At 29.9% G+C, this 58,847-nt stretch overlaps 1 protein-coding gene across 2 annotated transcripts; it reads right to left on the minus strand.

The window, feature by feature from the left end:
• Window positions 1-1,835: 1,835 nt before the first annotated feature.
• Window positions 1,836-49,508, minus strand: BBS9 (Bardet-Biedl syndrome 9). Of its 2 annotated transcripts, none has more exons than XM_075363937.1 (15): window positions 49,398-49,508; window positions 44,639-44,924; window positions 41,528-41,616; window positions 35,016-35,280; window positions 32,141-32,364; window positions 30,631-30,761; window positions 27,490-27,667; window positions 24,014-24,217; window positions 16,354-16,602; window positions 14,999-15,309; window positions 13,637-13,801; window positions 13,187-13,330; window positions 9,796-9,985; window positions 7,239-7,391; window positions 1,836-4,436 (listed from the first exon to the last, which is right to left on the minus strand). In XM_075363937.1, exons 2-15 carry the CDS (start codon window positions 44,899-44,901, stop codon window positions 4,381-4,383), a joined length of 2,622 nt encoding a protein of 873 aa, XP_075220052.1. In that variant the 5' UTR covers window positions 44,902-44,924; window positions 49,398-49,508; the 3' UTR covers window positions 1,836-4,380. The 2 variants fall into 2 exon arrangements, with proteins under 2 accessions (XP_075220052.1, XP_075220053.1); XM_075363938.1 differs by lacking the exon at window positions 49,398-49,508 and adding an exon at window positions 48,748-49,192.
• Between the last annotated feature and the right edge of the window lie 9,339 nt (window positions 49,509-58,847).

A 58,847-nucleotide genomic window follows, 5' to 3' on the forward strand; every position in this document is an offset into this window, starting at 1 on the left:
AGAATAAATCTTAAAAAAAGAATTTCGATTTTTAAGTTTCATTGATTTTTATTACTATGATTAGCTACCTGTGAATTATACTTCATAACATTTCAGCATACTCAGATAGAAATATATAAGATTTAAAGGGATTAATACTCGTGTACAAGATACATGCATCTGTGTTTCATCAAGGTCTTGTGGATTAATTTCTTTATTTTTAATTTTATATATTTCTGAAAAGCTCATTCAACTAATCTAGATGTTAAAGCCTCTTTATTTGTAATACTAGAGAGAAAAATATAAGTAATAAGAAATAATAAACAAGTTCAAATAACGTTTTAATCATATATAATAACTATCCTCTGCCTAAATTTGATTTAAGCCCACAAATGATAAACAACAAGCAAAGATATGAACTGAAAGTTGTTGCAAAATAATAAAGGAATTCAAAAAGCCATTTTAATTATTCAGAATTATGAATAGCATCCACAGCAAAAAAGATTATTAACTCACAAAATTCTAGGCTTCAAATGTTAACACAACAAACAATGAAGAAGTTAAACAATGCAGATTTAATTGATAATAAATATAAATAAAAACAAGTAAATTAGATGCAAAAAACTGAACAGTTGCATATTAGTAATGCATGAGGACATTTTATTTTAATTAAAAATGTGAAATGTATTAAAATACAAATAAAACCATGTACAATTGATGAATTTAAATGTTCTGCAATATTTTACTTGTTTAAGATACTTTGCATTTCTCATTTACACCATAATTTAAGGGTGTAGAAATAAGTTTCCTTGAATTCCTTAAAAATTATTGCCTTAATACCATATCAATGACAAAAACAGAATAAGCCATCCACTGTCTTAAAATTATTATTTTGCTTACTGCCAAAACTTATTGCTTTGTCAACACAGAATAGGATCATTTAGTGGATGATTTTCATGATACAATTTTAACACAGAACGTCAGGTTCTTCATTACAATATTATTTAAATGCTTCCATCAGGGATATGTATTATGAAGTAATAACTTGTTTAATTCCTTCCTTTTCTTTAGACATACAAAATTGAATAGCTACAGTTTGTTCATACTTCATGCCTTTCAAGTTCTTGATGTTAAATATTTCATATGTAATTTGTTTCCACAAATCAAAACTAATATAGATGTGTAGTATATACTAAGCAACTTTAAAATAAAGATTTAAAAAAATCTAATACAGCAACTTATTCATAACCAATCACCATTAAACATGATGAAGTATAAAGTACTAAACTGGAATATAAACTACACAAACCACAAACTGTAAGTAAAAGAAATGAAACCAGATAGAAATATCAAACATCATAGAAAGTACTAACCAAAGCAAACTGAATAAAACATGAAAACAACAGTCATTAGCAAATTAAGTGTTAATTTACTAAAGATGAGTTTGTCAAGATTTACTAACAATTTTTTTTTTTGCAGTCTGATGTTTTTGTACCAGTTTAACAGAATGTCAAACATAATGTCAGTGCTGCCAGAACATGGCCAAAGCAACATAGTAGCAGAAGAAAATGCACATGTTCAAGCTGAATATAATGTATTAAAACACTTGATTAGCCATCAATAATTAAACAGCAGTGCAAGGTCACTGCTCTTCTGGTTCTTAACTAAACTTAGTTTTAGTGAAACCAAATTATCTATGTACATACCAAAGCTACAAATAATAACATAATACAAACACTACTACTGCTATGAAGTGACCCAAAACATATCACTGTATAGGAATTACCATTTTAGTAATATATAACAGAAAGGTTTAAGGAAGTACATTGCATTTAATTAAAATAAAATCACATTAGTCATTTCAATAAATAATTTTATTTGTTTTTGTTAACATATAAAAATCTACATCAAATAAAAACCAACAAACAAAAATAAGATGGCCAATAATATAATTGAAATTAAGTGATATGTACTGTGCTTAAAAGATACAGTAAAATCCGTGTGAAAGAAATTGCCACACCAAGTAATAAATATATCTTCACGAGATATAAATTTATAAGGGCACTTATAAATAACATAAAATGACTAGTGTACAACTTAAAAAGAAAATTGCAGAACACACAATATTTCAGGCCATAATAACATTATGCGAATGATAGTTCTGGTCTATAAAAAACCATAATCTATAAGCCTTTTTAGTATGAAATAATGTAATATCAACACATACTAAAATTTAATTTAAAAAATTTAGATCACATTCCATATTTTCCAAGTACTTCACTATTTGCTTTAAATTTACAAAATGTAAGATTTTAATAAATAACTAAAAGATTACAAAACATAAATAAACTGCAAAGAGAAATATTCAATATTCAAGAGAAAAATAGAAATTTAACACCAGGTGTCTATTTGATTGTAAAACGATCATAAGTAGGTACAGAGAAATTAGTAAGAGTAATAAAAACAAATCTTAATTTGTTATATAGCCAATGTTAAAATAGTGTCTGCAGGGACCAGTTTAAAACTTGCACTGTTCTTGACCAACCAAGCTCCACCCTGCACCAATGATGAGCCAAGGACACAAAAAAAAAGAAAGAAAAAAACTTGAACTGTCTGTTATTGGAAATATCAGCTGTTTGAAATGAATTTTCATTGTTATATCCATCTTTGTTTACTTTAAAAAAATGTTGATTTTGCTTGAAAACATGGTAGAAAAGCGTGCTGTGACAAGATTTTTATTTTTTCAAGACGTAAAGCCAGATTTAATTCAGTAGCTAAAGTTGAAATAATATGGAAAAAACGTATTAGCCATAAAAAATATTGTGATATATGTCAAACCTCATGAATAAGAAATAAATCTGACATTGTAACTTGTACTTAATTGTATGACATTGTGGCATTGTATTAGATTTAATATAATTTAATATAATTCCCGCAGTAAGTGTGTGGGAAGGGCACTCACTCTGGACATGCAAGAAACAGTATTGAAAAATTAAGATCGGTAACAGTGTCTGCAGTGAGTGTCGGGAAATGAACAATATGTTGAAGAGTCGAATGTGTATGAAGGTGATTTTCTCTATATAATGTAGTGAGTGTCCGGTTGGTATCAAAGGGTGAATCCTGATATAAAAAGTATTAATTTTAAGATAGTGTTTGGTTTTAAAATCAGACACTCAGCGCTGCCTATGGGCAGCTAAGAACATTCTGTTATACTAGTCAGTTGGAGTTGGACAGTGTTAGAGTAATCATGCACGCCAGTACGGCCTCTGCATCATAGTAACATAGTTTAATATTGTTAATCTTATAAATATAGTATATTTAGTTATCAATCAGTGTGTAATTATTTTATTTATACTACAGTTCATTATTCTGCTATTAACGTACAGCCCATTACAGATAGTTTATGTTAATAAAATTTCTTTGTTCAAACATTCAAATTTCTCAGTGTTGTATCGCATTTCATTTAAAAAAGATCATTCAAAAATCACATATTTTCAGTATTTTAGTCATAATTTTATATCATTTAAATTTTTTTTTTGTGTCGTTCTTGGCTCATCATGGGTGCCGGGTGAGCGTGGTTGGTCAAGAATGACGCAAACTTTAAGTGTATAATCAAAAAATATATTTCATATATGTTGTTAAATTTTTAAGAGAGACATCAATACCAACAACACTATCAGTAATTCCATTACAGAAAGAGATGTTGATAAAAGCTCAAAAAGTTCTTTTGGAAAAAGTTATGGTTCTTTGAAAGAGTTACTTAAAAATTTTAAATTGAACTTAAATAGATGGATATAAAAGAAAATGACCCAAACAAAGATAAATTAAATTAAATTAATAAATAAATAAAACTAAAAGTTAACATATAAGAAACACCACAAAAAAAATTAATCTATCTAAATTACTTGGACAGACAAAATTAAAATTGAAAATAACTTAAAAGATAATACTGTTCACGTTGCATATATCAAATTTGGGCTATCAAACCTATATTAATTTATTTAACTGCATTTTTTTATAAATATAAGTAAATACATTCCGGTAGTTTTTTAAGTATATTTTTTATTTACTTTTTTTTAATAATTTCACTTTGTCCAACGGTGAAGAACAATTACCAATCAAAATGTGCTTCTAGTGTTTGGTTTTTAATTTTATAAACAGTTCTTTGGTATTTCTCTTTACAATATTTTTATCTAAAAGAATGAAATCAATAAAATTTGCAGAAGTATCATGAAATGATGATATTAAACAACCCCCAATTAAATTCAAATAGTTTAAACTTTCATAAATTATTAATGATTGTCATTACAAAGTTTTATATATTATCTCATCAACAACAATTATACAGTTCTAATACATGCGCTGAAATTCAATACTGCATAGAATACAAATCCCAAAGAACTAAACTACAATTTCTGAGGATGGATTAGTATTTAACACAGATTCTTCATTTTCTACTGTAAAAATAAAAAAATACACAAATCAATTAAACTGTTAAATACATTGATATTCTTATTTATTTACTAATTTTTATCAATATAAAACTAAATCACAGGACAGTAAGTTTTGTTATAGATGTATGGCATACCTGCTTTTGCTTGCATGATTGTGTATTTATGTGTTCCCACCTAGCAACCAATTAAAAAAAAATTTTTTTTTTTTTGTCTTCAGTCATTTGACTGGTTTGATGCAGCTCTCCAAGATTCCCTATCTAGTGCTAGTCGTTTCATTTCAGTATACCCTCTACATCCTACATCCCTAACAATTTGTTTTACATATTCCAAACATGGCCTGCCTACACAATTTTTTCCTTCTACCTGTCCTTCCAATATTAAAGCGACTATTCCAGGATGCCTTAGTATGTGGCCTATAAGTCTGTCTCTTCTTTTAACTATGTTTTTCCAAATGCTTCTTTCTTCATCTATTTGCCGCAATACTTTCTTCATTTGTCACTTTATCCACCCATTTGATTTTTAACATTCTCCTATAGCACCACATTTCAAAAGCTTTTAATCTTTTCTTCTCAGATACTCCGATTGTCCAAGTTTCACTTCCATATAAAGTGACACTCCAAACATATACTTTCAAAAATCTTTTCCTGACATTTAAATTAATTTTTGATGTAAACAAATTATATTTCTTACTGAAGGCTCGTTTCGCTTGTGCTGTTCGGTATTTTATATCGCTCCTGCTTCGTCCATCTTTTGTAATTCAACTTCCCAAATAACAAAATTCTTCTACCTCCATAATCTTTTCTCCTCCTATTTTCACATTCAGTGGTCCATCTTTGTTATTTCTACTACACTTCATTACTTTTGTTTTGTTCTTGTTTATTTTCATGCGATAGTTCTTGCGTAGGACTTCATCTATGCTGTTCATTGTTTCTTCTAAATCCTTTTTACTCTCAGCTAGAATTACTATATCATCAGCAAATCGTAGCATCTTTATCTTTTCACCTTGCACTGTTACTCCGAATCTAAATTGTTCTTTAACATCATTAACTGCTAGTTCCATGTAAAGATTAAAAAGTAACGGAGATAGGGAACATCCTTGTCGGACTCCCTTTCTTATTACGGCTTCTTTCTTATGTTCTTCAATTATTACTGTTGCTGTTTGGTTCCTGTACATGTTAGCAATTGTTCTTCTATCTCTGTATTTGAACCCTAATTTTTTTAAAATGCTGAACATTAAATATAAAACAGTTCTGCAAGTTTCACATGCTATGTCAAATTATACTAAATGTTCCAAATTCTTTATTTTCATTAGAAATGTATTACATTATGTAGGAAAATGTTAAAGATTGATAATCTTACTTCAGAAATGAGGCAAGGAACTGAAATCCAAGTTGATTATGAAATAATGATATGGTTTTATGCACTAATTGGAAAAAAATTAAACTTTCTTATTGACTGTATTCTTAATGTAAAATAGTTATCTTACATTAACAATAAATTCCATACAACAGTTATCTGCAGTTTGGTAACACAATATACCATATGAAGTAAAATAAAAATAAAAACTGCTACACACTTTTTAATTATTGGGAATATGTTTCCATAAGACTATGATCAGTCTACATCTTCAAAGGTATTATGTATGTCATTGTTTTAACACATTGGCTGCAGTACGGCACATATATATGCCATAATAGGGAGTTGCTGTGTGCTTGCCTTCGTTTGCGTAATTCCAGTACAGTGCAAAATGGTAAATTATTTAACTTAACTCTCGTGCTGTATGGGCCTCATTGTTGCCATATTGTACTTAACAATTGTGCGTTATGGCACATAATGTGCCATATGTAATGAATATTTAATTTTTCTTTATAAATAAAAACATTTTTTAAAACTATTTTATTGTCTAAAATATCTCTCAGAAATCATGTGAATTAACTCTAGTTGAAACAGTTCTTTTACACATATTTTTATTTAGCATCTATTCATAAACAAGTCAAAAATAAATCAATTTATTAATTTGGATAATGTTTACAAAGAAGCATATAAACATTTTATGAAAAGTGATTCAGACCCAATTATCTGGAAATAAATTTTATGTTCATGTACACTGCAGAGCTGTTTGAATTTCCTTTATTTACAAACAAATTTTCTAGGAAAATAAATTCTTTTATGGGTTTTTTGTTATCACAATGCATTGTCATTGAAAACAAGCATGTGTGCAAAATTTTAGCTTTCTATCTCATCTGGACATAGGTTAAATATTGCTGACATAATTCTGACCATCCCACCGTGCAACATAGTGCACAGAGCAAGTTAAATAAATGCATATAAAAACATCTTCCACACAGAACAACACTATTCTATTTTAAATTCAATGAAATTTCCACATAATATTTGTTTATGCAAATTTAACTCTAATTTTAATTAATTTTTTTTTGTCAACCTTTATTCATGTTCTTTGTTTCAAATGCCACATGAATACAAGATGACTATGGTTCATATATTTTTATTATTATACAACTGATTAAGCCACCAAATAAGTGGATCTATTAATTTTGACAGGTGACCATCAAGATTTGACATATGTTAGCCCATTGGAAAGTGAACTCATGTCATGAAGAAATTGTCATTAATAAGCTCTAAAAGCTCCTAGGAAGAAAACATTCCAGTATTTTGAAATCAAATCATTTAATAATTCTAGACATTATACAATTTACACCCTGATAACTTTCTTTTTTCATGTCTTTCATTTCAGAATTTCAGAAGACTCATATACAGATAACCAATGAATTTAAATCAACTTACTTTGAGAGCTATCTAAAGCAATTGTGTTCTGTTTTCTTAAAGACAACAATGAAGGCTTCGATATTCCATCAAGATTACTATCAAAAGACAAACGTCTTTCTTTACGACCACTAAGTGGCTGCTCTTCATCTCCTTCCAGGATTGGAGAAACTCCTAAGAAAATAAAAATCAAAATTATAAAATATTACAGTCATTTAACCCATATAATGCATATATCAATACTCCACTGAATTGCTAGAACTCTCAGGATACCGTTGTAATATTCTATTCATAAATTAGTCTCTTATATGGCTGGTAAATATTGCAGCAATGTTACTTTTTTCTCCTTACTTTATTGTATGTTTCTGTATAAATCGCATTCAATTATAAATTTCTAAACAAAAATATTGATATTCAAGAACTGCATACAATCAGCATGTTTTTTGTTTACATGCATGCATTACTTAAGTTATTTATACACATTTTCATTAAATAATTTTGTTCACAAAACTCATTTTATATTTTATAATTTTTTTTATTTTAGTTCATTTTTAATCATTTTATTAGTAAATAAATGATTACAGTTTAGTTTTTATTTGCTTGATTTTTATAAACAATCTCAGAGATTCAATTACATCACACGCCAAAATAAAACATAATTGATATAATTTTGTTTTTGTTAGAAAATTATTATGAATTTCAAAAAATATTACAATTTCCTACAAATATAAAGTGTATTTCTTATAATGCAAGAATTTCAGTTTAGGGTTATCGTGGTTAGAACAATATATTTACATAATAATAAATAATGAATAGTTTCTAGGTGATGAATAGCTTCTAGTCTCACTTGTATCATGTTCTACAATTTATCATTGGTTATTAGTAAATTTTCTCTTAGTTTTATATTAAACTTTTTTTTATATTTAATAAATGTGTTTTTATTTTTATATTAAAACATTTTTCTTCTTTTTATTAACTGGGAATAAAGAAGTAAGCTATTTTTTTCTCTGGTTGTAATCAGATATGTTTTGAACAAACCCACATCAGTTTAGCATATTATTTTATATACTTGTGGTAATACACCACTAGTGAAAAAACCATTTTTTTCCATTGAATTCCAAATGAGATACTTTAAATAACAAATTAATAAACTGTACTGATTAACTCTATTTTTCATAGCAATTCTTCATTTTTTCTGTCATTAATATAATCCTATGTCTGTATGAAAAAATTTGATGATCAAATAATTGCTCAGTATTACCAATAAAGAAATAAAATATCTTAGTACTCTATAATCAATGTTGAAATATTATTAACATAATGGTGATACTGTTAGATAATTATTTTTCAACAAAGAGTAATTCTTGGAGTTGCCTAAAACTTGAAATTATTTTTACTTATTTACGTATTTTTGTCACAATCTAATATTTCAAAAACTGTTTCAGAAATCTACACTTTTGAAATAAAAACAAAATATTTAAGGACTTTTGAAACAAAAATGGAAATAAAGATAAAAAAATTATTTTAGCCAAATAAAATTAACACATCCTCTTAAACTGTCCCACTTCAACACCAATGACTTAAAAATTAATATGAAGTCAAGCAAACTGCACTTTTGCAGCACAGCATAGTTACTTACAAAAATAAATATTTCCACTTAATAATTTTATAATTATCTCTGCTTTATCAGAACATTCTTTTGTGAAATTAAATTAAAAGTAAAATGTAATTAAAAAAATTAAAGTTATACCTTCTCAGTCACAGATATAAATACTAATACAATCTGTGACAGATAAAGAGACTATTGTCTTTTGGTACTATAGTTTGAGTATTGCATTTAAAATATCCAATTTAAATTATTTAAATTAGATGATTATTTTCTTAATCTAATAATGTTCAAATTTTACTTTTTCAATAAGAATAAAGTTCATAAAATAAGACAGTAAGTGAAAAAAATAATGTTACAAAATAATTATAATATTCTGCTGGCAGGCTGCAGTTGGCTAAGTAATTTGTAATCATAGAAGGGTAAACCTTTCTGTGTAGGTTTAAGAAAAGTATTACACATGAAATGTTGATACAACTGATCATATTCCCAATTATTTTTCACCTACTAATATATTTATTATAATATACTGATAATGCATGATTTATTCTCTTAGCTTAGCTATTTTGCAAGAATAATACACAATAATTTGTACAGCACCAATTGAGGTTTGTTTAACTGTTGATAGAAAAATAAGACCCACCATTTCAGGAAAAATTTGTACCTGAGTGTATATTAACTTATTACCTTAACATACTAACTGAAAAACATGGTTATTCAGTGATTTACAAGAAATGTGGGTTTGATCATTTGGATCTCACACATACACAATTATTTTTAAATAAGATAAGACTTGAGATATCATAACTATGATATCTCATTAATCTGCAGTAACTATTGCAGAACTATAAACTTGTAAGAAAATAAGGTAACTTGTAAGTTACCTTGCTATCTTAATCAAAATTATTTTAATTATTTATTACTATAGCTTAATATATATTTTACAAAATTGGTAATTTTTTGTTTTAATACCTCGTTGCTCATCCTTTATTATATTTTGTGAATTAACAAGTACACGATCAATTGCACCAGCAATGTGTTTTTTAAAACGGCCAATTTCTTTTAATGGATTAATACATGTTCTTTGATGATCACGAACAGATTTGGCTAGAGAAGTCTGAAGTAAATAACAGACACCAGCTTCGCAAACCTCTTCCCAGCCCTAGGAACAAGCATATAGAAAATGTTAAGTGATTTTGAATATCATCAGCTATAATAATTTTAATAAGCTAACAGAAGTTCATTATACTCTAAACAGATTAATAGTATAGACATATACAAATATATATGTAGTTAATAATACTCATAGCAATTCAACCTCTAAAACGGCTGCATCACTAAATGCATTCTTTGGTTGGAAAACTAACTACAATAAAAGTTTAATAAGTTAAGAATAAAAATCAAACTAATAAAAGAAAGAAATATTTTTTACATTTCCTTTCTTAACTTTTGTTATTCAAGTATTATTATAACCTTTTGCAGTCATTTATTCTGAAATATTTATATTGATTAAGCAGCAAAATTATGACAAACAATTATAAGTAGCAGTACTAACCAATATCTTTATAAGAAATAGTCTTCTAATGCTTTTCCTACAGTGATTAAAAAATTACCATACGCTTGACATACAAGTCAAAGAAAACAAGTACCATTAAATAGCCTCTAATAACAAAATCACAATATAAAATTATTATCAAGAAAAAGGCTCTTAGGTTTATAGAAATATAAACATTCCAGCTTGAGAGACAATACCAATAGAACACTGTATCAAATTGATACACAAGTGTCGATCAAAAAAGTTTGAAAAATTAAGCAACTTTCTCCTCATACCCTCAGTTTAATAAATCAGAGACAACATTAAGCAAGTCTGTGGAACAATGTTCATACTGATTCACTGATATATGGAACCAAAAATGTCAGAAGTTGCAAAACAAAATAAATAGTTGAAAACTATGCATTATTAGAACTAACCAAAGGTTCTTTTTTAGAGGAAACATTTAAATTCACAAAAGGACATTTCTTAACTTATGTTGTGTAAGTAACAAAGCTTTACACTTTTAATTAAAACCAACTAGGAGATATCTTCAAATTATTTCCCTACATGTAACCTTTCATTTCAAAAAATTTTATACAGCTTCCACTTTATCTCTCTTTAAAAATGTACTATAAGGCTACCAAAAGAACTTTTGATGCATTTAGTATAATCTAGGGCTTTAACATTAAAAAAAAATAATAATACATTCAATTTGAGGCGAGATTTCCTTTTTTTTTAAAGCTAGGGTACTTATGTATTAATGCCACCGCAGCTACAGCTTTATTTAAAATTGAATATTTATTTTATTGACTCTCTTTACTCATTTTAAGAAATGGTTATTTATATTTAATTATTTTATAAATATAATATAATCAAACTTAACCTACGCTCGCTAACCTTGACTAATTAACACCGTAATTTTTGAGTATTTATTTAATAAATTCAGTAATTATTACAATTATTTATTATTTAAATAACAATTTATTTAAATAAAATTTATTTATTTAAAATAACATTTTATTTAAATAAAATTTATTTATTTAAAATAACATTTTATTACAGTGTTAATTAGTCAAGGTTAGCGAGCAAAGAGAGCGTAGGTTAAGTTTGGTTAAATTATATTCATAAAATAAATAAAAATAACCACTTATTAAAATTAATAAAGAGACCGTTTTGAATCGGTTTTCCACCGAAATCCGACTGACTACTTTGTTTTAAAATAAAGCTGTAGCTGTGGTGGCGTTAATACGTAAGTACCAAAGCTAGTTAATAAATTTACATATTTTTCTCCGGTACTTTTGCTAATAACTTATGTATGAAAAAAAGGCCATAAATATATTAACAATTTTATAATCAAATAATGAGAATAAGTTCAACATACCAAAAACTCATATTTTTTTTTTAAATTATTCATTTTATTTTTCTAATAAAGCACTTAAAACCCACTGATTGTTTGAAAACTCAAGTTGCTTCAACTCTTAATACAATCAGCAACAGTACAATAAATTAATAAGTATAATAGAAATAAAAAATTTAAACAAGAAAAATTTATTTCACATCTTTAAATGGAAAATGAAAAATTATACATAAACAAAAATTTTAATTTCCAATAATTTACACAAGAATAAGAATCTCTTAACATGTATAAAAAAAAAACCAGTAAACAGTTCCTACCTTTGTCAGTAAAATCATGCAACTACGGTTACAGATGACTTCACCCTCAACAAACTATTAATTAGGAGGAGAATCAAGAGGAACATCAAAGTATGTAAGTAAAGAATTATGAATAAAAAATTATTCTACTATTTAAGTAAAGCTTTATCAATTATAACTCAAATTAAATAGCATCAATGGCCCATCAAGTCATCATACAAGATTTAATAGAAATTGTAATATGAAGCAAAATTATAACTGCCAAAAAAGTAAAAAAGAATTCCTACCTCTGAATGAAATTGCCCAAATATATAACTCAAGTGACATACTAATATAACAGAATCATTTAATTAGTACAAAAATCTAATTTTGAGTCCAGAAAAAAAGAAGGATTTTGTCCCCACCTGTTTACGGAGGTTTGAATTAACCAGATAACATGAGAAAGTAACTTAGTTACCTAAAGGGATTAAAACTATATGAAAAACTTTACGTATCTTTGGAAAAAAATTTTGAGAAATGGAAATCATAAAGTTAAGTACTTACTACCATCTTTATAATTAAATGGCATCAATACCCCATACACTGAAATGATCGCACCAAATTTCATCCAAACCAGTCTCTCCAGTCTGGTGATATCAAGCAGAAAACAGGCCAACATACATATATATGTACATATACAAACATTCTTTAGTAATAATTTAACGATACAGTTGTACATTTTTGTTAAAGGAAGTAATGAAACATTAAAATCTGAAAACCCCTAACTTGCAAACTTTGACCCGATTAGCAAAATGTCACTTATATAGCATCATATTGCATAGCTACACAGCACAACTATATTCCTGAGAGAGTAAATATAGTATTACTTAACTTTTCTTACATAAAAATGAAACTTATTATTTGAATATTTTTCAAATGGCTAACATCACTGATCAACTGTTACAACCACCCACCCAATCTTTAATGCAGCAGGATCCAAACTTAAAAGTAATTCATTTTTTTAACTGGATATGAATGCCTTATTAAATTTTTGTTGGGATTCAATTAATATTTTCCCAGAAATTAATAGCATTTAAATGCAGTAGTAAATGCCAAATTTGAAATCTATAATTAATATATATTTTTAAGGAAAATGTTAAAACATAATATTTTAACTAAAATTAATAATAACAATACCTGATTTTCTGCCTTGTAAAGTGTATAAGAAAGAGCAGCTGTTAAATCTTCTAAATCCTTTTGTACAGCACATTCTGAAAGCTTTATTAAAATTAGAATAAGCCGAACTGCACTGCTCAATTCACAGCCACACTTTTTTAAATCCTGTAATTAAAATAATTTTGTCATAAACCATATGTATATCTGGACTGTAATGATACATTCAGAAATTTAGTAATTTTATCCGTAGTTAACTGTGAAAACTATTTTTTTTTCTACAGCCACGTTTCAAAAAAACACTGAAATAATCACATTTGAAAATAAAGTGATGATTTTCCAGCATGTAATGGCAGTGGCAATAGGAACACATTTTACAAAATAAAACTAATTGTGAGATTTAGAAATTTGAAATAAAATATTTATTTCATGGCCACATTAATTACTTTAAAAATAAAACTCAAACATACTTACTAACAATGTATTTTCAAGTTCATGAGAAAATTCAAGAATATTTTCATAAGAATATCTCAATAATATATCTAAACCAGTTAATGAAGTTGGCGTTTTATCACGTAACTTTGCTAACAAACGACGCTGTATTACACGAAATTGTGCTGAACGAATACCCAACTCTTCCTGTCAACAAAAATTACAACATAAATACAATACACATGGAAAGAAGATATGATGTATATATTCTATCAATTTAAATTTAACAGCCAGGTCTGGAATGTAGTTGCTCAACACTAAAGTTTTTTCTTCTTTTTATTAACTGGGAATAAAGAGGTAAGCTATTTTTTTCTCTGGCTGTGATCAGATATGTTTTGAACAAACCCATATCAGTTTAGCATATTATTTTCTATACTTGTGGTATATTTTATTTACCACAAGTGCAAAAACCATTTTTTTCCATTGAATTCCAAATGAGATATTTTAAATAACAAATTAATAAATTGTACTGATTAACTGTATTTTTGAAATTGGGTTTTTAAGTTTTAGTGCAATGCCATTAACATTAATTAACAACAATGCCACACTGAACAGCAAGATGACTCAATTCAGTTTAGTAAACACAATTTCAACCCATAAAATGATCACAAATAGAAGTAAACAACAGCACTGATAACATTTAAATAAAGTATGTGAAAGAAACTACAATAAATAACTGACTAACAAGTAAAATTCAAAAAGATCTTATAGAAATGTTTTAGCATTTGTGTACTTAGAACTGGTATTTCTACCTGGAAGGTCCCAGGATATAGTCCTGTACAGGCATTTTTCATATAGGACAAAATTCCCATATGCTATACCAAATTCCCCAGCACAAGTTTTCAGATTATGAAAAAGTTATCTTAATAAATCCTTTGATAAACAAGTTAAGTTAAATTAAATAATAAAAGAACAAGACTTTTTGTAACCTAGCTAAACTTTGTCATAATCATATTTCTTTTTACTGGGATATTACATATATTATTACACCGACACATCAGGAAAAATCTTCTTTTTTATTTATTTTAAATGGTAAAACTCCAGAAAACATTGTTGTCTAAACTCTAAAAATAGAAGAGGTCAATTCTACTACATTTACAAAAATGAGAATCTAATTTTTCTGAAAACATAACATAAAAAAATAGATAAAAACAGTTTTACAATCAACAGTACAAAAAAAAATTAATATGTTACAAGATTTGTGAACAGATACTCGCACAAAAAAGATAAATATGAAACACAATTTCCAATAATGTTGAATAGGTTGATATTTAATGTATTAATTTATTACAAGATGAATATCAAATAAAGTAGTATAGTTACAGAATATTAACAAAATATCACCTGTAATTTTATTGATTTATTACGTAGAGAAATATGTTTTTCAATAATATCCATAAGTGACTGTAAAGGAAGTGAAGCAGTCTGATGTGTTATAGATATTTCTTTATGTCTACTACTATAATACATTTCCAGCCTATTAATCAAATGATTTATAATTAATGTTATAGCAGTCACATTATTAGACTGTACTCTATAACGTGATGAATTTTTTGATATTATTATTGTAACATTGGAATCTGGTACACCGCAAAATTGTAATCCAACAGCATTATCTGTACATTCATAAGAATCCCAAAGTTGACCAGTAAACTCTATAAAAAAAAAAATAAATAAATAAGTAATACATAAATGAAAAGATTCTACTCATTAAATCAGTAGTCTAAGAAAATAAATGTAACTAACCATTACCATTTGTAAACTTAAAATGTCAATTAAAATAATCACAATATAATTTTAGAAAAAATTAAGCTTCACACTATTATAACCATAGCTTCTAAATCAAGATAGGTTTAAGGATATTAAAATTGTTACTTATTTCCAAAATAACTAAAATATGGCCACAGGAACTTAAAAAAATAATTTAATTAATCTACAGTATTTCAACAGCAAAAAGTATTTTAATTTACATTTGAAACGACTTACATAGAAAAATCTTTATTCTGATCAAAACATTAAATCGATAAGATAAATTATAAACATAAAAATTAATTATATAACAATATGAAGGTAAATACATTAAACATAAAAAAAAAAATACAAAATAATTTACAATTCAGAAACTGCTATTGAAAATTATTTTGAGCATATATTTATGTACATGTTGAATAGGATGGACATAATTATTTTTTAAACAATAGAGAAATACTGTTTCCAGAAAAGAAAATCTTTAATTGATGTGTTGAGTTATATGAAAACAGTTCTGTTATCTGGTTGGGTAAAAGTGGATATTGTTATTTTTTTAAGAATAAATTTCTATTCTTTTCAGAAAAGATTGCACATTAATAAATATAAACACAAGGATAAGTTAACTTTTGAATTTTCTAAATATAGGCCTATGCATATTTATGCATAGGAATTCTAATTATTTAGGATAACAACCTAGCTCCAGATAATGATCTGACATGCATTTTTGTATGTTAAAAACTTGTTCTGATTTTTTGACTGAACCCCAACAAAATATTAAACATAAAATATTTCTGTGCAAAGGACATCTCTTACTCAGTAAGTACAACCGCTAACCAAATTTCAAAATCCTTTCATATTTCATTTAAAAAAAAAAAAAAATTTTATTAATGAAACAAGAAGTCATAGTCCAACCAAAAGTAAAGTACTTAGTTTATTATATATATATTTACCAGAAAACAACTGTGACAAAGGAAGAGGTTGTAAAGATGTAGAAAGCGTTATTTTCAACAAACTCTCTTTCTCAGGTGTAGTAACTTGTACAGCGAGTGCTAAAGGCAATTGCACAGTTGTCTGTGATACTTGTGGAGTAAGATCATTTGTTAAGTAAGCAGATATTATCAATAATTCTAATGAAAATGCTGGAATGTTATAGAGGTCAGTATCTGGAATTACTTCACAAATTAATTCACTCTTCTGACCTGAAATAGAACAGTTACCTATAACGTAAGATGTTAAGTAATGCTTTTCCTGTATATATAAATAAATAATATAAGAACAAGTAACTATGATATTTCTGTTATAAAATATTATAATAAAAATATTATAAAATTATATTTCTATTATATTATATTAAAATAATAACATAATAGAAAAAAATAATATAAATTTTGTGCAATTCAAGAGATAGTCTATCTCCTGAATTGCACAAAAATTACCATTTTTATGATGAATTGAACTTCAAGACTTCAACAATGCAAGTGACTACTCCCAATAACAGACTAATGACAACACCAAATTATGCTTAAAATTCATAAATTAATAATATATGATGCATACAATTTATAAATTAAAAATGTATAATAGATTTTATTATTAAAAAATTAGAACAAAAAATACAATTTTATACTTAGATCAAAACATTATCATCTTTAAAATTTTCAGATTTCATTAGCCTGTAACATTTTTGTTACAGCACAATGATTCCAGCTGAAGTTATAGCAGGTTTTTTTTGTAAATTACACAGATGTAGCTGAAAATGTCTGATGTAAGTAAAAAATTAATAAGTCACTTTCTTTGTCTATAATTTTGTTCAATTGATCTCATTTTTGTTAAGTAATCTAGCCCCAGAAAGTAACTTACAAGGTGTGTTCAGAAAATAACCATACTTTATTTTTTTAATCTTTATATTAATTTTAGATTATTGGTCCTTGTACCCTTCAAAGTACTCCACTACCTTAGTCAACAATTTTCCAACAGTGTTCTACTTCATGAAGCAGTCCTGCATTGCTTCATTTGAAATTAAAGCCGTTAAGGTCTATGATGAATTCGCTTTAATATAATCAATAGTCTTAAAACGACGTCCTTTCATCACTGATTTTAATTTTGGAAATTAAAAAAAAATCGCAAGGAGCCAGGTCTGGCGAGTAGAAAGGCTAAGGGAGGACAGTCATCTGATTTTTGGCACAAAACTGACAAATTGACAAAGCTTAGTGCACGGATGCATTGTCGTGGTGAAGGAACCATGAGTTGTTTCGCTACAACTCTGATCTCTTTTTGCAGATTTTTTCACATAACCACTGTGTAACACCTTGATAATATGCACAGTTCTCTGTTACACCTTAGGGCAAGCATTCAAAATGCACAATTCCATTAAAATCAAAAAAACAAGAGAGCATCACTTTGGCATTGGATAGAGAATGACATGCTTTCTTAGGGTGTGGAGATCCTTTGCCAATCCATTGTTATGATTGAACTTTTATCTCAATATTGTAGCTGCAAGCCCAGCTTTCATCTCCCATTATGATCCTTTCCATAAATGTTTCATCGCCAATGGGTTATTGAAGAAGTTGCCATCAAACGTCCACTTGATGTCTTTCTACTTTTTGGTTATCAAATGAGTAACAAAATTTGCTGCAACTTAATGCATGTTCAATTTTTCAGTCAAAATGTCATGGCATGATCCAATCGAAACGCTAACCTCTTCTGCAAGTTCTCTGAAAGTCAATCAGCAATTTGCATGCACCAGATCGTTGATTTTCTGAATGAGTGTCAGCAGTTGAAGTCAAAGGCCTTTCTGGTTGAGGGTCATCTTCAATTGACTGATGACCACTTTTAAATTGTGAAAGGGAGAAAAAGGAATAATGTTGATTTTGGAAAAGCCTTTGATAGCCTGGACAGCAAGAAGCTATGCGATATATTAATCAGAAGGTATTCCATTTCCATTTTGTTAAGAGTCATAAATAGTTTATGTAAGGACACTACAATACATGTTTACACAGGTAGTCAGCTAACAAAAGAGGGTAAGACAAACAAAGGAGTTACGCAAGGCTGCAAATTTTTTCCGACACTCTTTAATAAATATTTTAACGATGTCATCCATAAGTGGCAACAAGGTTTTGAATCAGGGATACTGTTAAGCACAGATATATGTACTGATATTTTAGCTTATGCAGATGATGTCGTAAGATTCAGAAGACAGAAGATAAGCTGTAAAAGGGGATTTTCATGCTGCAGAATGTATGCAATGAGTAAAAATGTGTGTGTACAAACGTTTTGGCTTTTTTGGGGAAGGATCCGATAAGATCAATTTTTGACCAAGTTTCCTGCTTTAAATACTTAGGTTATGATGTATTTTTCTACAAAAACAAGATTAAAAGATTCAGACATATTTGTGGAATAACACAGAATAAATCTTAAAAATAAGACTCTGAAAGATACAAGGCTTAAATTTTATAAAATTATGGCAGTACCTGTAGTATTGTATGGGACATATGGTGCTTTCAAAAAGAGAAAATTACCAACTGCAAGCAGCAGAAATAAAGTTTCTCAGATCAGTGAAGGGGTGCAGGCTGCAAGATAGATTACCAAACAAGGGACATGAGAAGAGAAATGAATATTTTTAGTGTTGAAAAGACTATATAAAAAATAAACTATATATAAAAGATTACTGGTGTACTCTTATAAAAAAGAAACCGATGTGATCATTCAGAACATATGGATGAAGAATGTTTTTCACAGCAGGTGAGAAAATACAAACCCGAAGGATGTTAGAGTCTTGATTGATCAGTGAGGAGATGGTTCCCAGAACAGGCATTGTTGTCTACTCCATAAAGTGGAAAAACAGAAGTTGTCACAATTTAAGTGGAAAGTGCTTGATCATCCTCCTTACAATTCAGATTTGTCACTTAATGATTGCCATTTCTTCATAAACAAAAAGAAATGGCTTGCTTTGAAGAGCAAAAAGAGTGCTTTGTAGACACAGATGAGTAGCAACCCAGTGTGAGAGTGGTCAAATCATAGGCGGAAGAAATTTACAATGATGAATTCAGAAGCTTGTGAAATGCTGACATGCCTCAACTTGTCTGAAGATTACACAGAAGTAGGTACAAGTTTTAATAATAGTTGTACTAGTTTTAAGTTTTGTATAATAGTTGTAATTTTAAGTAACCTTTTGTCACTAAACAATAAATAAAAATGTTGTACTGCATTGGTACAAATAAACTAAGTTACTTTCCAAACAGCCTTCACTAATCATAAAAATATTATTTCTCACAATAGTCCAATTTTTGTAAAAAAAAAAAAAAAACACCTCTACAAACAATTAATACACTCTGAACAAACGCATCTAATAGTTTTGTGCGAATTGTGCAAATATCACAGCAATTGTAGAGTTGCTGGGTAAGGCTGGCTAAATCAAAGCTTGTTTGTAATAAGTAATATATAGAAACCAAATATCCTCCACAGGAATAAAATCTTGGCAATGGCATAGCGAATGAAAGCATAAAAATGGCAATTCTGAATCATTTTATCATACCCAGAAACAAAACTGTGGACACATTAGTCTAATTTCACCATCATCTGGTATTCTGCCTGGCAGCAGATCCCTTATGCTACCTGTCTCCATCCACTTCTGTCCCAAGCTTTCTTCCTCATCCCCTTGAAGTTTCCAGTCCGCATCTCATCTATTAACTTCATCATTCTTCTTCTTCTTTGCTTCCTTTCTAATTCAGTTGTCAAGATTCCACTACCTCTAACTTCATATACTAATCAGTTTCCTTTTCTTTTATGTACTTCCCCAAATGCTCTTTCTTCATTACTATTCAATCCTATTCATTAATTCCTCATTCCTCACTTTATCTCTCCATCTTATTTTCTCCAAATTTACATCTCAAAAGCCTCAATCCAGTCCCTCTCCCTGTTCCTTATCACCCATGCTTTACTCCCCCCACATAACAATATTCCATTCATAGCATTTGGCTAACTCCTTTCTAAACTCTACATCTAGACTTTTACTACATAGCAATTCCCTCTTACTGAAGGCTTTCTGTCATCATAATACCAAAATATCTCTAATCTTTTACTTTTTCTGTTCTTCCTTTACTTATCCTTCTCTAAATATCTTTCCAACCAACCACCTTTAGTAGCTCAATGGATCTAATTCCTTTTACTTTCCTGAAGCCACTGATCCTCTCTTCAATTATTCTTACCAACCTCTTATTAAAGATTCTTAACAATATTTTAGCAGTATGGGCTATTAAACTTTGTTCTGTGTTCAATACATTTTCTAGTACTTGTTTTCTTCAGAAAAAGTATCATTACTGTTTTCTCAAAGTCTTTATGCCATTCTCCCATACTGTAGTATATACTACTACTACACAGTTCAAGTATTTCTTCGACTTCTTTCCCATTTAAGCATTTATAAAATTCTGAGTTCATCTACTTCAGTCAATTTTCTATTATTTATTTTTTTAATTGCTTCTGTGCTTCACATTTTAGTATAGATGGCCCTTTATCCTCTTATCCTTAGCTATCTCTTACTTCCTTTTTGATCATTAGTTCATTAAGTTTTTCTCTTGTCATATACAAATCCTCCACATATTCCTTCCATCTTTCTCCTCGTGTAACAGTTTACCATCCTTATCCACAATTCCTCTCATTTTACCATTCTCTTTCCATTAATTTCGTATTCACCTTCCTATCCATTGTTTTCTAGATTCTCAATATCACTGCATTCTTCCTTCAACTACCTCTCTCTAGCTTTTTGTGTTTCCATCTTTAACTCATTATTTAATTTTGGATATAACATTCTTTAGTTTTTTCCTGGCTTATTTTTATACTGCCTTCTTCTTCCTTTTTCATTAGCAGTTCTGTTGTTACCCATGGTTTCTTGGTTCTATTTATCTCATAATGGTCTACTTCTTCCTCTGCTGTTTCTACTATGGAATTTTTTATTCTCAACAGGTTTCCTCTTTGATCTCATTTTCCTGTTTAATTTTTTTAATTGCCTTAGCTAGCTTTTCTCCTATTATTTCCCCATCCAATCTCTTTAACTTTTCCGAGTTCTGTTTCTTCTCTATCTTCATTTTCTCTATTTTGTTTAAAGCAATTCTCAATGCCATCATAAATAGCACATGATCATTATTGATATCTGCACTTTGTAATTGACTGGCTTCCTTAACACTATCAGATATGGTCTATCTGATAGCATGCTTTGTCCCCGGGGATACATGGGTATTCCCTGGGTATATTCCCAGGGCTTCCTGAGGAAGCTGTTAAACTAATAATGAGGAGAATTCCTTATACCAAGAATAATTCAGTCCCTTGATTCGTTAGCCGCTTGTATTATTATTAATACCTTTTATAATCGTATAGGATCACTTTAGTCAGTATATTATCAAGTCTCTTCGATGGGACTGCTTGGGCCCTGCAGTCCTCCCACAACTTTTTCATGCATTCCAATCTTTGTGCCCTTTCTAGCATTAAAAATGTTCGTTCATATTGTGAGTTTTTCTTGCGAGTGTGAAGAAAGTGTTTTTGTTTTTGACTTTCTGAATTAATTTTATCTTATCATGGTGTCTTCTGGTGTAAGGCCAATTTCCTTCACATCCTCTCTTGTTTCTCTAATCCATCTTCATCCCATCATGGTGCTTTTTGAGTTGAGACTGTACTGTACTAGCTGTTTCAGAAATCTTGCATCCTCATGACATGTCCAAAGAATCCTAATCTCCTCTTATGCACGGCATCAGTGATGGTTTCTAACTCTTTGTACACGACTTTGTTGGGCACAATCCACCACTGCCTGTCTTTCTGGTACTTTTTATTGATGCAATAAAAATTCCAATTCTAATTTTGATTTTCTGGAGTCTGTCTGTCTTCAATTTTTCATTCATGTAGAAGAGTGTTTCTTCTGCATAAGTGGCTTTATAACTGTGTTGTAATGTCTTATTTTTGCATTAATTGAAAGGAATTTTTATTACAAGAGTACCAGGTTAATTTCTGAGCTTTAGCTAATTTGTATCTTCTTATTTGGAGCAAGGTTTTTTCATTACGGTTGTTTGTTATTATTTATTTGAGATATTTAAATTTGATTACTACTTTGATTTTATTACCATTTATGTTTACTTCTTTTAATCATGCTGGTTTTAGAGGCATAATTACTGCCTTTTCGAATGATATTTAGAAGCTAATTTTATTTGCAATGTTTTGAAGTTCTAATATCTGGGATTTAGCTTCATCGATGTCGTTTACTAGTAGTGCCCAAAACCAAGACAATCTGTTTTGATTTTTCAGCCTATTTTTTACTTTTCAGGGTATTTTTGAGCCATTCCCCCATTACCATTTCTAGAGCACAGTTGAATAATAGCGGTGAGAGCCCATCGCCTTAGCGCAGTCCTGTTTTGATCTCAAATGGTTCCAAGAGCTAGCCTCTGAATTTTATTTTTGACTTAGTGTTTGTGAGGATTAGTTATATCATATTTATTAATTTGGAATGTAATCCAAGGTGTCTTAGAATTTTTAGCAAGGATTCTCTGTAAATGCAAGTCAAAGTGGCAACACTGTAAAGTTACTAGTAAACATATGGCTATATGAACAACTGATTTATATTAGGTATTAATATTTTTAGTCTATTGTTGCTACGTGAGAAGTAAACAAACTTTTTGTGAAATGAGTTTTTGTTGTAAGTTACAAAAAACAATGAAACTAATTATGAGCAACATTATGCAATCAAGTTTTGTGTTAAACTCAGTAAGAATACTACTGAAACATTTCCAAAATTGAAAAAGGCGTATGGAGATGATGCTCTGTCATGAGCCCAAGATGTCTGAGAATCAGTTGTGGATGATATACGCTCTGGAAGACCGTTAACGTCAAAAAGTGATGACAATATTGAGCGAATAAGAGACTTGATACGGTATGACCGACAATTAACTGTCAGAATGATTGCAGAACAATTGAATTTGAAAACAGTTTGCAGTATTGCGTGGCTTCCCAGGGGAACTATTCGAAGGTGATAAATAATTGGATTGTAAATAACAAATTTTTCTGAACCAGCCTCATTACTTTATTTGCAGACCTTGTATACTAACAGTTGATAATATACGCAATTTTTACTCCCTCTCTACCACTGGGAGGTGAATATCAGGGTTTCTTCTTCATCAAATCTCAGACTTAAAGTATTTCCTAGGTTCTCTTATATGTTTTGAGAGGAGTCAAAATTTAACAGCATCTTTTTATTTCAAAATGTATGACAAATTAATATAATTATGTTGTCAATTTATGGCATGGCACACTTATATCCTTCAGTACCTTGCAGTTTTGTGTTGAACTAACAGAGAATACTATATTATTATTTTTGTTTTATTCTAGTGAAAACATAATAGAAATGGAAAACCACACAATAACATGAGTTTTTTCTGCTATTTTAATTATAAAAAACAGATTCTAATATTAAAAACTAACAGAAAAAAACAGAGGAATATTAAGATCATTTTATTTACACTTAAATTTACCAACTGCTAACCTATTATTGTACAATGTAAGTTATTATATAGAAAATCTCACTTATTAAAATAATATTTTGCTATTTTAAGTAAAATACATTTTACTTACATAAACTAACAATAAAGTGTGTAGCACCTTCTACTTTAAAAGTTGGTTGACAATTTATTGTAACTTGGACATTATTCAAAGGTGCTGAAGGTTCCAATTCAATGAGAATTCTACATGACTTGTTATTATCATCAATATTATTATTTATAACTCTCGCAGTAATTGATAATTCATGTGCTGGTGATAATTGTGTCAAAGACTGACCTGTCAATAACAACAAAGTGAAGTGTTAGATATATGGTTTGTAATATACCATACTCAGAAGTAAACTTTAATGCTTGTAAAATGCAGAAGAGTTTGATATCACCTTATTAAAGAATAATAAATGTAGTTTAAATGTTGTAATGACGATACATCCAAATCACACTTAATTAATTTTAAAAAATATGAAATTGTTAAGTTTCACTTTCAAATTACATAGAAATTGTTCTTTCTACAGAACCTACTTAAACCTTACTATAATTTAAATTGTTCTTCAGCTCTGTAACGGATAGAGAACAAATCTTTATTCACCCATTGGTTTTAACATCATGTAGAGGCAAAATTTACAATAAGAGAATCAGCCTTTGCAAATCACTTCATAGAAACAGAACACATATTTAAATGCATTAACAACATCCAAATTTTACACAGCTTACATAAAACAAATTCTAACCTACTTGTACAGTACAGAATTTACAAACTTACTAAATCTGACAAATGTAGCTTAGGTATAATATTCTACTGTAAACTAAAAGGGTTTTCACATCTTTTTAAGGTGGTATCTTAAACCACTGATCCTTTTCACTATAAAGGGAGCTGCATAATTAGCTCTGAAATAATCTTTCTGAATAAATTACTTTTGCACAATTTGGATATGAGTTCTTAAAAGATTTGTAAAGCATCATCCTATTTCTTCATCTTGTTCAATAAATTTTAATCTACAACATATTGCTCCTTCTTCTTTTTTATATCAATCTGAATCACTTCTTAACAAAACAATTATACAAATTCAATTGAAATCTATTAAAATTACCTAATCATATTAGTTCTTATATTTATTGATTTAATCTTAAAATCTTGTTTAACAATAAAATAATAAATCTTGTTTAACACTTATAACTATTTTTCATGCATAATATTATCACAGAATCCTAAAATATTTTTAAATTTAAACTCATATTTCATCACTTTTAAACGATATCCAATCAGATAAGTTTCACTTGTTACTTGCACAATTGCGAAAAATTATTTTATAGTTTGTTTATGAAAATTAGTGCAATCATTTCAGTTGGATGCATAGACCCAAACAAAAAATGCCAACACATTACTCTTCTCCTGGTATAAATACATGGTGTGACTGGAAAATTTTAAGATAGGTGCTGCCACTGCTCAATAGGAGGAAGTAAATTTATATGCAAATGTGGAAAGGGAAGCTTATTTTGTGGTTGAGACGTCCTCAAAAGATGACTGCGATATCTTGGTTCAATAAAGAGTGGTACCCTGGTGAGTAAAGACATGTTTTCAGTTCTCAGTGGATTATTGATTTCACAAAATGCATGAAAAAATGGAACAAGTCTGCTTCAAATTTTCTTTGGTAACTGGGAAATCAGCTTCAGGGACTTATGAACTCTTAACAACAGCTTTTGGAAATAAATGTCTGAGACAGTCAAATGCTTTTAACTGGTTCAACAGATTCAAACATGGCTGTGTATCATTTGAAGATGACTCCCAGTCCAGCTGGCCTTCCACTTCAAACACCAATAAACATTGTGAAAGTTCATGATTTAGGACACTCTAACCACAGACTTACAATTAGGGAGATGGCTGATGAACTGAATTTAAGTTTCATGCAGTGCAGTCAATTTTAACTAAAGATTTGAACATGCACTCAGTCTCTGCAAAATTCATTCCAAAATTGTAGTCAGACCAAGAGAAACAACACTGATTTGAAACATCCGAAGAACTGATTAATTGAGCTGAAACTGACCCAGATTTGTTAATATGGTAATGACAGGTAATGAATCATAGGTTTGTGGGTATGGCCTAGAAACAATGGCACAATCATCATAGTGGAAGGGTCAAGTTTGCCACAATGGAAAAAAGTATTTAAAGTCAGTCGAATGTGAAGACGATGATGGATTTCTTCAATTCTGCAGGTGCCGTGCATGTCAAATTTGCCCCCAGGTGCAGACAGTCAACCAGGAATACTACAACAGTGTACTTGTGTTTGTGCAAAGATGTGCAGAAGAAAGGCTTGCACTCTGGTGAGACAAGAATCGGGTCATAGACACAAGGTATGATTGGCAAGTTTTAAGACAAGTGGTGCCTTAATAACCAGGTTGGTCTAGTGGTGAACACGTCTTCCCAAATCAGCTGATTTGGAAGTCGAGAGTTGCAGCGTTCAAGTCCTAGTAAAGGCAGTTTGTTACTTTTATACAGATTTGAATACTAGATCGTGGATACCGGTGTTCTTTGGTGGTTGGGTTTCAATTAACCACACATCTCAGGAATGGTCGAACTGAGACTACACTTCATTCACATTCATACATATCATCCTCATTCATCTTCTGAAGTAATACCTGAATGGTAATTCCTGGAGGCTAAACAGGAAAAAGAAAAAAACAGGTAGTGGCACTGCTCAATAGGAGGGGATAGGTTTGCCTGTGGATGTGGAAGGGGAAGCTTGTTTTGTGATTGAAGCATCTTGAAAAGATGACTGTGATATCTTAGTTCAGTAGAGAGTAGTATCCTGGTGAGTAAAGACATGTTTTCAATTCTCAGCAGATTGATTTCAAAAAATTGATGAAAAAACTAAATGAGTTTGCATCAAATCTTGTTTGATAACTGGGAAACCAGTTTTGGAGACATTAACTCTTAAAATCAGCTTTCAGGAATAAAAGTCTGAATTAATCAATGATGACCCACAATACACCATCTCAGTATGCACTCTCAATCGCAGAACGTTTGACCAAATTCCATATTCCTGTGCATCCATAATCTCCCTATTCCTCTGACTTAGCTCCTGCCAACTTTTAGCTGTTTTCTAAATTGAAATTTTCACTGAACGGGAACCAATCTGACACAACTGAAGACATCCACGCAAATACAGAGAGGTTTTTTTATTCCCTTACAAATGAAAATTATCAGGAAAGCTTCCAAAAGTGGAAACACCATTCATCATTGGAGTCGGTGTGTTCAGCCAGAAGGAAACCACTTTGAAGGAGGTACATCACAATAGCCTGCAAGTTCTGCCATTTTGAAATTACAAGCTCAGTCTAAAAACTTTCCAATCACACCTCATATATATGTTATATACACATTTTGCTATCTTTCTTGAAGTGGACAGATATAAAAATAAAATATAATAACTTGCTGAAATATTCTTCAAATTCATGAATATAAAACATAATAAGATTGAACAGAATGTCTAACACTTTTTTATATAGTTTATATGTTCTTCTTCATGTATAAATAATTTTGAAATAAATACTTACTATTTTGTGAATAGGCCGCAATCTGCTTCTGTAAATTATTCAATTTTTCTTCAACTTCTTCAAATGATTTTAAACAGTTTTTAACAGGAGGAGCAACAAATAATGCTGGTTCTGTGCCCAAATAGCAACATTGTAATGAACCAGTTTCTGATAAAAGCACCACTAATCCCTTTATTGCCTGTGAAAACAAAGAATCATTAAAAATACAAGGCAAATAGTGAACAAAAGGAATAAGCAAGTGTATGCACACACATATACACAAGAGAGAGATCAGTAGATCTTTCTAAAGTAGCTTCTTAATAAGGTAGAAATCTGTAAAAGTAAGAAAAAGTACTAAAAAAGAAAAAACTTTCTAATACAGAAATGGAAAGCCTTTTCACTTTTTTTTTTACAGTTTTAATCTTTGTAATGCAAAAAAGAAAGAAATGGTTAGAATAAAGAAAATATTTTTTTTCATCAATGCAAGATTAGTTATTTTCTACCCTTACCTAAGCACAATTTTACAAGAATGCATCAAATTTTTTTCTACGGATAACTCAATGAAATACAACTGTTATCAGCCCTTAGCACCTTGGCAGTGGTAATTTTTTTTAATGCAAGTAATTTTCATGCATTACATTTCCTCATTTTCCAGTATTCACATTTGTACTAATGCATCACAGGATATACATTTGACTTACAACTCATTCGTTTTCTAAGGCATTCACAGTCATGAATGGTGTTGTCAAATTTAGACTAAAGAGTGGGGTCAAATTAAGGGGGGGTTGTCAAATTTAGAGTTTGGGGTCCGCACTTCTGTGGTCTCGGTTAGTTAGAGGGAATCATGTTAGGTTGGATGTGAAGATGTCTGTTTGAGGCTGACGTGAAGGCAAAATTTGATTTGTATTTTACTGATGCAAATGTCTGCCGAGGAATTTACATCAGTGGCATCCCAACCAAGGCCTGGCTATTACTGTGAGATGTAATCAGTTAGAGAGTCTAAAGACAACCTCCGGTAAAGCTCTCAGGGCTCGGAACGGAGGGGGTGGTGTGGTAACCAGTAACGTCACAAGGTGGGTCTTCCCCTATAGGGTTAGGAGGACATATATATATATAGAGAGAGAGAGATCAGTAGACCTTTCTAAAGTCTAATTCCCTTAAGTTTTCCATCAGCAACCCACACGCTGATGGAAAATCAGTACAGCTTTCACCCTGGAAGAGGCACCAAGGATGCCATACTTTGTGTAATGAATATGGTGTTGGCCAGTGAGGCGGGATATCTCTTGAGGATCTTCCTAGACATTTCCTGAGCATTTAACAATTTATGGTGACTCTCTGCCATTTTCCAGTTACAGAGACGAGGATGCACTGAAAATGAACTGCAGCTGTTTAAAAGTTATTTCAGTCATCAAGATATATTGCTGCGTACTTCGTTTTGTTACAATTTCTTGCTAGTGTTATTTTTGTTTTTGTTAGTGTTATATTGGTTTTGGTTGTTTCATTATTAGTTTTATTTTCGTGTTTTATTTTGGTGTTTTTCCGTGTATGTGTTGCATGTGAACTCACTTTACCATTTGGGTAGGTAGGTGATTCACTTCCTTTTACAACTATAGTTTTCAGTCTTGCTTGAGACTAGTGATGTGATTTGTTATTTTTCGTAATCATTACATCAATCGGAATGTTACTTGTGGCATTTGCATCGGTGGCATCCTGGGCCGAGGTCACAGAGATGTCATATGCCAAGGTTTATAAGATGACCTCTGGTAAAGCCCATCAGGGCTAGAGGGGATGGTTGGAGGGTGTCTTCCCCTAGGGGATCAGAATACACACATATAATACAAGAATAGATGAAAGCTTACAAGTTTTCACCAATTCTAATTCTGTCAAGTCACTTAAAGAACAATTTGTGATTTTTATATTCAAATGGTGTAGTCATCCAGATCTGGTATGAATTAAATCTTTCTAAGATCAGAATTTAATATTTAGAATTACTCAATATAAAATAAAGAAAAATAAATGAAGAGGATAGACAAGAAATACACGTACTGAACAGAAGGGAAATTGAGAGAATAGGACACCTCACAATTAATGCTTGTACAAGATATATGTAACCAGTACTATAGCTAATGTGTTAAAAGTGATAGTAGAATGTTACCTTCAAAAAAAATAATGTGGTGAAATACTGATAAAATCAATCAGAAATTATGCAAGTACTATACCTAACAGCTACAACAGTGCTAACAATAATAGCCTAATAGCCTAAAGCAACTAGTGAACAGGTATGCTAAGTGCACTGGTACACTTAGTAGTGCTACAATAATACTGCTTAATGTGCTACACACTTGTGTAGTGTGTTATGTTACTTTGAGTTATTCTGGCATATAATTATAATAAATACTCTATATAATAGAATTATATTGTACTTTACTTTTAATACTTATTAAATTACTTTATGGCTTGCAAATTTGTACAACTGATAAATTTTTTAATGATTGAATAAATATTAAAATTTAAACTTTAATATGTAATGAATAGTAGTTATATATCATGTAATACAGGATACAATAATCAAAAATCTCTGATGTGATAAATTAAACTGCGTTATGGGAATTAGTTTGTAAGTACATGAGCAAAGAGAATGCCTATTTCAGAGCCAATCATTCAAACTCAAGGTTTGGAAGTTGTAAGAATGTTGGGGAAAATGAAATCAAAGCATCTAATTGTTGGCTTTGATGCTTCAAAAAAGAGCATTTGGACTCAAGTTTGCATAAGACCATAATAACAGACACAATAGCAGAAGAAGAATGTTAAAATCTGATGGAGTTTTTTTTTTTATTACTGCCATAAAAATTTAAGAATTTAACTGTTTAAAATTTATATCAATAAATAGATGTACTGAATAATTTAGTAGTCCATTTACTATTTTTTTTTTTTTTTTTTTTTTTTTTTTTAATTAATTTAAGTTAATTCAAATGTTTTTGAATACTCCAATTTAGTTTTAACAAACAAATTAAATTGTAGTACTTTTTTTTTAAAGCAAAAAGTGCAACATCACCTCGCTTTAAAATGGAAATCTGCCAAAAAAGAGATGTTTTTGATATTCCAGAAGGTTCCATTTTAGAAGGCTGTTATTTTTACAGTATATAAAAAAAACTGAGTTACCTGAAAATTAATACGAGATATGAACACAGGTGTAATTGACAACTGCGACGACCAACAAAGCATAGTCTGGTCGTAAATTAGAAGCGTATTTGTATCAGAAACAACCAACAACATTAATTTTCTATCAGGTTCTAGAAATAAAAAGACAAAAACATCAACAGTAAAAACAGAATTTTAATGAAAAGTAAACTGCACAAAAGCAATAAATCTTATACTTGTTAATAAATACTCATAAAAAACTTAAAAAATAACGTTTAAAACTTTTAACATAATTTCAATCTTGTTTGATGATATATCACTGCACAAAGTATGTGCACATACTATTAGAAAAAATAGCAAAGCAAAAGGAAAAAATATTTTAGTACAGCAGATCCCAATAATCTAATTTCATATGAAGAAATCTGTAAAACTTTTATTCAAAAAAACACTGTTCTTTGATTTTTTGAGTGTATTAATTTTTTATAAAATAATTGTTATTAATATCCAAGATTTTTGCTGATATAAATTTAATCCTTTAGATTTTTTAATAGTGTTTTGCAATTATTATATGCATATTTTCTCTTATTAATTATAGTGTTATTCAATTTCCCAGAAATGGATAAATTTTTAATTATAATTTTTTTAAATATTAAAACCATTACTAGTAATAAAATATTTTTATTAACATTAAGACTATCATTATCATTTAATAAAAAACTATTATTATCATTATCATTATCATTTTATTTTTTAACATTAAGACTATCCAATAACAGTATCCGGATTCTTAATTATATGAATACATCCTGAGAGAACAATTCAGATAATCAGTGCACTGTACACATTAATTTTTTTGCACTAATTCTGCTGTTAGGATAGTTAAGAATATTCTTAATGAACAAAAATCTAACTTTTGTAATTACCAGAAATATATTTCACTTAAACATCTGTTTTACTACTCGGTAAACAAAATACATGCAAATTTCATTCATCTGTATAGTATTAATATTTTTACTATCATTTAATGTAATATTAAGTACATTTCTAAAAAAAGGATAATACTAGGTAAGCTACAAGTCAGTTTCCCAAATTACTAATAAGAAAATAGTTAATACAAAAATAAAAAACAGATTTCTATGATTACATATTTAATATAAAAGAGGAAAAGAATCAGCCTTCTGCCCTTATGCATTCACACAGTAATCGCTGAATTACATATTTTTCCCAATAGAGTTTTGTTCTGATTAATAAAACCAAGCAAGATTTCAACTGACAGCTTGTGGGATCTCTTTATATCAAAATATAAATCACCTGTTACACATTTCTATTGAAGAAATAAGGTCCCAACACTCCTATTTCTGTAACCCCATATCTAAAATGACACCCAGTTACACAAGTTATTCTAGATAATTGCAAGATGATTTTTTATCAGACCAAACAACACATTTATGATGATTCACTAGGCCATTTTTATAACTAAATAATAACACTTTTACAGAAAGAAAAACAAATTAATTTAATAATATATTACCAACAATATAAGGATAAAAACAACGAGCTTGATACTGAAGTCTTTTAACAAATCTAACAGAACCACCTTCTCGAAAACAATACAAATTTCTATCTCCTAATACCAATATTGTTTCTTCACTTCCCATCCAAGTTATAACTTTTATATCGATTAATTCTTCACCTAAGTTATATTTCCAAGTAGGAACCAACTTCCTTCCTGAATTATCACCCAGAGTACCATACCTGAAAATTTAAATTTCTCATGAATATCTACATTTTTTCCAGTAAAGATATACAATTTAGTCTGCACATGAATATAAGAGAATGTTAAAAAAGTAATTTCCAGTTCTGACTTACAACATTTATTTGATATTAAATACAAAAATCAATAGAAAATGATTTTAATATAAACTTTTCTACAAAATTACTGAAACTGCAAAAACATCTATCCCAACAGTAAACTACCTCAATGAATCTAGAGATTTCCATCCAATTACCATTAAGAAAGTTTTAATTTTTTTTTTTTTCATTTCATTACTAGAAAAAGCAATTATCCAAATAGTTCCTTTAATTTTCAAAATAAATGAAATTCAGACTGAGAAAGAGGTTGGGGCTGTATAGAAAATTGAGTCGTGGATTCCCCACCAACATGATTTCAAATGAGAAGCAATGGTTTCATACTGGAAAATGATTATGCATACAATTTTGCTAGATGTTTGTTTTTGAAGCATGACAAAAATTTCTGTGAGTTTCGTTATAAAAATCAACCGTAATGTCATTCCTCAGTTAAAAATTCAACAAGACTAACACCTGCACGAAACTAATGCTCATTATCGATAAACTTGGTCTTCTAACATATACCTCATTATATTAGTGATTATATAGTCATTATATAGTCATTATAATTAGTGAATACTTCACACTTATAATGACCATCCCTGATGTCCATGACACCTAGTGCTTGTTTCATTAATTTACAAGGTTTTATAAATTTATCAAATGACAAATTACTTTAAACAGATTATAAAACAGTTCATCTTAATGAACACATTTAAAGCACACATCATCTTAAAGCACATTCATCTTAAAGCACACATTTTAATATGTTGTTACTCTGGACCATAAATTCACACTGAGGTAAGCACCGTGATGTTTGCCATCATGGCAAAAGAGGAATGATGTACCTTGATACAAGAGGAATCACACTATTCCCCCATTACTTGGGAAAGAAGGCTTGATCAATATAACCATGGCAGCTTTGAAATGGACATTACTTATTTAACATTCTCTTATTATAAACACTTATTTAACAACTATTCAACAAAAATTATTAATTTGTTTTTAATAAAACATTATGTCATAAAGAAACTGCTAGTGATGAAGCAAAATATAGTCATTATAACAAATTAACCACAAAAACTTTTAACTATTCCTTTTTATGAGACAAGAAGTGAATCAAAAAGTTTAAGGGAGCACATTGTGACTGATTACCAATGTGTTTTATCCAGAATGAACAAAGGGAAGAATAAAAACAAATAAATATCTAACATGTAATGTAGAACAACAAAAGCTGTTTATATTTTGAGGAAAGTATTTTGCTCAAAGACAATGAAAAACAGCAAAACTTTTTCAAGGTAGGAGTGAGAAAGTTAAAACAGTTCTCATGATTCCAACAAAAGAAACGAACAGGAATCTGCACAAGAAAAACAAAACATAAATAAATTTAAGTATAAATTGCTAAAAAAAAAAAAAACATCTGGAAATGCAATTCTATACGGCACATTTGGCAGATAAGTAAAATTGGGCTATTAAAATATTTAAAAAAATTATTTTTAAATTTAATGTTTACACAAAAGGCTTTTTCAAACGGTTTTCACAAATATTAAGGCATTAGTCATAATACTGAACATGACCAATTTCTGAATACTGTTTTGTAAAATGTTTTCACCTATGCAGATAGCCAATGGTGAACAGCTCTTTTGTCATTGTAATCATAGTCATATCACAAATGACTTGACACAAAATCACTTCAAATTTATAACAAGTGAAAGTCACTTGACATTAAGTTTTTGAAGTAGAGATAATCCATTTGTTCCAAGCTAAATGATGTAAAGAGCTCTTGGGTTTAGACAGCAGTATTTAGCCAACCATTACATGAAGTAAATATAAATAAACTTGCCTTTTTGGTTTGGATTGTGCATTGTAATTTCTTTAAGGTCTTAAAATAGTATTATTTTTGTGTCTCGCAACAAGATATCAATAAAAAAAAAACTCTCTTTGTGTTCTTAAAATCAATCAATATAATCCTCCAGGATGAAACTGTTTGCCTGAATCTCTGTTACACTGGAGACATGGCAAGATAAAGAAAGTTGCAAAATCATTAACTATTTGTTCTCAAAAACCTTTTTTGTTAACAAGCTATACCAATCATTTTTAATGACAGATTACTACTACATATTCTATAATTCATTATACAGTTTTCTTGTACAGTGTTTTTAACCCATTTGCTCTTTATTATATCACCCAATACACTTTTACCAGAGATTTCACCGATTAATCAATTTCTGCTGTTTTCACATTTTTTGTATAATAGAATACAGATAAATGATCACATTTCAGCCGTAGTCCTTAAAAAGTCTTCAACATATAAAACATACAAACAATAAAAACTATTTCTATAACAAATTACTTGAAAAAACTCAATGAGACCTGTGTAATTACCAAAGTGCTCTAGTGGTTACCTGTAAAAACAATACAAACTTTGCAATCTCACATAAAATTTTATACTTTTATTCACACTGTTTTCATTTGTAACAGAACTCAACAGTTATTAAAATTAACTATTTATGAAGCTTAAAAAAACAACTAAGTAATTAATTTTTTTTAAATCTTACTTGTAACTTTCAAGATACCAGTTGGCATTGAAAATAATGAATGAATCAGAATGAGGTACATATACAATAGGAGATGGTATAAGGAATGTTGATAAACTACGTTTAAACGCAAAAGTTTCTTGTTCATAGAATGAAAGAGTTCCGTCCAAAGATTGTATACATATAAAATCTCTTCCTTTAATGCCACCAAAAGGTCCAACAATAAAATCATATGCAGAACGATTTAATGGATGCTCATAAACTAATATTAACTGAGATTGGTCTCCTGCAAAAACAAATTAAAAATATGTTTTAACTGAAACAACCTGTTAGAATATCTGAAATATGATTAATACAGTTTCAAATAACGAACATTAAATAGTTTAGAGATAAACATAGATATATGAAAACATAGGTATTTTAACAGATATATCATTCTCAGAAATTCTCCACATGTAAACTTTTAGAATGTATGAAATTAATAACACGTCATTGTTTAAAATAAAATCTTCATTAAGATAATAAACAATTTTTTGCTCATTTCATCATTCCTTAACTGATGATATTTTTTTATCTCTAAAACTTTTGACTTAAACAATATTACATCAAACAATTTTCACTTATAAAAAAAAAATATTTATCATTTAAATTATAAAAACAGAATATGACACTGAATGAATCAATAAAATTACAATTTAATAACAAAACTATTAATATAGATAACAGACACTAACAAGAAATACACTCTCTGAGAATTTTTATAGTAGAGCATGAAAATTGCTGCTGCTACTGTCAAATCTCTGAAATAAGTAATCACTATAATTACCAGTAAAATCACTGTAGTAATTTAAATTCATCTAAAAATGCCTCCAAAATGAAGTTAAATATATACACGGATTTAATTATATATACATTATTAGTTTATATAAGCATCTTTTCTTCTTCATGTAAAAATCTAAATGCTACAAGGATCATTCATATATATATAAACCAGAATTTGTTTACATACCTTTATTGATATTAAATAAAATTACAAATAAATTACCTTATTTTTCTAAATAAATTCCTTCAACAGAAATACATTTTCTCCGCCGGATAGGTAGCTTTCTGATCCGCTCAGGAAAAATAAAAGATGGCTGCCCTAATTGTCAACTGCGCACATAATGCTCAATATCAGCATCATCTTTGAATCTTTCCCCTCCTAAAGCTTCTTTCAGCAAACCAAACAAATGGAAATCACACAATGACAAGTATGTACAATGGATATTCAGGAGATGTCTAATGAATTTTATCAAGTTTATAGCAAGTCTGAGCTGATGTATGTAGCCATGCTGGAGATGGAGATGGAGGATGTTGCAAACTGGTTGTCAGCATCATTTGTTGCAACAAGCAGCCCTGTTGTCATTTAACAACTGGCAGTTGTATGCTACATTTACTGTCCTTCACTCATGCAGGACATCAATCAACAGTACATCTTTTGAGTCTCATTGTTGCCAGAATTTTTCCAGCTAAAAAGCATTTCTTGGCCTTGATCGGTGCCCCTTCCCAACACTCCCGCCACACCATACTTGTTCTCTTGCTTTCCAGGGTATAGAGGTGGGCCCAAGTTTCATTTTAGAATTATAATAAATACTATTTCTTTAATTCAACCATAATTTTAAAATCTTATTTATTAATTCATTACATTATAGTTAATATTTTCTTACTACTTGTTATTTTTTTCAAGAGTTTGGCTTCTAGATTTGTTATTAAAGTATATTGTAACTGGTACATCACAATATGGTTCAATAATGCCTCTTCTTCTTCCTCAAAGTGATTTAAAAACCGCTGACAGCTGTCTTTCCTGGCATTTCTTAGTGCCTCAGTAGAGTAGATGTGGAACCCACCTCTCCTACAACTTGCTGTAATCAAGAACGTCTGACAACATTGTATGCACAATCTCAACACTTACGTCTACCTCTGATGCAATTTAAGCAACAGTTATGTGGCAATCACTTTCCACAAGATCATGAACAACTTAATATTGTCATCAGTGACGCAAATGATGTTCATGACTTTCGTTCTCCACTGCATTAGGACCAATTTAAAATCTTTTAGCCCAATCAAACACTGGAATTTCTGACACGGTAGCATCTTCAAACTGTCCCTGGAGTCAAGCCAAAATTTAAGAGGATCTGACACCTTTGTTGGCAAGAAATCGGATAATAATTTGTTGTACAACAAACTATGGTACCTCCTGCTCAGACATTCTGATGTGGAAACATAACCTATGGCATGGCTGGTCAGTTGCTCTCCTCCATATATATCCAACTAATTACCCGCAGTGCCCAACCACAGTCACTGTTCTTCCTCAGCCCACACAGCAAAACTCTGGTTTATATTTGAATGACCCTCACATTTCCAAAATTCTGTCATGAAAACCTCTATTTAAACATTTAAATTCTACAATCTATTCTACTGATGTATAACATAATAACTGCAAACAAACATAAAGTAACACTACAAACATGCAACATAAACTTCTGAATATCCACCAAAATAACCTACTTTTCATAAAAATCCATGACTACTACATTTATAACAAAAAATATACATATACAGACACAAAAATATGTAATTAATGCATGCACCTAGTCAGAAAACGTAATGCAACCACAATTATAATGAATAATCTCATATTTATTTCACTTAAACATAGATAAATTATTAATTTTTTTTTTTCAGTTATTCTCTTTTGTATTTTTACTTTATCTCATAATATGCAGATTTGCATTATCTACTGCTTAATAAGAAGAATGTATTTACTTACTAAAACTTTTTTTATAACATAAAAGAATGACTGTTTCTTCATTGACAAATTAAGGCTGATTATAACTTATGATAAATATTCTTATTAATACACTCTGACGGTGGCACTGAGAATTACGGAATTTATTAGTTTTAAAATTATATTAAATATACTATTTCTTTAATTCAACCAGTTTTAAAACCTTATTTATTCATTTACATTATCGTTAATATTTTTTTTATTATTTGTATTTTTTCAAGTTTGAATTCTAAATCTGTTATTACTTTCTAAAAGTGATATATCTTATCTTGTCATATTTGAAAATATATGTCTATTATTTTTAATATGACCTGTGTTTTTTTAATTTTGTTAATTACCGTTAATCGCCTGCAACAAACTCCCAAAACATATTTTTTTCTAAAATAACTTAATCGTCTGAAAAAGTGCATGAATTAAATAATAAAAAAAATATTTTCAGTAAAATGTACAAATGGCAAAGTGAAGCCACTTTTAATACAGAAAGATAGTACAGCAGGATGTAATACGGAAAATAGCTTTTGTTTGAGAAAGATTGTTTACAAGATATTTTGCAAATGGAAGGAATTTGTAAGATTTGGAATGTTCCAAACATCATTAATTTTTTTTAGCACTTCTTTAATCATGTGAATATAGAGATTAGTACTGAAAAACGTAATAGTTAGGAAAGTGAGCAATGGTAGATACAAATTACAATACTTACTACGCAAATCCCTATTTATTAATTAATTACATAGTTACTTAAAACAGGCTGTTGTTTAAATATTTTTAATCATCATTAATTAATTTTATAAGTTTATAACATAATGAAAATTAGTAAATTTTTCTGCAAAAAGATAAGATATTGAGAGTATAATTAAGTGCATTTGTGCATTTGTATTCCCTTCAGTGCAGTTTCTATCATCATAAATAAAATGTTTGAACTTTTTCAACTAACCAAACTTACTGATGAAAGTTTATACAATTTAAGACATTTTATACATTTTTTAATTGCTGAACAAAGCTAGATGTAAACTTCACAATTGAAATTAAATTAATTAAGTCATAAATTACTTCCTTCCAACAATAAGAATTGGGCAATTTCTGCTACAACAACCAAAATTATTTCTCTCTTTCTTACCCTTCTTTCCTTTTCATAGATTGCAAAGAAATACAGCATAACAGCTGTACAGAAAGTTGTTTTATAAGGAACAAAGCCTATACTATGTTCTAAGCTTACAAGAAGTGTATGTGCTCTTTTCTAATAATATATGACTAAGAATGCCACAAGTTTTAATGGAAGTTATTAAGCATCACAACCCTTTTACCAACCTGCTTTTAATTATAATATAAAGGTATCTACATATTATAGTACAAAATAGTGAGTGTTATTAAGACACAGAGTAACATGCAAAGAGAACATTTTCTTCTACTCTTACTGATAGAAAAAAAGCAATTTTTTTTATTTCTACCATACTGTAGCCATCAAATAAGTCTTTTAATACTTAAATATCACAAATCCTTATTAGACAAAAATAATAAAAATTATTTTAAAAAAAGGCTCGTAACAAATCAGGGGTAATTATTGTCTAATAAACAACATTTCTATCTAAGCAAGATTGGACAACAAAGAAAATTAATAATAGAATAGACTAAGCTGAGAAAGTGGAGAGTTTATAACATAGGAAAATATTCAGATCAAATGTAGAGAAGAGTGAAAAAGAAATGTTACAAAACAAATTGTGAAACCTTCTTGATATGTGCATACGACAGTTTCTGACAGAATGACAAAACAGAATTTAATGAGGATTTAAAGTACAGTAAGAAATATGGACAGAAGTATGCTGAAAGCCAAAGACTGGGAAATAATATAAAGAAGTGGAAAAAAAGAATGATCGCAGAAAAGAAATTGAGATGGGCTGGCCATACTGTACCGTTCAAAAGATGATAGGTGGACCTAAACATTCTGGATTACGGGCCAATGGGACTGAAAAAGGTATAAGGAAGAATAAAGTGGGGGAAAGGTAAACCATAAAAAAGGATAGCTATGGGTAGGAATGATTTATCAATAAATCTACTGAGTATGGCAACCACCTGAGTAGTGATTAGTAGTGGGATAAATACAAACCAAAACCATAAGTTGAATACTAAACTAAAATAAAAAACCGTACATATAAGATTAGACCATGTACATAATTATGAAGCTATGTTGTATATTGTTTTCCAAAGTGAAGTATTAGTAATAATACCATAAAAGCATGAAGAACTCACAACACCTACAAGAGGTCACAGCATTAGCTCAACTTAATGTTGGTTATGTTTTTCTAAATAATAGTAATGAACATTAAAAGAAAATTAAATAAATCATACAATAATAAATTGGAAAACAAATAAATAATATAACTTTATAATAATTCTTTTAAAGCTTTTATCAAAGTTAAGGAACATTGAAATTCCACTACCAGAAATAAGGACAAAACACAATACACTTTTTAGGAATAATTTCCTATAGTTTCTGCAGGTTTATTTCAAATAAATTTCAATTCACAAAAATAATAAAAAGCAGGGTTTAATTAGGCATAAAATATATTTGTTTCCAAAATGGGTTCATAAGGTATCTCAAACTTTTTCTAGAGGAAATGGAAACTTCAGTTACAACTTAATAGCAAAAAATAACTGTTGTAATGAGAAAACACAGCATAAAATTTCTCTCACTAGGTGTTCTTTGATGGTTGGATTTCAATTAAACACACATCACAGAAATGGTTAACCTGAGAATGTTCAAGACTACACTTCATTTACATTCATACATATCATCCTCATTCAACCTCTGAAGTAATACATCGTGGTGGTTCCGAAGGCTAAAAAGAAAAAGAGAGAGATATAAAATTTAGTTTTTTCTCACAAAATTTTTTACTTAAGCTGAATTAATTTTCAGAAAAATGAATTTTGTTAATTTGGTGAAAATATCATCTTAAGAAAATAAGACAATTTTCAAAATACAGGTTGATATTTTTTTGTAGAAGCATAGGGCCGGGGATAAGAACCAGCAATAAATTAATGTGTTCACAAGTCACTTCATTACATATTACAATTGATAGCACTTTTTTTTAACTTATCTATATATCATAAAAATTTGTTTTTCTTGAGAAAAATTGGGAAGAAATACATTAAGTGTAAATAAATGTTCCTGCTAGTGTAAATCCATCCATCACTATAAGTGCAAAATATTAAAAAATACACAAATATAATTTTAAATTATACTTTTAAAATTAAAGCATTGGGCATAATAATCTTTGAATAAAAATAAAGTAGCAAACAATCTTTTTTTCTTATTGTAATTACATATTCACTACTACATGCACATAACAACTTAATTGCATGATAGCATGACAATTAGTAATTATCATAATTCAATGGTTAGTAACAATCAATAATAAATAAATTATTTATAAAAAATTAATTTTTTTAAAATAAATAATAAAATACTGAAAACAAAAAATGCAATATAACGTTATCAAATTCAGTCATGAAAAATTATATGAAATTTAAATGACTGCACAGATCAATACCAACTATGAGAATAAATGCCTTGACCTCACTAGACAAAAGCAAAAGTGCAAATGGAAATTACATGACTAGTAAAGAAGTGCAAAAAAAAAAATCATGATCAGAAACAAATTGTGATAATTTTCTTTAATTACATTTTTACACCAGAAACAAAAATTACCATGTTCTGCAGAACCTGATACTGTTACTAATGTATAAACAGCTAAACTGTTTGAATGAAGTATTCCTAAGTGATAGCTTTGAGAACCACTGGAAAAAAATTAGTAGAAAAAAATAAATTTACAAAAATTTATCTAAACAAAAACAATAACATGATTAATACCTTAACTAACAAAATGATTTCTCAAATTTTTATCAAATTAGGTCCCATTTTTATATTTTTTGCATACTATGGGAAAGATTAATAAAATTTGATTTCATTCAATAGAACTACTTCTTTACTAACTATTCAAATACTGACAAATCATTAGCCATACAGCTAGGTCTGAACATCCCAAGAAGGATATATATAAATATATATATATATATATATATATATATTACAGATGTTTAATATAATCAACTCAAAAATTAAAATATGTTACAGTTTTTTGTTAATAGTTTCCTAATAGATATTTGACAGGTCAAGAATTTTTAGTTACAATCCAATGTTTAAAACAAATACAATGGAAATAACTGCAACGACACCTGAAAAATTAAAAATTATTAATAATGGCAAATCATAACAGGAAAATTCCCTCAAAACCAACTATAAATTGTGTGATCCCATTTTTAGTAACAAAGCATTACAGCTTTATTACCCAAGATTTGGGTGAAGTCTACCCGTTAATTACAGAAAAAAACACTTATTGATCTTCCTATTGTAATATTGGTTCCTAAAAGTGAAACCAGCAGAAAGGTGAATTTATGCAACTTATACTGTAACAGAACTTAGAAAGAAAGAAACTGAATCTCCCATCTAAAATTACAAACTATATAAGGGCTTCAGAAAAACACTCAACTTATTAAAAATAAGGAGCAGGGTTTTTTTAATAGGCTAATAAGAACAATACAAACTTTTTTAATTAAAAAAAATTAATTTAAATAATTCATTTTATCCTGAAAAACATTTACATTTATTACTCAGAAATAAAGAAACTTTTAAGAATATTTTCATTTAAGGTGTAAAAAAATAAATAAGCAACTGTCTTGTCTGTTAACCCTTAGTCCTTAACTATCACATGAGCCCTGCACTTCACCTGTCCAATTTTACTCAAATGTCAGATGACACTCGCGCGCATGCTTGGAACTATAACTGAACTGCATAGATAGTTCTGATTTTCATTAAAAACCAATCTGTGGTGCTCTCTTTTAAACTAATTCAAAAACATTGTTGCTTGTTAGTACAGCGACATAATTACTATTTCTTAGGCTATGTGCATCCTAAACATGTGTTCTATTTTTGTTTATGTTTTCATGATGGCTTCTTGTTCATATGATCTAAATGATGATATAATTAATGTACTTTTTGATATTGACAGTTTTAGTACATTTTTGTGGACAGATAAAAATATTCAGAATGAAATAGCAAACAGCACCTCAGAAAAGTTAAAGGGAGAAGTAAGGAAAAAGTTTTTTTCTGTAACACATGAATTTTACGGGTTCTTCATGTGTTACGGCCTGGCCTTCATCCTCTCTTTTTTTCTGTTTAGTCTCTGGAACCACTGTAAGGTATTACTTCAGAGGATGATAGTATGAATGAAAATGATGGCCTTCATCCTGGGCAGTGTTTTGAAAACTATTATACCCTAAAAAAATACAAATAAAGTAAGAACTACATAAATCACCAGTTATATATGGAAATAACTACACAAATCTGTATTTAAAAAAAAGATTAATATTGACATATCATAGTAGATGAACATTAGAAATTATATACGATTAGGTAGGTAGACAAAATATAAAAAAATTTGAGAGCTAAAAATTCAATGATGGCTGGCCTTAAGCCTTAAAATGATTAGTCAAGTCTTGACTGAACCAGAAAACTGGGAGATTATAATAGTCGTCATCTGTGATTATAATGATACAGCTGATATTGATGTAATCAATGGATGGGAAATATTAATGAACACTCTTGAGAAGTGTTCAGTTGAATGCATTTTTGATAACTGTTAAAATAGCATTCATTGCTGGAAAGCTTTTCATACCCAAAACATTAAGATATAATGAACGCGGTCTATCAAGAAGTTTGTGATCTCAACAACAAGCTCTCATGTCTTAAGTCAGCAATCATTTAATACAGCATTATGAATTTTTGTGACTGATTTTAACATTCATGAAGGTTTTTGGACATCCCAAGCGATCATCATTTTGAATGGATGTACGATCACATTTAAATTCAGTAGGCAACTTTTTTACTATCAAAAATAGGGGAAAGAATCCTTTAAAATCAAATCTACCTCTTCTTGCATATCCATCACAGTTAAATATTTTAAAGACAAAGTATTTTACATCAGTTCAATCTTCAATTTTATTTTGTTTGCTTTATTCAATTGCCACAAAAAAGCCAACTAAACGCATGCATCTGAAACTTTGCAGCACATCAGCTAAAGGATCATACTTGACAAATACCATTCATTTGGTCATACTTGCATCACCTGTGAGTCAGGCTGAGAAGTTTCTGAACAAACGATCCTCCCATACACAACATATGCAAAATTTAGCTTCATTACACTAGGTATACCATCATTCTGTCAATCGCTGACCATTTAACATATAAATTGCTGTAGATTTCTACATGTTAATTCCTCTTTTTACTTTGATGGTGTAAAATGGAGTTTATTTAATAAACAGTGTGTTAGAAATCAGAAAGAAATGTCTAAATTTTTTTGGCATGCTTTAATGTGTATTTCAATGTGAAAGATAGTTCTTTTACATTGAAATGTGGAACTGACAACTGTCGTCAGACAGTTGTCAAAATCAAACCAGCACTTTATACATTTTTGAACCAGTTTTTAATGTAGCACTTTATATCATGTAAACACTGAAAATAAGAAAAATAGAAAAGCTAATTTAATTCTTAAATGAAAATTTATAACCACTTTAAAGAAAAAAGGGAAAATTATAAGATCACATTCAGAAACAACAAAAATTACAGCTCATAAATATTTTTTTCTCAAAAAAATCCATTTTTTTAATAATGTAATACAGATAATTTATTCTAATAACATGTAAAATAATCTAAAAAAATATATAATTAGTTAATTTAAATGCAATGTTTTTAATAACATACGATACAAGTTTTCCAAAAGCTAGCTGAAGTATTGGATGAGGTAGTTGGATTTCAATTAACAAATCAGTTGGTCTGAATTCCAAAGAGTCAATTTCAGGATCAGATTGTGGATTATAAATTCTAAGTAATCCATTATGGCTGCCAACAATGATGCTTTCACAACCTTTACCTCTAAGATCAACTAGTAAAAGTAAATTGCAATCAAATGTTTCATCTTTCCCACATTGTGTTACCCATAGTTCTCGTGATTTGAATAAAGACATGTTTCTTCTTCATTGTATGTAACCTGTAAAGAAATGTTATTATTATTAAATAAATAAATAATTTAATATTAAAATAAGATATTTAATAATCAACCTTTTCTAACCATTAATTCACATTATTAACATACTAAGTTAGTAAAAAAATTTCATAACAATAAATATGGACAAGTAGAAAATTTCTTGTCAAAAATGGTTGCAGTTACAGTGATAAAAATAATTAATTAAGATTAACCATGGCAAATTTGTAAAATTTGCCAAATGTTTACAGCTTCATTTAGCTTTTGCATCACACTACTGTTCCATTTTAATTCCACCAATTGGTATTGTTTCACGCAATAAGTTTATTGCACTAACTTAAATTACTACAGCACTTTACTTTATTTTGGATATTTAATCCTATATGTATTAAATATTAATAAGCTAAAAACAAACTGAGAAGAATGCAATTAAAATCTAGTCAAAAATTTATATTCCATCAGATTTGAATTGTGTTGATCCATTTAGGACATAATCTTTTGGAGAGTGTTTGCAATATCTACATGCACAAAGTTTACAAGTTAGACATAAATTATGATATGTTTCTGTATATTTATTACTGCTGTACATGTATATGAAGAGATATTTTACTCATTTAGTATCAAAGGAATTTCTTTATTTCCAGTAAATGATAGTGTAAAATGGTTTTTAACCACCAAATCTTCAAATTAAGAATGTATTCATATCTTACCTACTCATTTTCATATAAAATATACAAAAACCTCATCCAAAAAAGGAAAATGAAACTGTATATAGTAATTAACTAATCATTTTATTGTTCAATGATGTAATAAAAACTCTTATGTATGTTACTTTATGGGTAATTCATAAGCAATTTTAAGAATTTTTAAAAGATATAAATAAAAACAGCAAAATCTGCTGATAAAATTATAAAAAAGGAATGCCAAATAGCAACTAAAGAAACAAAACAAACTGCACGTAACAAAATTAGTAAACAAACACAATAGCAAATTTTCTAAGCTTCATTGACACAGAATCCAGTCAACAAAAGCTAAATGTCAAAATAAAACAAAAAATAAAACCATGAAAGATAAACTTATTCCTAACACATCACACTTGCCAACCTAATATAAACTACCAGCTACTCAAAAAAAAACATTGTCACACACAATTTAATACAACACAACAGCTGTTTCATATACAGTGGATTTTATCAGTGAACATTTATGAAATGTACAAACATAAAAAAGACATACTACATGAATGGATACAATCCAATGCACTTTTCAAACATTACCAAATAACCTATCTTATTCAAAAGCCTTCTAGCAATAACATTAGCTTATACAGAGTGATTCAAAGAAACGGGAAATTTTGAAAGTTGTGTTGGTAGCCATGGGCAATTGGTACCACTTAATAAGTGGCGCCAGCCTCTCTAACCTAACCTGCCATTTAGTCGTCATGGATCCTTGGAGTGGTGCGCAACATGCATTTGCTATCAAAGCGTTTTACAAAAACAATGACAGTGTGGAGGGAGGGCGTAGAGAATTTCGCCGTCATTTTAATCTGGGACGGCACGACCGTGTTCCATCAGCACATGAAATTAAAACATGGATATCTAATTTTGAGGAAACTGGTTCGACAATGAAAAAGAAACCTCTAGGCCGTGAGCGAACCCTCCCCACACCACAGAGTGTTCAAGCTTTACAAGATGCTGTCTCACGAAGTCCACATCGGTCAATCCGTCGTCTCTCAGCATCTTTACAATTGCATAGTTCAAGTGTTCAAAGAATGTTAGTGAAGGACTTGCAATTCCATCCATACAAGTTGCAGATCGTCCAGGAACTGAAACCGAACGATGCAGTTGTGTGAGCACAATTCTGTAATGTAATGCTTCAGAAGATAAATGATAACGAAGAGTTTGTTCATGAACTGTGGATGTCAGACGAAGCACCTTTCCACCTCAGTGGATTTGTTAACAAGCAAAATTTCAGATACTGGGCACAAGAAAATCCTACGCAGCTACACCAGCATCCGTTGCACAGCCAGAAAGTGACCGTGTGGTGTGCTATATCTTACGGTGTTATAGGCCCTTATTTTTTTGAGGATGACAACGGTCTTGCGATTACAGTGACGTCGGCTCGTTACGTAGCCATGCTTGAAACCTTTGTTGTGGAACAACAAAAGAGATTTCCACCGATTCTTAACACAAAAATTTGCCTGGTTTCAACAAGACAGAGCAACGTCACATACTGCACGAATATTGATGGCAGCTGTACGCAGATTGTTTGGACAACGTGTCATTTCACAAAATGGTGACATTAGATGGCCTCCCAGATCGCCTGATCTCTCAGCTTGTGATTACTTTTTGTGGGATCACCTTAAAAGCTAAGTGTTCCACAGTAGACCTGCTACAACGAAAGAACTGAAGGTAAAGATCCGAGAAGGAATTGCGGAAATTCCAGTTGAGATGTTACGTCAAACCATGAACAATTTAACGAAGAGACTTCGTGAGTGTTTACGTAGAAGAGGAGGTCACCTGCAAAATGTCATCTTTAAAAAATAAACTAAAATGTATGTATCCTAAAATGGCAACATTTGTACAATTACATGAAATAGAATTCATTTTCTAAAAAAAATTTTCATTAACGTTATTTAATTTTTTAAATTTCCCATTTCTTTTAATCACCTGTACAAGAAATGAAACCCTATCTAAGAAAATTTCTGCAAGAATAAATGAAAGCATTTAGGTATAAAATGTTAACAAATATGATACAGCTAGTCCACAAACTTATTTTATACATATAATTAAAAACCATATCTCCAGAAATGTAATATATAATACATAATAAATTAAATAATATTAAATATATTAAACATTCAAGGGCACTTCAAATCCAGTGCATTTTTCACCATATTGTAAATGCAAATTTCTTACATTAAAAATGGAGACACCAATAATTACTCCCCCTATTGCTACAATGTGAATTGCAATTATCATAAACCATTCATTGATGAATGCAAAGTACCTGTGTAGCTTAATATCCTGTGGCTTAACAAAATGTAAAAGCCAAATCTAGCACAAGTACAAGTTGGTTCAGTTTATAAACTAATCATTAATACTTACAAAAAAATTCATTTAATATTTTAGATAAAAATCCATAAAAGACAAGAGGGTACTTACGTATTAATGCCACTGCAGCTACAGCTTTATTTAAAAACAAAGTAGTCAATTGGATTTTGGTGGAAAATGAACAGTCTCTTTATTAATTTTAATAAATGGTTATTTATATTTATTTATTTTATAAATATAATTTAACCAAACTTAACCTACGTTCGCTTGACTAATTAACACCGTAATTTTTTGAGTATTTATTTAATAAATTCAGTAATTATTGCAATTATTTATTATTTAAATAATCAAAACACTCCTGTTAATTAGTCAAGGTTAGCGAGTGAAGAGAGCGTAGGTTAAGTTTGGTTATATATTTATAAAATAAATAAATATAAATAACCATTTATTAAAATTAATAAGGAGACTGTTTTGAATCTATGTTAAACTCTATATCGGCCCATTTTCCACCGAAATCTGATTGACTACTTTGTTTTTAAATAAAGTTGTAGCTGCGGTGACGTTAATACATAAGTACAGACAAGAGTAAACTTGTAATACCATACACAAATAAAAAATTAACACGTGTGAAAAACTACTAGCAAATTTTTCTTCTTATTAAGCAATTCAGAATTATTTCTTGCTAATAAACGATGTTTACTAACTAATAAATAATCTAAAATCTATTTATAAAACATAAACAGCCATATTGAAAGCAAAATATTTTTAACACATACCTGACTTCATCAAAGTTGTGAACAAAAATGTTCTAGATCACTTCAACTCTGATGCATGCAGGTAATTTTTCTCCAAGGTATTATCTACTCTAGTAATAAGAATGAAAAGACTAAAAATTAACTTTTGTTAAAAGAAACAATAAACTATTTAAGAATTTTCTAGTTTTGATCACCAGCTTATTATGCAATATAATAAACCAAAACAATTACAACCTGCATACCACAACACTCTAGAGTATTATAAAATATTGCACGAAAGCACTCGACCTTGCCAAAAAATAAATTAAGTTAAAGCCAAAATACGTTATCACCTTTTTTCTGACGTTTGAATTAAAAAATTGTATTCAGAGACAGGTTATCTGAATAAAATATCAAAATTCACTTCAGTGTTTCATTTAAGGCTAGTGATTGACCAATATATCAACAAATACCGCGTAATCACATACTTAACTAACTTCTGACAGGTTAATTCACGCAGAACAAGCACCACATACATATTGAACCAAAAGGGATATTTTGTAAACACTGCTACCCTCACATGACCATACAAAACCCTCTTCTTTCCAGAATACTTTAAATAAAATCGTGTAATAAAATAATCTTACTACAATTAACAAAATAATATTGATTTAAAATTAAATGCAACCTACCAACAATCAATGTTTTACAATAAACTCAGCTGAATGACATTGACTAACGAATAATTCTTTATAAAATAAAATCAATTTCTTGACAGATGTAAATAACCTAACAGAAACATGGCGCCAAAACAAATGATCTTGACAAAAAATTTGAAATGTTCGGTCATATTTAATTTTAAGTACGTTTTATAAAAATTGGGACAATTTTCTTTAAATTATTATTTTTTTAACTAATGTAAATACAACTCGTTTTTATGGTGCATCTTTAATTAAAAAAATTACTGAGAAATCTCTTTGCAAAGGATTTAACTTCAAACCCATAAAATAAATAATTTATCTTACCAAAGTAGGTTATAAAGATATTATTGTACAAAAGTACCTCATAATTTATAATATATCGAAATAATATTAAACAGCTTCTTATCTAACCATGTATTTTTTTTCTAAAAAACTTCTTGTAGTAACGCGTGACAAAAGCCGATGTTTACACGCTACTTTAAGTATAAATCTTTCAGTACCACAAATTTAAATTTAAAAATTATTTAATTATACTAACTGAGAGAAAAAATCTAGTTTCAGCTCTCATACAAGACTATATCATCTATATCGGCAATAACCGCACTACCATTCTTTATTACTACTTAATTGCATCATTTTTATACTTTTTCACCTCGTAAACACTCGTTTTTAAACCGTTTCTCATACGAAGCTTGATACATTACAAACTTTCCTCCTTACAACTAACTGCTACCAGAGGGCCTTCTAACATCCATAACGGTGGCTTGATGAGTAGCAAAATCATAAAATGAACATAATTTAACAAATTCATAAGAAATTTTACGACCAACTGATTTCTCTAGATAATTGAGAAAAATGTTCACGTATTCTACTCACCATTATAACGAACAAAAACAGTCGCAAAATTATTAGCTTTATTGGACTAAAAAATAAATAAAAGAACAATAAACAGAGGGTTGTTTTGTTAGTGCTGTTATGCGCGCAAAGATGTCGGTAAGAACATGTACTGCAGTCTACATCTCTCAAGGTATAGGTTAGAGCACTGCATTGAATAATGTAATTTGTTTTTTTAATGATGGTAACTGAAATGTCTTACATTTGCACAATTTTGGTTAATACAATCCCCTACACTTTGAACTCATCAATATTATTTTTGCCCCTTGTTTATACGTCAAGTAGAATTCCTTACCTACATCCTCAAAAAAATTTATAAGAATAAATTTATCTTTGTATAACATTTCTTCTATCACTGTCATACAACACGATTCTCTCCTAAATTAAAATGGCAGAAAATACCTCTTTTTTACATGATCTAATGAATCATCCAAACAAAGTTTAACAACAAATAAACAAAGTTTAACTCTTTTAATGGTAGAAATTTTGTTAACTGCTAATGAAAAATTGCCAGATTTCACAGAATCTTTTGTGTTTATGAAAAAAAACAATGGAGTAGTAGAGAACGGCGTTCTCTACTACCCTGTAGAGAACTGTCACTGGTTTTTATATTCATATAAATGAACAAATATAACTCAGTTTGCCCTGGGAGTTTCTTGACAAGAAAAATTATGTGTATTATTTCTCTTATGAAGAGAATTTACCAACTGAGAAATAACTTATGTCCTTATTTTACTGACAGTTATAGTACTCAATTGAAACAGAGTTAATTAAATAATTCATCCAAAGGAAGTTTTTATCCAAAAGAACTCTAGGATTAGGGTTGATGAACCCATGAGGACTTTGAAATGAGGATATTGAGGAGAACGCTCAGTTTTATGGGAGGGCATGTCACAAACCATAGGGTTTAAAAGCATAAAAAAATTAGTCAAAAGAAAAGAAAGCTGACTATTTTGGTCACGTACGAGAAAATAAATACAAATTCCTTCACTTCATTTCAGAAGGGAAGATAGAATTAAGCAAGGATGGGATATAAGAAACATTATTGTTTGATGGATGTAAGGGACTTAGTCAAACATTGGCATACACATATATTTTTATGGAATTTTCAAGATGGGGAATAATTCATTAAGATTCTAGCCAACCTTCACGAAGATCATTTGGTTAGAAGGAGCAAGGTATTGTATCACTACTTTTACAAACATCCTTTGCTTTTGAAACTGTTATGTAAAATCTTTGGCCTTAAAAAGAATTATGTTGATCAAAAGACATAAAGTTAATATCGTTGTAGAATAACACAATTTACTTCAAAATACTTCATATATATTTAGCTGAATTAAAACAAGTGTGCAAAAAATGAAAATGCATTTTGAATATCCATTACAGTAATGTTTAGCTGATTAAAAGTCATATACCTAAACAACTGGACATGTTGTACTATAAAAAATCTGAAAGGTCACACAATTTCACTATGCCTTTCATAAAATAAAATGTTGCAGATTTACTTGACCATATCATGTTGAATGAGCAACCTTTCATTAAGTGGATGAATGAGTTATATCTTTTAATCTGATTAATGGTTGCATTATTTATATTGTTTTTATTAAATGCAATATTTCTTATAAGGTGTAGAATAAGATATAAATTTTGCATATCAGCTTGTTAATAACAATTTTTTTCTTTACTCTTGCTATTCTATTACTAGGTGCTAGGACTTCTATTATTATATCATTGTAAGTCTCTTACAAACTAATGTTGAACTAACTCAGCTAAATGTCAGATCTTCATTATGATTAATCGAGTAGTTCATAAATTTTGAATGAATATACACAGAAGAAGAGAATCTCCCTTTTTTCAGAATGTAATTGAAGGTTGTGTTCGATCTGAATTGCTGTTCATTTAGTACATTGCATTTTTATACAGATCGTATTTTTTTATGCATTAGGGTTAGGGAGGGTTCCTTTTTTGCAGAATATAATTTATGTTAAATAGAAAATCAGTGATAAATGTTGGTAAATTTGTGATTTGAATCAGTGGTGGCAGTAAAGGTTAACCTTTGTTGCTTTTTTTTGTCTTCAGTCATTTGGTTTGATGCAGCTCTCCAAGATTCCCTATCTAGTACTAGTCTTTTCATTTTGGTATACCCCCTACATCCTACACCCCTAACAATGTTTTTTATATATTCCAAACGTTGCCTGCCTGTACAATTTTTCCATTCTACCTGTCCCTCAAATATTAAAGCGACTATTCCAGGATGCCTTAATATGTGATCTATAAGTCCATCTCTTCTTTTCTTCTTTTAACTATATTTTTCTAAATGCTTCTTTCTTCATCAATTTGCCACAACACCTCTTCATTTGTCACTTTATCCACCCATCTGATTTTTAACATTCTCCTATAGCACCACATTTCAAAAGCTTCTAATCTTTTCTTCTCAAGTACTGCGATAGTCAAAGTTTCACTTCTATATAAAACTATACTCCAAACATGTACTTTCAAAAATGTTTTCCTAACATTTAAATAAATTTTTGATGTAAACAAATTAAATTTATGACTGAAGGCTCGTTTCACCTGTGTTATTTGACATTTTATATCGCTCCTTCTTCGTCCATCTTTAGTAATTCTACTTTCCAAATAACAAAATTCTTCTACCTCCATAAGCTTTTGTCTTCCTATTTTTATATTCAGTCGTCCATCTTCATTATTTCTACTACATCTCATTACTTTCATTTTGTTCTTGTTTATTTTCATGTGGAGCCCTCCATCAGACGCTAAGCGGAGGTTTCCTCCAGGTAAAATTGCTTTTGTTTGGGTAAATGTGTTGTTTGGAGTTGGCAGCACTGTCCATTAGTAACATTGTCGACTCTCTCTCCAGGAACAGCTGACAGGCCCCTCCACTCCAAATCATCTTTCAAAGTCAGTATCACAAGTGAAGTAGTAGAAGGCTGGACGAAACCTCCGCGAGCGTCTGTTTGTGTTTTGGAAACGCGGATGAAACCTCTGCAAGCGTCTATTTGTGTTTTGCAAACCTGGACGAAACCTCGGTGTGCGAGAGTTTTGTTTTAGGTCACTTATATTTTCAAGTTATGCAGTGAATTTTTGTTAGTTTTTGTTTTTGAAAATGGAAAAAGAGGAAGAAAGACTCGCCAGACCTTTAGCTAGCGTAGAAAGAGAGGAACATTTTGCAATTGTATCTAGGCTCACTGGGATTTTTACTCTTGAATTATTTCCTGAAGAAATGTAGAAGATACGGCTTTGGACTCCGGTGATTAAAACGAAGAGGTAAATGAAAGAGTACATGAATTACCAGGTGAGCAAGACGACTTTGTCAATATCAATAACGGTATTACATATGAAGATGATTTTGATGACATAGAATATATTCCGTTAAAGGAACGGCAATCTGCAATTATTGTAACCAGGCAAAACGGTAAAGCAGCTTACACGAGCAAAAGTAGGGAAATGCTCTGGGACTTGCACCCAAATCAAAGTGCGCAGGCTCAAACGCCCAATAGAAATATTTTGCGAATGAGGATGGGATGTGTGGCCCAAAGTGAAAAAGAAGCCAAATCTCCTGTTGAGGCATGGAACCTTTTTTCCCCTGATGAAACAATCAAAGACATAACGGGCTACACAAATATTTATATAAACGCAAACAAACAAAAGTTTACTAGAGAACGAGACCGCAAAACAACTAATCCAATTGAGATAAGAGCTGTTATTGGTATCCTGTAAATGGTAGGGGTAATGCGTAGCAGGAATCTAATTCTAGAAGACCTATGGGCCACTGATGGGACCGGTGTAGAATTTGTCAGGTGCGTCATGTCACTAAGCCGATTCAAATTTTTATTGAAATGTATCAGTTTTGACGACATCACGACGCGAGAAGATAGAAAGTCAATCGATAAATTGGCTCCTATTAGAGATTTGATTGATGACTTTGTCGAGTTATGTAAGAAACATTTCATTGTAAGTGAATTTGTAACTGTCGATGAAATGCTGGAATCGTTCCGCGGTCAATGCTCTTTCAGGCAGTATATGTGAAACAAGCTCGCCAAGTACGGAATCAAAGTTTATGCAATGGCTTGTGCAAAAACATTTTATACCACCAATTTAGAGGTATATGTTGGGAAACAACCTAAAGAACCTTTTGTTGTAGATAACTCGGGCAAAGAAGTTGTTCTGAGAATGACTGAACCGGTTTCCGGTTCGGGTAGAAATGCGACTGTTGACAACTTTTTCACATCCATACCTCTTTGTGAAGAACTTTTGAAAGATCATCGCTTGACACTCGTTGGAACAGTAACGAAAAACAAACGTGAAATACCAATCGCTTTCATCGATACCAAACAACGTACTAAAGGAAGTTCATGTTTTGCTTTTAAGAAAGACTACACAACGGTTTCATTTAAAGCAAAGAAGAACAAAGATGTAATCCTGCTGTCATCAATGCATAACACCGATACTGTAGACAACTGAGAATTCTCGCTCTTATGGAAAGCCAGAAATTAATTTGTTCTACAATTCCAGCAAAGGAGGAGTGGACACAGTGACAAATATAAGGAAAGCTATTCAACTGCCAGAGTCTGTAATCGATGGTCGATGAGGCTGTTTTACACCCTTTTCGAGATTGGATGTTTGAACGGTTACATCATTCTGAAAAAGAATGTAAACCAGACTATTTTTAGAAGAAAGTTTATTCAAGAGCTACCTTTCGCCTTGTGCAAAGATTACGGTGAATAGAGAATTTCTTACAGAAATATATCTAAGCCGATGAAACTACGGATGTGTGAGATTCTGGGTATCAGCAATCAAGTAGATCAACAACGTGAACCGCCACCAGATGTAGTCACTTCAGGGCGATGCTTCCTTTGCAGCTATAAGAAAAATCGGCCGTCGAAGACAAGGTGTGTTCAGTGCAAACTTTTCATATGCCGAGAGCATTCTGCAGTACAGTGTACCAAGTGTGCTGATTCCAGCGATGAAGATGAAGAAATACCGGTAGACAGTGATTCATCTGTCTAAGCTTTTGTAAGGCTTTGCTTTTGGCCAACCTAGCCACGAATGACAATCAAAACAATTAATTGATGGCTGGCTTTATGCATGTTTTTAAGTATTTTCCTTTTACAATATATTTTATCTGTAGTTTTTCCACAATGATATTTCCATGTGTAAGCAATCTTCTTGAATGTACGCCTTTACGTTTTTTGCATATCAAGTATATTTCAACTTTTAGCAACATTTACACTTACAAATTTTGTATTTGTAATAAATAAGATTTCTTGAACTATTTTCGTACGTAGTTTTTACATACTTTTGTATAAAATATGTTTATTTCATATAATAATTGTAAACGTAATTTTTCACAATAACTAAATAATATATACATTTTATAATATAAAAAACCTTTTTTGATATTATACTGTTTGTGTTAAACATATATCTGGATTTTTATAAAAGTTGATTATAAAAATAAGCATTTTCTTTACATTTTATACATTATTACGTTACCCGGACGAAACCTCCGCTGAGCGAGAGTCGGCGATTCAGGCCGATGAAGGGTTAAAAATGCTGAACCTTTTATTCCATCTATGTTGTCAAATGCCTTTTCTGGGTCTATAAATGCCATGTATGCTATTTTGTTTTTGTTTAATCTTCCTTCTACTATTAATCTGCGCACTAAAATTGCTTCCCTTGTCCTTATACAATTCCTGAAAACAAACTGGTCTTCTCCTAAAACTTCTTCCACTTTCCTCTCAATTCTTCTGTACAGAATTCTAGTTAAGAGTTTTCATGCATGAGTAGTTAAGCTAACTGTTCTGTATGCTTCACATTTTTCTGCTTCTGATTTCTCTAGTATCATGACAATTACACTCCTTTTGAAGTCTGATAGAAATTCCCCTTTTTTATAAATATTATACACCAGTTTGTATAATCTGTCTATCGCTTCCTCACCTGCACTGTGCAGTAAGTCTGCAGGTGTACTGTCTATCCCAGGAGCCTTTCTCCCATTGAAATCCTTTAATGCTCTATTAAATTCAAATCTGAATATTGTGTCTCTCTTTTCATCTTCTTTGACTTCCTCTATAACACTAGTTTCTAATTCATTTCTTCCATATAACTCTTCATTATATTCCATCTACCTATCAACCTTTTCTTCTGTATTATAAATTAGTGTACCATCTTTACTTAACAAATTACTAGATTTTAACTTATGTACCACAAAATTCTCCTTAAGTTTCCTTTATGCTCCCTCTATTTTACCAGTGATCATTCCTCTTTCCATTTCTGAACACTTTTCTTTAATCCACTCTTCTTTCGCTAATTTACACTTCCTTTTATAGTATTTCTTAATTGTCAATAGTTCCTTTTACCTTCTTCATCATTAGCATTTTTATAGTTTCTACACTAATCCATCAGCTGCAAAATATCTTCTGTTATCTGAGGTTTTCTACCAGTTTTCTTTTATTCCGCCTAAGTTCACTTCTGCTGATTAAAGAATTTCCTTTTTAACATTCTCCCTTTCTTTTTGTATATTTTCTACCTTATCTTTTTTACTCATTTCTCTTGCAATGTTCTCCTCAAAAATCTTCTTCACCTCCTCTTCCTCAAGCTTCTCTAAATTCCACTGATTCATCTGATACTCTAGCAGTATCATCTGTCTTTATCTATGTATATATTCTTATATTATGATTTTTAAACAGGGTGTTGCCAATTACTAAATTATACTTCATGCAAAACTCAATAAGTCAGTTCCCTCTTTCACTTCTTTTGCCCAACCCATATTCACCCACAATATTTCCTTTCTTGCCTTTTCTGATGCTAGCACATTCCAATCTCCAACTATTATCTAATTTTCATCTCCTTTTAAATGTTTAATTGCTTTGTCAGTTTCTTCATATATACAATCTTTTTTCTTTTTCCTGTTTAGCCTCTGGTAATTACCTTTCAGATAATACTTCAGAGGATGAATGAGCATGATATGTATAAGTGTAAATGAAGTGTAGTCTTGTACAGCCTCAGTTCAACCATTCCTGAGATGTGTGTTTAATTGAATCATATACACAATCTACTTCATCATCATCATCATGGGCACTTGTAGGCATTTAGACGTTAACAATCATTGTTGGCTAAGATTTTGATTTTCTTGATTTCAATGATTCTATTGCTAAGCTTCTTGAAATACTCTACTGTCTTCTTGTACCTTTACTGCTGGTTAAATTCATTCAATTCCGATTCAATTCATTTGAAGTGACCCAAGGGTGGCTTGACCAATTCAAAAAAAAGTTGAAACTTACCCACTTGTTTCCTACATGTCTCAGGAACTTAAAACTATTTTTTTTTTAATTTTTGTATTTAAGCAGTTTACCTCTGGCGGCCATTTTTGTTATGGTGTGCACACCTATTTTTATGATTGTAAGGGTTTACGGAAAAATCATAACTAAAACACTATTGGTCCTGGAAGGATGAAAAAATAAGCAATTTATTCACATTTTCTCAAGGTAAAAGATTGGTACATGGTTTCTTTACCTACCTCTCTTCTTTCTATGAGAAAATTACCAATAAAGTTGAACATGAAAAGCGGTGAAATTTCACCTTTGGTAATTTTTTTCAAGAGGCAGGGATGGCATGCATAGTTTGGATTAGTTTTTAATATGTAGGTATATGTTAGTAGTTTTACCATAGATAATATTAATGGTGATACTTGTCCCAAAATTTGTATGAATTTTTGAAATCTAATTTTTTTTTAAATTCAAATTTTGGCTTCAAATAACTCTGATGGGGCTGGTGATAAAAATCTCAAATTTGCACAAGTTACAGTGTTTTTGTATATGTTTATGGAAAATAAAAAGGTTTCATGTGGCGACCAGAATCGCCACAAGGAGGGTATCTTCCCTACAGCGGTTGGGATGTACTTTTTTCATTATGAAACCTTCCTGCCATCCCTTTATTTGACGGCGAGTTAATTATTCTAAAATCACCTGACCAAAAGTAATTTTCCTTTTCCCACTGAACCTTGCTAATTCCTAATACATTTACATTTAAACTACCCATTTCCCTCTTTAAATTTTCTAATCTAATAACCTTATTTTATACTTCTAACATTCCATGCTCCGACTGCTAGAATGTTATTTTTTAATTTTCTGGTGATCCCTTCCTTAGCAGTCCCCACATGGAGCTCCAAACAGGGAGACTAGTTTACTTCTGGAATATTTTACCAAGGAAGGCGACTCCATCTTTGTTACATAAAAATGCAGAGCTACATTTTCTTAGAAAAAAAAAACAACTGTAGTTTTCCATTGTTTTCAGCTGCGCAGTACTCAAAAGATTGAGTGATGTTGTTATGGCTGTTGAAGTTTTTCTGGCCTATGACCTTAACAGCTACTGAAAGAGCTGCTGCCCTTTTTCCAGGAATCATTCCTTAGTCTGGTTTTCAACAGATACCACTCCGATGTGTTGTCAAATAATATGCTGTCTTGGTTCAATACCTCGGTTAGGTTTAATTATTCATTATTCGCTGATTCAATCAAATAAATAGAAGTCTTT

This window comes from Lycorma delicatula, chromosome 4 (assembly GCF_047948215.1).
Source record: "Lycorma delicatula isolate Av1 chromosome 4, ASM4794821v1, whole genome shotgun sequence".
Classification (NCBI taxonomy): domain Eukaryota; kingdom Metazoa; phylum Arthropoda; class Insecta; order Hemiptera; family Fulgoridae; genus Lycorma; species Lycorma delicatula.

What these genes read in the sequence shown, in the direction of transcription:
- BBS9 (XM_075363937.1), bottom strand. Translation starts at nt 44,901, where the DNA reads ATGTCTTTATTCAAATCACGAGAACTATGGGTAACACAATGTGGGAAA. An exon ending in GCTTTTGGAAAACTTGTATC is followed by an intron (nt 41,617 to 44,638) that starts GTATGTTATTAA and finishes ATTTTTTTCCAG; the next exon opens with TGGTTCTCAAAGCTATCACT. An exon ending in AATAAAGGATGAGCAACGAG is followed by an intron (nt 7,392 to 9,795) that starts GTATTAAAACAA and finishes TTATTTTCTTAG; the next exon opens with GAGTTTCTCCAATCCTGGAA.